The sequence below is a fragment of the Mustela nigripes genome, chromosome 3, assembly GCF_022355385.1.
Source record: "Mustela nigripes isolate SB6536 chromosome 3, MUSNIG.SB6536, whole genome shotgun sequence".
Taxonomy (NCBI): Eukaryota; Metazoa; Chordata; class Mammalia; order Carnivora; family Mustelidae; genus Mustela; species Mustela nigripes.
Genome location: NC_081559.1, coordinates 46,560,612 through 46,626,639, shown reverse-complemented (window position 1 = coordinate 46,626,639; position 66,028 = coordinate 46,560,612). Strand labels below are relative to the sequence as shown.

Genomic DNA, 66,028 nt, shown 5'->3' with positions numbered 1-66,028 from the left:
GACAACAGCAACAGAGATCAAATGCCCGAGGCATCGGTTTTATGAGAAATGTGTGACCCCACAGGACAGCTTGGGTGCAAGGGCGGAACACCCCCGTGGCAGGAACACTTGGCGCCGTTCAGAGGCCACGTTAACCGTAGCGGTAACACGGTCCCAATAGAAGCCCACATCTCTGCAACTGAAGTTCACACGGAGAAACAAACAAGCAGGCAAGAGCCAAGGAAACCAAGAAAAGAAAGTGAAAGACAGCAGCTTTATCAGACCTGCAACTATCGACGGACGGTGGCACACACACCAGAGGACGGCCGTTAGGGGACAAAGACAGAGGCAGTGGGAAGTGGTGTTTATAGCACGAATAAAAAGTATCAGGCAAATCCCCTCCTCCTGCCTTGCACTTGCACGCATCCCAAATGTAAGTGTAAAACAGAAACCCTGAGGCTGGAAGGCAGGGGTGAGTTCCTCACCCGAGAGCAGAAGACCTTCCTGATGCTGCTAGAATTCACAGTGTCATGAAAGAGAAGATGGAGACATTCCATTCTACAAATTGGAGGAAATGCTTTAATGTGGCAAAGAGAAGTGTCAAAGCAAACTAAGGGAAAGTATTGATGATATTACACAAAAGGTTAATACTCCAATTAGATAGAGATCATCTAAAACACGGAAAGGGCGAGGTCAAAGGAACAGTGGGAAAGTGGAGAGAAGCTATGATGAGGCACTTCCTAGCTATGCACACGTGAATGTACACATGCACATGTATACACACATGCACGTGTACATGCATGCACAAATGTATGTACATGCACACATACACATACACATGAATGAGCACACGTACATGTGCACACTTGTATGATACAACCATACTCATGGGCACGCACGTGTGCATATACGCACATGTACACAAACGTGTGTACTCAGATGCACACGTACCACACAAACCAAAAACACTATACATATGTGCACTCCATGTATGGATGTACACATCCCTTCAGCAACAAAAGCTGTTCCATTCACTCATAAGGAAAATGCAGACTATAGGGATCCTGTCCGCAGGCAACACTGAACCATCCTCCACATCACTGGCGAGGATTCAGGGACTAAGGCCCCTAGAGCACCGGAGTGTGGCGGGCGGGATGGCCACACTGGAGAACTTACACTAGCCAGGCGTTAGCCAAGCATTTGCCATTTGACCCACAAATCCCACCTGTGAAATAACGCCCGGGGGTGAGCCAGGTGCCCAGGAGGTCCCAGGGCAGGTGGCCGGAGCAGGAGGGCCCGACACAGGCTCTGAGTGAAGAGAGTCCCTGGGACCTCGGCCCATGCTAGTCAGTGTGGGGTATGGGCAACTCACTGCCCCTGCAAGGAACCGAGTTGGCGTCCCATCAAAAGACCAGGGAGCACTTTAAGCATAAAAAAATACCAAAATTAAAAGTAAAAATCAAATTAACACATTTTGAATATGTTTTTAAACAAATGAGATCATTATCTTAAAAAAAAAAAGACAAAACACACACAGCAGAGAGGGCAGGAAGCAGTGGCCTCACCAAGCCACCGGCCGGGCCACCCACTGGCAGCAGCGAGGCTCCGATGAGAAGCCAGCGAGCCAGGCACAGTCAGCACTTTGCTGCTCACCTTCCCGGAACACGGCCTCTGCAGCCCGCCTCCACTCACTTTTTCCATCCCCTGCTCTGCCCCAGCCCCATGTGTCAACGACCCAGGCTGGGGCATCTCGCCCACCCCCACCCACGCCCGCCCAGCAGGTCCCTCCCTGCCAGCCCCATGCATCTCACTGGCGGTGGTGGCAGGAACAGGGAGGGGGGGTGAGCCTGGGCTTTTCAAATGAGGCCCGAGGCAGGGAACCCAGAGCATATGGCATGTGGCCGCCCTCACAGCCAGGGCCCACCTGAGCCCTGCACTTGGAACCCCTCTGCCCAGGAGGACGAGCCCTCCCACGACCTGGGCTACCCTTTCCTGGTCTACAGAGCTGGAGCCAAGAGCTGGCCACCTTCAGTGAGGAATCCAAGGTCAAGCTGGACACACAATTTCCCCTGGGGTCACATCCCCTGTTAATGGGGTACAATGTTGTAACTGATGATTTCAACGGCGATACAGAATTATCAACCGAAGTCCTGGCTCACTCAGGGCTTCATCTCGGTGACACACACCCTGAGGTTTGGACAAATGCACAGTGACACGTCCCCACCATGAGAGCATCACATAGCGTCATCCCACGGCCCTAGGAGTCCTCTACACCCCACCTGTTTATCTCTCCTCCCCACAAACTCTGGCAACTACCCGTCTCTTGTCATATGGGGTCACAGGGCACACTTCCACTCAGTGGTACACAGTTCAGGGTTCTCCATGTCTTCTCTGTCTGGACGGACCACAGCTTGTCCGCTCATCTTCCAAAGGACATCCGGATTTCTTGCAAGGTCCGGCAATGACGAATGAAGTCACTATGCACACCCATGTGCAGGTTTCTGTGTGGACATGAGTTTCCAGTTCATCTGGATAAGCACCAATGACCCCAACTGCCACATCCTATGATAAGAGGTGGTTGTTGATAAGAAACCACCAAACTGTTCCTGGTGGCTACCCTGTCCCGCCCTCTGCCCGCGGGAGGGACAGTCCTGCCAGGACGTCCCCACCCTCGCCAGCAGGTGGTGCTGGCAGCGCTCCAGATCCTGCCCATTCTGCTAAGTGAGCCGCAGGACCTTCCCCTGACACAGGATATGGAGCATTTTTCCATACTCTCGGTTGCCAAAATACACAAACAACTCTTAAACTCAACAGTGAGAAGACAAACAGCCCAACTGAAAAAGAGGCAAAGCTCTAAACAGACACTCACCAAAAAAATCTACAGATGGTACCACCACTTTGGAAGACTGGAGAGACAGCTTCCCACACGGGAATCTACCCAGTAAACCAGCACGGATGGTCCTGAGACTCCCGGCAGAATTCACGGGGAAGCTGGGCCACCCAAAACTCTCCTCTCCTAGTGTGCAGACTTTCAGTGAGGGATTTGGGGTCTTTAATAGGGTTTTTCCAATTTTCTATTTCTTCTTTCATAAGTTGTATTTTTCCAGGAATTGTGCATCTTGTCTAAATTTTTAAGTGTATTGGCATAAAAAGGTTCCTAATATCTTCTTGAAATCTTTGAACATCTGGAGGAGCCCCGCACACCCTCTCCCATTCCTGATGCGGCTTATTCACAGTTCTCTTTTTCTATCACCAGTCTCAACAAGATTATCAGCTTAATCAGTTTTCTAAAAACCTGGCTTTGGCTCTCTTTATTCCCTCTACCATATGATTTTTCCTATCCCTCTAGGTTTGCTCATGATTGTTCTCTTCCTTGTCCTCCCCCTTTGGATTCAGTTTCCTGCCCCCGCTACGGTGGGGCGGCGGTGGCCCTCGCTTCAGCCCCTCTCGCACAGTGCGTGCAGTGTTCACGTAATTAATTTCAGACTCTTTCCTCACTTTCACCAGACCTGCTTCTTTGGGCCAGGAGCAATTCAGAATCATGTTTCTCAATTTTCAGAAATCTTCACGAGGAAGATTTCCTTTCCATTCGCATTTATTTCTAGCTCAGTTTCACTGTAATTGTCAATCCTTCAAAGTCTTGTAGAGACTTGAATTCATGATCCAGCATGATGTCAGTTTTTACACCTGGGTGTATTTGAACAGGTGTAAACAGGTGTATTTGAACGTGGTTATCTCCTGCTGGGTTCTCTGTGTGTCCATTTAGTACTGTCTGCCCATCAGCCTGACCATATCTTTTGTATCCTCACTGACTTTGTCCGTTTGCTCTATCGGTCTAAAATTTTCCACTACAACTATGGCTCTATTTTCTCCTCTAGGTCTGTCTGCTTTTGCGTCATATTTCAAAGCACAGTGTTAGAGACATACAAATGGGTCTGGCGAGAGGGCCCATCAGGAAGGCCGGCAGCGCTCCTGAGGCTTACCCCCGAGGCTGCGAGGTTTGGGGCCTGCCGGCACATTCTGCAGGACCTCAGCGAGGGAGAACATGCAGAAGGAGATCTCCTCGTAGGAGACCCTGGCCCCACTCTCATACAGACAAGCAAAGGTCAGGGCTCCCTTGAGGGTGGGACCGATGGAGGCCAGGTCAGAGTAGCCACTGGGGCCCTTGTAGATCACCCAGGGCTCCGTCCAGCTGTGGGGGTCCAGGGGGGACCGGCTCAAATGGATTCCCATGTGCAGCCGAGCCCTGCGTCCCACCGGGTGGGAATACAGGAGCCAGGTGGGGCTCTGAGACAGGGTAGAAGGGAGCCAAGGGAGTCTTGGGGCCCAGGGGCCCCTGGTCCCACTGAGCCCAGGCCCCAGGCCAGGCTCCTGAGGGCTGGACCTACATCCCTCCATCCCGCTGAGCCCTTGGTCCCCTTGGGTGTCTGTAATACCCTCCTCTGAGGGTTGCCGGACTCTGGGACAGAGGCATGGGGACTGGGGGTGGTTCCTGGCATCTGCCGACCATCTCTCAACCCTTAGAGAGTGGAGCGGGCCAGGGAAGCCCAGGATGCTGCCTTGGCAGCCCCAGGAGGTCTCAGCCAGTGCCGGCACGAGCTCCCCGGGCAGGAAGGAAGCACCCTCATCTGTACTGAATGCCTGCACGCGGCTGCCCAGGGGACTCCGGGCGTTGCAGTAGAGGAGGCCACCCGCCTGCCCACCGTCCAGCGCAGCCAGCTGGCACTCGCCCGAGCGAAGGTTGGGCACAAGGCCTCCACGATGCCAGGTGCGACCGTGGTCGTCACTGTAGAAGGTGAAGGCATGGGGGCTGGTCCTGCAGATCCTGCCGAAGCATTCCCTCTGGTCCACGCGGTAGGTGTAGGCCGGCACCAGGAGGCGGCCGGAACGCAGCTGGATGCCGTGGCCAGGGCCGACGGCAAATGTGGCCCAGTCTGTGGAGGAGAGGGGCTGCCGGCCATCCCAGCCAGGAGACGGCCGTGGCCGCAGCCTGGCACCACCACCCACCCCAGGGAGTTGGGGAGGATCCACAGCCAGTGCCTCAGATTGAGGGACGGCTCATGAGGAAGCCCCCACCGACCGTGTGTCCCTGCCCTCCACTCCTGCTGGCCGCTCTAGATCGTCAGGGGCCAGACAAGCCTCTCTCCAGCATCAGCAGGAGCCAGGAGCCAGGAGCCCAGGCAGGCTACTTGGCTAAGTTCTCAGCTTGTGAGCAGGTAGCCAGTCCCGGAGTGTGGATGGACAGTCAACAACAGTGCTGTCCAGACAGCGGGGCAGCCAAGGGCAGGGGCTATGCAGACCTTCAGGGTGGGGTCGAGCCCTGAGCCTGAATCCCATGGAATGGGTTCCACGGGAGCAGATCGCTCTCTAGACCAGCTCTGTATGTCCTGTCCAAGCCTCAGAACCTGCCACACCTCTCAGCTTAGATCCTATCTACAAGGGTCAGGGTGACCCCTAGGTCAGTGTCCCCATGGCAGGGTTGGGGTGGCCTCAGAGGGCAGTTGGTGGTCAGGCCTTTAAGGAAGGGGCAGAAGGAGTGGAGGAAAAGCTTTAGGGTCAGGCAACATGCACAGACCTGATCCCTAAGCTGGACATCCCCGGGTTAGAAGGCAGAGGGCAAGTGGTAAAGGAGGTGAGGCAGCAGTGGAGTTGGGAGGAGGGAGGGAACTCAGCGCTCAGACAGAGACAGTCTCAGTTAGATGAGCCTGCTCTCCAGGCCTAGGGAGGTAACCAGCACCCATCTCTAGGACTGAGGGGTTCAGGGGAGGGGGTGGCAGCCCCAGGAAACAGTGGGAGTGGTCCTTAGGCTGGGAGCCATTGTAGGTAGCCCCCTGACCTGCAGCTGGACCCTTCCCCCGCCCCCCATCGTTTGGACCCCCAACCCAGTGTGGACCCCCCAGACCACTGTGCAGACACCTCCCCATGAGACCCCACCGGCCACTCTGCGGGCCCCCTAGCCCAGTGCAGACAAGCCCAGGTGCATCCCACCCTGCTCCCCACCACCCTATGAACATCACAGCCCCCTACCCACACCCCACCTACCCTGCTCTGCGCCGCCCACCGCCTCCTCCGTGAGGTCCCTGGCCGCGCCCCAGCTGTGCCCCGCGTCCCGGCTGGTCACGCAGCAGAGGCGAGCAGCATTCCTGCCGGTGGCGATCTGCGTGGCCTCGGGCGTGCGGCCCCGCACCGCGATGAAGAAGAGGAAGATGGTAGCCGTGTGGGCATCATGCACGGGGCAGGGGTTCATGGACCGGTGCTCCTCCAAGGCCGCCGTCGCCAGCACGCGCATGGCACCCCACTGCCCGGCGGAGGGAGGGAGGAAGGGAGGGCAGGCAGCCTCAGTTTACCTGTGCGCCGGGCGGTGCCCTGCCCGAGTCCTGCCCGCCATAGGTGCCCTACACTCACCCTCACGGAGCTCCCGGCCAGCGTGCCGCTCCTTTGCACCAGGCGGTGGGCATGGGCATCATCAGGGCTGAGCCGCTGCTCTGCAAAGGCCAGTAGGGTGGGCACAGGGGGCACAGACAGCAGCGCGGGCACACGGTACGTCAGGCCACTCCTCTCGCGCTGGAAGAGCACAGTCCGCTCGGGGACATGTGGGGCCCCCATGTTCTGGGGGGCACAAGCCGGGGTTCAGTTTCCCCAAATAAGGGTCCCACGACCACAGGCAGCAGGGAGACACAAACAGACACACCAGATACACAGAAAATGAAACAAGGAGAGACTTAAGCACTGAACAGAGAGGCACACACAGACGCACGCGCATTCACCACGGCCCTGGGAGACAGAAAGACGCTTGCATTCCACACACTCAGACACAGGCTTCTTGGAGAAGGCGCCCCAGCTGCTGCCCCCACCCTTCTCAGACCTGGGGGGCTCTGGGATTCTCGGGAGTGGCCAGGATGGATGGGGGCGGGGTGGGGGGAGTGGCCTGCTGAAGGCTGTGGGGGGCGCAGTGGGTGTCCTGCTGAGAAGGGGCCTGAAGTCCAAGTCCGAGCAGGATGTCTGCAGGTGCAGGGAACCAGCCACCCTGCTCCTTGGGCTCCTGAGCCAAGCTGGGAGTTATGGGAGGTCCAGCAGAGCCACCCCACCCGCAGGGTGCCCCAAATGGCTCCCACATGTGCCTCAAGGGAGTTAGAGGCTGTGCAGGCTGGAGGGGCAGTGAGCAGGACCCTGAGGAGGCCAAAGAGGTCACCGCCCTGCTGTCCTACCCCACCCCCTCCTGGCAGAAAGGGGGCCCAGCCAGCTCCAGCCTGCACTGGGGGTACCCTTGGGAAGAAGCTGCTCCCCACAATGACAGGAGGAAGATCTGCACCCGCCATGTCTGAGGCCCGACAAGCGGCTGCTCACAGAGGTGGGAAGCCAGGCTGGGGAGGGTGTGCCGAGCCTGGGGGCCTCCTGGAGCAAAGGCTAAGAGGGGAGGGGAGAAGGGCAAAGAGGAGGCCACATTCCAGGCACCAGGCCGACCCTGGCTGGAAGGACCCGGGGAGGGACTCAGCAAGGACAAAGAGGGCTGTCCTCGCTGCAGTCCTGTTCCCGACTTCTGTCCCTGCGTCCGGCGCTGCACCGCCCAGCTCCCTGACCTTGGCCGGTCACCTGGCCCCTTTACCACAAGTTGGGGCTCCTGTAGGGGTGCGGGGGAATGACCAAGGGCAGCCTTTCTGCAAGTAGCCTTCCTCCCGGGAGTGTGCTCCCAAGTGAGGCCATGAAGGGGTATATCTGGTGTGCACCAGGGGTCTGCGATCTCCCAGAGGGGGGTTTCTTTCTCTGATTTGCACAAAGGCAACCATGGGCTGACCCGGCCCCCCACAGGGATGCAAGTGAGGGAGGGAACACAATCGGGATCTGGGGCCGGCAGGCAGAGCCAGACTTGGAGCAGCCAGAGCCCACAGCCACATGCTGGTCAGCGCTCCGCACCAAGGGGAGGAGAGAGTGGGAGGAGGGGGGAGAGCACGAAGCCCCATATCCCACTTGGTAGCACCGCTCTCAGAGGGTCAAGCCGCTGCACACAGGGCATGGCCCGGACACATCTGAGGAGAAGGGATGGAAAGGGGTTGACCCGTGATAGGAAGAACACCCTAAACAAGAGTGGTCTCGCTCAGACGCATGGGAGGTCACGCTGGCTGGCTCAGCCGGCGGCCCCAAAACACAGACACCTCACCTCAGCCCACCTCTGCCCAAGGCCACCTGCTCCTGAAAGGCTCTCATGGGCAGCGCCGTGGCCTGCTCCATCGCCCGTTGAGCCCAGCAGGCCCCCTGCCAATCTCAGGCCTGGGGGCTGTGAGAGCAACTTCCTGTGTCTGGAAGCCCCTGGGCCCCACGCCCACTCTGCCTTCAAAGGGCAATTGTGCCCCAGCAGGAAGCAGGTGTCAGTGGCACGTGTCCCTCCAGGCTGAATGGACACAAGGGCACATTCTTTGCACTTGGCTTCCTCCACTGGGCCAGAGACCACCTGGACTGTGAGGTTGCCCAGAACCGCTGCTCACTCTGCTGCCTGCCCAAGCAGGATGAGGGCATCCCACGCTGTCCTTGCCTAGGGCCCAGGTCTCTGCAGAGCCCCAAAGTCCTGGAGAGAACCTCTCAATCTAAGAGGCAAAGCAGAGCCTCATGGGCAACTGGACCAGTTTGGCCAAATCGTTAGGGTCCAAGGATTTGGCTTGACCAGGATAGGACGGCTGTGTCCCAACATCTTGTCAGGGCTTCTGGACAGCCCAGGTCCCCACCCACACCCCCAGAGGAGCACAGCCCCTGTCCTCCGGTAGGATCCCAGCACTTAAAAGCACGCGTATGAAGAGCAAAGGGCTTTGCATACAAGTTGGGCAGAGGGGTCCCCAGGTCTGTCACTTTGGGAAGGGTCTCAAGTCTGACCTGAGTGACCTGTGCCAGGTGAGGGGCCAGAACTCAGTTGCAAAGCTCGGGCCTCATGGAGCAGGGCCCACACACCCGTCAGCTTCCACAGGCCGGGTCAGGCCCCCAGCTCTGAGCCCCAGCCCAGTGTACCTCTCCCAGCCTCTTAATCAATCCCTGGGCCCTTGGGCACCCCTGCTGCTTGGACCAGGCAGTGATCCCAGGCGGGGCATCCGTGAAGAGCATCTGACCAGTCAGCCTTCCATGCACGGACCCTGCCCTCGGCCCAAGGAAGGGCGGCCAGGAGGACGGAGGAGCCTATTTCTGGCCCTCAGGGGCTGGGGTTCAGGTGAGCGGGGAGGGAACTCACCGGGCACCACGGGGAGGCTGCAGAACGGCTGTGGGGCAACGGCAGGAGTGCCTGCTTCTCCAACCCAGGGAGCAGGGTGGAGACAAGAGCTGGCCGGCTGTGTGGGCCAAAGCCGGAGCTGGCAGGGTCCCAGGGCTGCGTCAGGACCCAGGCTCGGACCCCCCACCCCCACCAGCTGTGTGGCTTTAGTGCAGTGAGGAGAGGGGTGGTGCCGGGCCACACTGGGGAAGGCCCGACCAGGGCCACACAGGGCTCCTCTGTCCACCCTGCAGTGCTTGGATCTGGGAGCTCACCATCCCACAAGGCTGTGCGGGAGCAGCCTGCAGCAAGGGGCATACAGATCTCCCTGTCCCCAAGCCTCCTCCAGAGACAGCCTCCCACAAAAACCCCAGTGAGCCATCAGACTCTCGGTGAGGTTCTGCGACCTTCCCACCACAGCCTGGATGCCAGCCCCTTTGGCTTTCCCTCGGCTCTGGCCTATGTCCATGCTAGGCAGCCAGCGCAGCCTGGGGGTGGAGCAGCACCACACCCGCTTCCTAGCACCAGCCGCCTTGTCAGTGCTCCTGCCGGCTTTCACCGATGACCACAGCCTGGTGACCACTGTCCAGGCCAGCGCCTCCGGGGAGCCCTCAGCATCCCAGCCCGATCAGTGAAGAGGACCTTCCCCCTCAGGGGTTCCCTGGGCCCCACCTGCACAGCAGGACCCTGCACAATTAGACCCCAAGACCTGACCTTTACTGTCCACCTGCTTGTACCCACTGACCTTCATCCCACGTTTTTCCTGAAGCTCTTCTTTCCAGCTGATCTCTAACTCAGGCCAAAACCCGACAGGTAAAGCATCCTGTAAAGCTTGCTGAAACTGCCCCCCACCTGCTGCCCCCCAACCTTGGGCAATAACAATTGCCTGGACCACCTGGGCCAGTGGGAGCTCAGCCCCTGACTCACGGACTCACGCCTGCGCACATGGACTGCAGAGTGGCCGACTGATACCCTGACCTCATTATGACACTAAGACCTCTGCCCAAGGAGGAGCACTAGTCCTTCCTCAAGGGGCAGGCATGACCTTGTGCCCACCTCTGCATATAGTGACAAGGCTCCTCTTTCTGAAGATTCATCCTAACCCTAAACACAAGGACTCCATCCTCCCTTGCTCAGGGAGTCACGGCTCTGGAACGTATTCCCTGGGATCTCCTTATTTGGAGCAAATAAAGTTTCCTTTGTGCAACAGCTTACCTGGTGCAGTTTCCACGTGTGACTCACTGAGGAGAGAACTCAGTTCCACTCAGTTACGAGAGGACTTCAAAGGGAAAACAGGGCTCTGGGAAAATGAAGACATCCTATGCTGTCCATGGGGAGATGATAAACTTGCCATGTCTTCAGGTCCCCGGGGGAGCTGGGGAGGGGACAGAGGGAAGCCCAGGGCTCTCTGCCACAGAAGGAAAAGGGGAGACTGGGGGAAGGGGTCAGCACTGATGTGGGAAACAAGGGTAAAAGACAAATTAAATTTCCTCATACCTACAGCCCACTGACAAGTCCTTGAAACGGGCAGAGTGACCTTCCCCGGGGAGCTCGGCTGCCTCCCTGTGGACACCTTCCTAAGGGCACAGGCAATCTTAGCCTGACCCCAGGACCCTGTGAGTCTACTTTAACTATAGAAATTCCTTTGGAAACTTCCTTTATCACTACCCCCCAAGATACATGTTGGCCATCACCCCCAGGCATATGACCCACCTATTACATCTGGAGGGTCTTATGACTGAGTTTTTACTAAACAGTAATAAATGACCTTTCCCAGCAATAGTTATCCCTCGGGATCCTGGAAACCTCGTTGCCAAAATACCTGGGAGGCTTATTACGCTCTCCCTAATCCCCTACCAACTTTACAGTATATAATGGGCCCCTCCTCAGAACCCCAGAGCAACTCTTCCCAACCATGGATCCCGTCCCCGTGCTTTAATAAAACCACCTTTTGGCACCAAAGACATCTCAAGGATTCTTTCTTAGCTGTTCACTCCAGACCCCAATGCTTCCACATCAAGTACCATCTCCCCATCTCTCAGGGCTTCTCTGAATCCACCCCCCTTCCCCTGTCCCCCACGTCTGGGCCTGGTGCTGGGTCCCCTGCTGAGCCCCCATGACCCCACACCACCTATGTGAAGCCCCCGTGTCCAGCTGGGCTGTCGAAGCAGGGTGCCCACTGCGGCCCTGGAAGGAGGCAGCCCAAACACAGGCTTCGTTCCCTCTACTTGGGGATTTGAGGTTTGGGTGTGTTTGCTTGTTTTTTCATTTTAACAACACCAAAGAATGCTTAATAAATAACTTATCATTTGAAAAGCTTTTATTCATAGAGGCTTTCAACAATATGGTGAAAAAAAATTTAAGTAAGCTATTAGTAATCTTCCCTGTCTACTGATGTCAGAGCTAGCTGTGTTTCATATATTACAATCACCTTTCCTCTATAAACAGGATAAGAGATCCGTGGGGTTTGTTTTCTGTTGGGAGTATAGCTGACACACGACATTCTGTGAGTTTCAGGTCAGAACACAGCGATCTGACAAGTAGGTGTGTGACAAAAAGCCTCACCTCGGCCAGCGGTCACCATCGTCCGCACACCAGACCACTGCACAGTGACAGACCGCATCCTCTCCCCTGTCCACGTCCTTATTTCTGCCTTCCTAAACTGAAAGTTTGTATCTCTAACCCTACTCCCCCATCCTCCCCACCCTCTTAATGTTCTAATGAGACACCAACCTTTTTAAATATAGAGATTTCACTTAAAAATCTGTATTTCTAGCTTCTCTTGAAAAATCAGAAGGAAGGTCTGGCTCCTGGGCATCCTCGGTCCTCTGGGGCCATCACACACCCTCCTGGGCTGCCTGCCCCCACCCCTCCCCACTCCAGCATCACCAAGGCTCCAAAATCCCCACACCTTAGAGGAGTTTCTGCAGACCCTGTGCTCCCAACTCTATCATTTTAGCAGCTGCAAACAACTTAATTTGAAACTTCCCTTCTGAAGGGAGTTCCCTTGCTGGCTGTTTTCCAAGCTGTCTCTTCCAATCTGCATATACTTCACTTTGAATAAATAACCCTGAAATTCCTTCCAAAGAGACAGAACTGATTTATGTTTCCTCCAGCCATGAAGGCAAAAGCAAACACCCTTGGATTTCTACTGGAACTTCGTGGTCCCGATCCGCGTGCCGCTGAGAACAGACCCCCTTCTGGGGCGGCAGGGACAGAAGCGGCCACCTGTCTCCCTTACCCCACGCTGGCAGGCTGGCCGGGCTGACCCATGCAGGGGGCTCTGTGGCTCGGGGGGGGGCCCGCCTGATGCTCAGGGCACCACATTTGCCTGGATACTTCCTTCCAACCAGGGCCATATTTTCATTTCTTTCTTTGGCTGTAGCTTCTTACTGATAACTCTGACCCTCCTTCAGGCTCTCCATTATCCGCCTAATGGCTCTTCTGCATCTGATTGCTTTCTTCTCTGTCCCTCAGGACAGGCCTCCACGATCTCCTCTGGGTGGAGGACGACAATCCTCGGGGTGGTGTCCCCGCCACCCCTGATTCCGCCCTGCCCATTCTGTTCTTTTCTGTCTCGGTGTAGTGCTTTGAAAGTCACGTTTTCAGTTTCCAATATCCTCTTTTCCTTTCAAAATCTCGACAATATGTCTTCTAATCTCACTGAAGATTCATTCTTCTTAAAATTTCCCTCCATGAAACTGGTGTCCCAGGGAGCTGTCTCTTCTGATTGCTGGCAGGTTCCTTGACAGGTAGATCCCTGAGAAGGGTGGCCATGCCCATACATGGAGCCCCTCCTCAGGTGCCCCAGCCAAGCTCCTGGGATCATCAGGCCCGAGAACCTTATGAGGAAGGAGGATGGACCCGGTGCCAGGCAGATGGGCCAGCTGAGCATTTAGGCTTCACATGTAAGAGCAGCTCTGTTCCGTGAGTGCCCCAGGCCCCCCACTTTCCTCAGGACACGGAGTCTACAGCACTGGTGTGCACCCCACTCTAACCTCCGGGCCCCCAGGCACCCGGATTACATCCTTCGAGACAGGGGGCCCTCCGTCCCTCCCAACAATTGACAAACGGATGCCTGGATACTGCCCTCCGAGGAGGCTCTCCAAATGCCGTCAGCCATGTGACCACCCTCCTCTGGGACTGCATCCAGGGTGCCCTCCAGGACAACAGAGTGTGCTATAAGCCGCAGGAGCTCCTCCAGCAGGTCAGACAACCCACATTCCAAGGGGGCCATCCGGACAGGGGGCTGGGGCCCTAATCCTCACCTTGAGCTTTGGCTAAACAATTTGTCTCATAAGCAGTTTCAACTTTTCTCAACCTAAAGCCATTCTTTACTTGCAAAGATGCCTCATCCATCCACAGATGGGAAGCTGGACATTTCAGATCCTTGCTGCCTTGTGCCAGCTTCCCAGAGCTCCCCATGGGCATCACACAACCCTCTCTGTGACCAGCCCCATGTCCCACCGCCAGCAGATTTGGGGAGCCGCCAGGGCTCCTTCAGAGACTCCCAGACCCGCTGCCCAAGCTTTTCCTGACCCCCTGCGCTCGAGTTCCTGTGATGGTCGATGTGCCCACATGTGTCCTTTCGAGGGGCAGTTTGTCAACTTGTAATTTAGTGTCACTCACTTTTCTATCTTGTAAGGTTTTTCTACTTGTTAACCAGGTTCAAACCCTCAAATCCCAAAGTGGGACCCTCACTGCAGTGGCGCCTCCAAGAGGATGGATCCGGAGTGGGTGCCTTTAGTGCGGTCTTCACACGACGCACAGCTGCCCCAAGAGACCCCCTCCTCACCAGTCGGTACCCTGGTCTCCCAGGGATGACAGAAGGGCTGGGACTCGTGCCCTGTCCCTGGCGCTGCCCCCTACTCCAGGAAGGCGAGGCGTTTGGGTTGCTTTTCCGGGAACTGCAGGGCGTACAAGCGGGCCATATACTGAAGCTCGGGAGTGACCATCCTCTCACACATCCGCTGTGTCTGTTCATCCAGGCCCTGCCTGAGGTTGTAGCCCAGGATGTCGGCCTGGCCCGACTGGAAGGGGCGCAGCTGGGGGTCGGCGATCTGCGACTGGTTCTTGGCGGTGCCATCCTGCAGACACCGCTCCCTGAGCTCCCGCCGCCGCGCCCGCAGCCGCGCCACTTCGGCGCGCAGCAGCCGCGGGCCCAGCTCGGCGTGTGCGCGAACCCAGAAGCTGCGGTTGAAGTGCTGGTAGAGCTGCCAGTCCAGGGCGCACCAGCGCTGCGCGCGCTCCCTGCCTACGGCCGTCAGGGGGGCCACGCTGCGCACGCTCCGCGAGTTGAGCGGGAAGGTCACCACGTCGTCCAGCCGCCAGCGCAGCGCGCGCCGCAGCAGCACCATAGACTCGTCGAAGTGCTCGGCGATGAGCACCAGCTGGAATTGCCGTTCCACGTCGGCCAGGCGCGCGCGCACGTAGCCCTCGTCGTCGGCACGCGCATTGTTGTCGAAGCCCAGGTCGAACCACATGTTATTCCTGGCAAAGGCGTTGGGCAGGCCCACACTCTGGTTGTAGTAGGTCCACGGGGAGGCCAGGAAGGCATCCAGGCTCTCCGCATTCCTGAACGCAGGAACGGAGTCTTTGTAGTACGTGAAGGCGGACTCCAGCTGGAAGACGGGGTTTCTGATGATGGAAAAGTAGAAAGTGTCGTTGGGCATGACTTTCTGCACCTGTGTGGAGACCCGGCAGGAAGGGCTGGTGACTCTCAGGCTCCCTGCAGCAACCCAGCACGCAGACGTCCCCTCCCACAGCACAGGAAGGATCCTGAAGCATCTGAAGTGGGCCCCACCTTTCCCCAGCACCCCCAGCCCCTGCTCCCCCTGCACCTTTGGAAGGCCAGTCAGGGGGAACCCCCATCAAGGAAGTGACCTCTACACTGAGATACAAATAACCCAGAGGAGGAGATGTGAAGAGTGTCCCCTCAAAAATGGACCCTGGGCAAAGGTCCTGAGTAGGAAGAAGTAGAGGGGTTTGGGAAGCAAAAGCAGGAGTCCAGAGAGGTAGGTGGAGAGGGCGGCAGGCCGTGAGGGCATCTGATTCCAAGAACAATGACAGCCAACTGTCTGCGGGAGAGAGGAGCAGGGTGCGAGCCAGCCACCCCAGCCCCCAGGTGAGGCTCTGGCAAGGTCTGCAGGTACACACATCCACAGCCTTCGTCCCTTTGGTGTCTCGGGCACAACCACCCCCGTGGCGTTGTGTCGAAGGCACAACCCTATGGGGAGCCTGGGACCGGTCCTTCCACTTCCACCCCTCCTGCCCATGCCCCACACCTCAGGCAGGTTGAACCTCAGGTGGTTGCCCATGATGTTGAAACGCTGCTGCGGGCCTTGGGGCTCTGAGCCCTCCACGTAGCGTGCCAGGAAGAGCCAGGGGTAGCCCAGGTGGAAGCTGGAGCCTGCGGGCAGGGCCACGGACAAGTTGTGCGTCTCAGCGAAGCGGAAGAGGATGTTGAGCACAGTGCTGCTGGCCGTCTTGTGCGTCTTGAGGAACATGACATTGACAATGGGCGGCCCCTCGGCCTGGCTCCGGAGCAGGCTGGGAGGAGAGCATGGCCACTGTCAACCAGGGAGGGTCCGTGGACCCCCCCACCCAGCGCAACCCCCAAACCATCTTCTGTCACCAACCCCTCCCCAGTCCAAGATCCCCCACCCCACACTTGCCCTGCCAATGATACCCAGACCCTGCACCTCCAACTGTGCTTCCTTCCACTCACCAAGAGACCCCCAACCCTGCAACCCTGGAGGACCCACCAGCACAGACCTGACTGCTCCCTAAGTGACCACATCCTCTGTCCCCCCACATACCATAGATTGGGCCCCTGGGGCCCTGGCGCCCCCTCTCTGGCCCCCAAGTTCCTGTCTGGCCCCCAGGGCATCCAGCATGGTGCTGGCCCCGTGGCCTGGACCCCACACCCAGAGTTTCTTGGCTGACATGTCACACAGGGACCGGCCAGGCTGACTGCAGGGCTGAAGGGGATATCGGTGCCCACTCTCATTGTCCCGTGATGGCACCCAGCCCGCTGTGCCTCCAGCCTGCAGCGACAGGCACCCCTCCTGCCCCAGTAAGAATAACCCTTGATAGTGGGGGACAGGATACACAGGCATGTGCCAGCCCTGGGGACAATGGGAGGACCACGGGAGAGACCGAAGGAGCTTTGGTGCCCCCTGGGGAGATCCAACCAGAGAGGTGGGGAGGTGGGGAGAGGAGGCCTGGAGCCACACCTCTCAGCGGCCAGGCCGAAACAGAGGGCCTGTGTGAACATCCGTGCAGACCCTGGGCCTCACAGGATGAACCCCAAGCAGGCAGGAGAGCAGGGGATCTGACCTTCCCAGGCCCACCCTGGACCCTAGCCCTGCCTCCTAGTACCTTGTCACTCTCTGCACACAGCAGCTCCACCCAAGATACGCCCAGCCCTGGCTCACTCCCGCCCTCCCTGAGCCTTGCCCAGAGGTGCCTTGCCCAGAGGCCTGGGCAGCTTGCTGCCCTCAGGAGACCCTGGAGGGCTCCAAAAGGCTATGGATCCCTAAAGGGAAGGGCCCATCCCTCCTCTCATAGACAGGAGAAAGCTGAGTCCCCTGGGGAGGCATGAACTGCATGATCACTAGCCAATGCAGAGTGTGACGCGGAGGTGGGCAGGCTGGGGTCACAGGCCCTGCCCCAGGGGCGGGCACCTGTGCAAAACTCACGGTATGAATAGCCCCACGTCCATGTGCAGGATGCCAGCCAGCAGGAGCATGGTCAAGGCCAGGAGGAGGACAGCCTGGAAACACCTGTGGGGCAAAGAAACCCCTTCAGACCTCCCTTCAGGAGCAGGGAGGGGCCGGCACAATCTCTGCCCCACCATCCACACCATCACTGTGTATCCATTCCTATGGAGAATGTACCCGCACCCATCCCTGGGGGGCCCTGGGGTGGGGGACCTGAGACCCAGGAAGGGCCTGAATCATCAGACTCTACACCCTCCCAGGCCCCCAGTTGCATCGGCAGCAGCTCCACAGTGGCTCCAAAGCCAGGAGAAGCTGGGGGGCAGAGGATGGGGAGGGGCCAGCTGATGGGCCCTGAGCAGGGTCCCCTGGGAGACTGTGGCCTGACAGAGACTCATGAACTCCGCACCCCCCGGGACACATCAGGGGAGGGCCTGAGAGGTGGGACATCCTATAATTCTACCCCTGGGGGAAGGGAGGGGCCCCATGAGAGAAAGAGAGGCCCTTTGGAGGGTCTGCCTGCATACCAGGCGCTCAGTAGGTTGGGCTGGAGGCATGGGTCCCTCCCAGTCCCCGTCACCCAGGGGAGATGCTGCAACCAGATCAGGGAAGAGACAGGACTGGGGCAAGGGGAGACCCATAGAGTCAGGTGGGACACCCCCTTGTCCTGCCACCCCTGGGACAAAGGAGCTGCAGCAGCACCCTCCCACCCCACCCCATCCCGCCCCACCCACCCCACCCACCCCACCCCTGCTAAGTGTTCCGGCTAGGGCAGGGCACCGAGGTAGCACTGGACTTCAAGCGAGCTGCCATAAGGGATCCCCCTGCTCCTCCCCACCCCAAGGCCACCTGGGTACACAGGGGGCGGGGCCTGGGAGGGATAGGAAGCAGCAGCTGTTCTCCTCTATGAATATTACTGGTGTATAGGCCACCCGAAATTCACACCCCCAGCCTGAGCGAGTCCCAGCTCCCCACTGGGGTGTCCAAAGGCATCAGAGTCACCAGGGTCCAGACTGCAGCTCCTGATATGCCTGCCACACCCCTTCCCCTTGGTGGTCAGCAGTTCCCTCCACCTGCGCTGGCTTTGTGGCCCCATGAAGTGCCTGTCTGTCCCACCTTCAGCCTTGAGCCACAGCCGCTCACCTCCTGCACGGCTCCCGAGCCCATGGCAGCCTGCTGCCCCAAGTCCATGTGTCCCTGCCCTCCCATGGGCAGTCCACTCTCCTTTAGCAGCCCAAACAACCCTTGCATCCAAAAGCCCAGTGTGCTCAAACCCACACCCTTAGTTTAAAAAGCTGACTCTCAGGGATGCCTGGGTGGCTCAGTCATTAAGCATCTGCCTTCGTGATCCTAGGGTCCTGGGATTGAGCCCCACATCAGGCTCCCTGCTCGGCAGGAAGCATGTTTTCCCTCTCCCACCCCCCTGCTTGTGTTCCTGCTCTTACTATCTCTCTCTGTCTATCAAATAAATAAAATCTTTAAAATAATAATAAAAATTAAATAATCTTTAAAAATCTTGAAATAAATCAAATAAATAAAAATAACTCTCTAGGCCAACTCTCCAGGTTGCTCCTCTCTCCAGCCACCCCCTTCCTATAGTCCTCACACATCTGGCCTCGGGGCCTTTGTGCATACTGAGGATTTAGCTGCTGCATGCCTCACCCCCAGCTCCACTGGTCTCTGCTCCATCCTCACCTTCCCCAATGACCTCCCCAACCCTCCTGCAGGAGCTGTCACCACCCTCGCTGTTTCTCCCCCCAGCCTCACTGCTACCTGGAGGGGTCATGTATGCTCTGTCTGAGTATAGTCTGTAGTGCCCATGAATGAGTAAGCCCCCTTGGTCCCTGGAAGAGAAATAGCATATATAAGTCACATTTGCTGAGTGAATAAATGAAGCCAAGCACACATTCTCTCCTCCTGCTGCAGACTTAGCAATTTGGGACAAGTTTGGAAGGTGTGGGAGCAAATCTTTTAGAACAAAATGTCCTGAGACCCATAAGTGGATCTACCAGTCAGTGGCTGGAAAAGGAGTCAGACCTCAAGGAATTGCTGTGGCACACATTTTCATGTCAGCATAAAAGTGCCACATCACTTAGCTCCTTGGTCCCAAGAATCAGAAAACAGTGGTGGATTTTCCTCATCAATCTAGAATTCTGGAGAGGGGAGGCTGCTGGTTCTGACAGACTCAGCCCCACCACACTGAGGATGTTGACATGTCTCTTTTTCCAGGTTTGATGCCTCATGGTCACAAGATGGCTGCCAAGCTCCAGACATCACCTCAACAAGAAGGGAAATGGAAGAAGGGACAGGGCCAGCCATGATAAAGAGCCAAAAAGCCATCTAGAAGCTCCTAGAGAGCCTCCACTTCCATCTCGTTGGCCAAAATTCGTTCACATGGTCACCTCCAGCTGCAAGGGGGAGCTCAGAAAGCATTTGCCAAGTGTTTACAACTGTGTGGCGGGGGGGCCAGGGAGAAGGTGGTGTCTATATAGCTCCATTTCTATAAATCTATGGGAATTCTGGGGGGGGCAGCCAGTGCCCAAGCTGGGCCTGCTCACAGAGGCAAACATGTCTATGAAAGAAATACAAGTGGCTGTCCCAGATGTGGCCTGGCTGGTGGCCTGCAACCCACGTGGCCAGGCCAGCAGCTGGGGCCCCTCGCAGCCCAGGGCTTCCCAGGAGTCAGGCCTCTGTTTGTCCCAACACTGGGATGGCTGGCACCTTCCAGATACCAGGCTCTTCAGACAGGATTCATGAGCCAGACGGCACTGGGCATGGCTGCAGCTCACCGCAGGCACACAGCAGCCCAATGGGAAAACCCCATCTTCCGGGCCTTGGGCAGTCCACGTCTCTGCGGGCGGTCCGCATCTCCCATTATTTTCCCAGCATGTGATAGATAAGTGTCCATTATGTTGCTGCCTGTAACTGATTCCAGCCCTTCAGCGCTGAAAACGTCCATTTGCATCGAGGTGTCTTCAGCCGTGATTTCCAGCAAGCCGACCTGCAGCAAGGCTGCTCGAGAGAACCACGTGGACCTCCTCACTCCACAGCAGACAGCATTGCCCCACCCAGCTCACCAGAGCCTTGCCCTCGTACAGACGTGAGCTCAGCTGGGGAGAGGCAGGGGTCTCTTCTGCCGGGGTCAGAATGCCACCTGGAGGGACTGCAGCCTCTTCAGAGCCCATGACCCCTGCCACGCCCTGCATGTGGCCTGGCCATCTGACAAGTGACCTATATGGTTTAGTAGACTGTTGACTAGATTCCTTCTGCATCCTGAATTCTTGGAGAGATGAAGCACCTACAAAGACCCGACTTCACCGGTGATGACACAGGGCTTGGATTCTGAGCTCTGAGAGGGATGACCCGGTTGAAGCCACCCAGCCCGACCGCTGCCTCCCGGACAGGTGGCTGCCAGGTCCCTGTCTGCAGACACACCCAGGAAGGTTCCACAGCTGTCCTTCCCAGTTGGTTCCAAGTTTTCACAGCCTTCTCCAGAACACTGTCTCCTCCCACCTGCTTCCCAAGGACACATATACCACAGAGTAGACTCCTAGCCTCTCCTTGGATGGGATCTGCGGTCAGAGGGTGAGTTCCAGGCTTCCCTGTGCTTGAAGAGGGAAAAGGACAGAGGGGCCTCTCCAGGAGCCTAGTCCGGGGCCTGAGTCTCCCCAGTAGGCTGTGCCTGGCAAGGGCAGACTGTCTCATGGGCTCCAGCCACACAGAGGACCAACTGGTACTAAGGCCTCTGAGCAGAGGAAGTGGGGCTGAGGGGGCTCTGCCATGTACACTTGGCCTTTAGGAGGTCAAGTTGCAGGTCATGAAAGGATTGGATCCCACACCTGGACTCCAGAGCTTAGCATCTGGACAGGACACAGGGAGGAGTTTCCTGCTTGGATATGGGTTTTTACAGAGAGCTTTACAGGGTGCATAGGAGTGTGACAACCAGATGGGGAAAGCATTCCAACCAAGGGGGAGTAGGACTGAGAAGCTGGCCTAGAAGAACCGGATAAGAGCTGGGCACCTCCATCAGGGCAACAGTGGAACAGCAGGGAGACCAGACTTGGGCCTAGTAGGACACCCCTCAGCCTTCCCATGACATGAAGGTGGACTGGTATGGGCTGACTGCTCAGTGGCGAAAGGTGTGTCCACGTGCCAACCAGGGAAGTGGAGAGGAGGGGATGGCTGGCCCGGTCACCGCCCTTGGGCCCTGAGTCTGAAGCAAGGAGTGCTCACCCCTACACAGCTGTGGCCAGCACCCCTCCATCCTGGGGGAAAGGAGATGACCGATTTCTGCAGAAAACTCTCAAAGTTTAGGGGCACCTGCGTGGCCCAGTCAGTTAAGCATCTGATTCGGCTCAGGTCATAGTCACTGGTCCTGGGATAGAGCCCCCACATTGGGCTCCCTGCTTGGTTGGGAGTCTGCTTCTCCCTCTGGCCCTCCTCTGTGCTCTCTCAAATAAACACAATCTTTTAGAAAAAAAAAAAGGGGGGGGCTCTTTAAGTTTAATAATAAAAAAGTGGAGTGTCTGGCTGGCTCAGTTGGTAGAGCATGTGACTCTTACTCTTGAGGTTGTGAGTTCAAGCCCCACATTGGGTGTGAAACCTACTTTAAAAAATAAAATAAAATAAAATACAAAACACTCTGGGAGGTTAACATAATTCCCAAAGGAGAATCCTTAACTAGAAAGTCAGTTTTAAAGTTCAAATGGAAGGAAATCATATGGTAACAGCTAGGGAAATTCTAAGCAATAATGAGCAGGAGTGCCCAGTCTATACCACAAGGCCCAGAAAATCAGTCTCTGGAGCTCTTGTGCAGGATGGAAGGAGCCAGGGGGGTGTGGGGAGTGAGGTGGCTTTCTGGGCACGGACCAGAGGGAGGCACGGCAGATGGCATGAGCTCAGCTGGCCAACTCCAGAAAAGGATTATGTTGGATTTCCACCTCATCCCATCAATCAGAATCCATGCCACACAGGCCACGTGCCTGGCCTGAGGCCCCCACCAGGTAGCAGCAAGGAGGCCTGTGGCCCAGAGTTGTGTCCCCCCACGGCTCCCACTGTCCCCGCCTGGGCAGCTTTCACTGCGGCCCAGCTGGAGACGGAAGGAGACACGCACCAGCATCCTTCCACGTGGAACAGCACCAGGACTCCAGGTGGAGGACATGGCCATGGTCCACAGCCATGACACGTCCCAGGGAGAGGGGCAGGTCGGGTCAGAGCAGAGCCTTGGTGGAGAGGGTGGAAATCAGGGCACCCCAGAAGCCCAGGAAGGGAGATGGGGGAGTGCTGGTGACGAGGAGACGGGGACTTTGCTACAATGTTGCCATCTCACAGGAAGCACTGTGCCCTCCTCAGTCGATGGCTGACCTGGGAGCTCTGCACCCGGCCTGGCTGTCTCCACGTCTCCATAGGCTCCCGAAGCACATATCCTGGCTTGCTGGCTCTTGTAGCCGCTGGAAAAGAGAGATTTCTCCAGCTTCCGTTTCTGGGCACTTGCCACTAGAGGAGAAAACCACCTGTTTCACAGTATGGCATCACTTCCGGTCACGCCACCTATTTACCATGCATCACGGTCTTGTCCCAGAGTTCTGGTGGCCCTGACTTGGCATCCCTGCCATCTGGGCTTGTCTTGGGCTCCTCCCGGCCCAGGCCTGGAGCCAGCTGCATCTCTAAGGAGCCTGGTGTCTTACTGGCAGGAATGGTCTTCAGGGACCATCCTCTGGGGGCGGCTCAGAGAAGGTGGTAGTTTCAAGGCCCTGTCGGGCGATGGAGACAGAATCCCTCATGAGCTCACACGGGCGTGTCCAGCTCCAATTTCAGCTAAACCCCAAGCCCACAGCTCTTTGAAGGAAACTTCTTACAGCGTCTCGTCCCCTTTCCCGCACAGCAAGTGTGGTCTCCAAGTCACAGGAGATGGCAGAACTGAGGTCTCCCATCCTTACTCATCTCTCCACCCACAGTGCTCACATGAAACCAAAGCAAGGCCGCGTCTAGGCATCTTCTGTCCCTTGTCCACAAAGGCAGAAGGAGAGCCCACCGCCAGACGGGAGCGGGACCCCAGTTGGACGTGTGTGATTCTCAGGGGGCCCGGGCACCTACAGCCAGTGAGAAGGAAAAAGCTTTCCCGAACCCCACAGGGCTGTCCTTCAGAAGGCCACACCCTGGTCACAGGGTCACACGGTCACGGGCTCTTGCACTAGTCCAGCTGTTTCTGCCGAGCCCTTCCCCTCTCCCTGCCCCATGAACCTAAGTGCCAAGGAGGCCACAGAGGTTCACAGCCCGGACAGGACCATTCCAGCGCCAGCTGGTATGCAGCTCCGCCAGCTCCCTCGGACACCGTACTGTCCCGCCTCGGACAACTCCCTCTACCAACACCACGTGTCTCCTGGCCCCTGAAGCACGGACTAGGAAAACTCTGGCACACGCTGCCCATCTGTTACAAGTTTTTGCACTGACATTCACAACCGCCCCTCTGGTCTTGAGGCAACAGGAATTTGTCTCTGTTCTTCCAGCTGTACGATGAGAACAAACGGTCCTCAGAGAAATCCATTGGTTTCTAAAGAGAGGCTCCTGTTTTGCCAAAAGGCCCTCTGGTCCAACACCCACGGGGTCCGCAGGGTCCTCGGTTTTGGAGCCGCCGGGGGCCAGGTGGCCAGGCGTCCAGGCCGCAGCCGGGCCCGCAGGTGGTCAGTATGTTCTGCCAAGCAGCTCGACAGGGACCAAGCCCCTCCGTGGCCTGTATGTGCCCTGCACACAGAGTGTCCCACAGACGCGCGGTCAGCATGAGACCCCACTGCACGGGCAGTTTTAAATGGGGACATTGTCTGGTATGTGAATTGCGTCAATAAAACTGTCTAAAACGATGAAAAATAAATTTAAAAATATTCTTAAAGAGCTCAGCTGCCAAAAAAACTGAAAGCTAACAATTGTGGGAATAAATAAATACAGCTGGAAATGATTACCACGCGACATTGCTTCCAATGTCTGCCAAGCTGCCTTTCCTTTGGCAGTCGGCCTGCATGCTCAGTGAACACCTTCCAAAGGGTCTCAGACCTCCTACATCTGCAATCACCGGGGAGAGGGCTCCAGGCCCCACGCCCAGGCCGTGCGCCTGCCGCCCGCCTCAGGAATGTTTACGAGGCTGCTTCCCAGCTCTCCGTCAGGCCTTGCCGGAGAGGCCACGGCGTCCTAGCCCATGAAAACAGAACCCCTGCCACAGAGGCCTGAGAGCCAAGGCTGTCCACCAGATGCGGCCCTGGTCTGGTTCCGGTGGGGCGCAGGGAGAGCTCAAGTCCCCCAGGCCCCTGAGCCCCAGATGAGTAGCTGATGGCCGGGGTCAGGAAGCCCCTGAGCCCCAGGTGAGCACTCCAGGTGGGTCTGCCCTCAGGTCACTCGGGAGAGTTCTCCCGTGTCTGGGTAAGAACTAGTCAAAAAGCTAAAGTCACGGGTCACAAACAGGGTTAAGACATCCCCACTCCAGCTCCAGGAACTTCTGGTTTCACTGAGGTTGTTTACTATGTGGGAGACTCACAAGGGTTTTATGGAAATGGGATTTTTATACCCAGGATCTCTCTCTCACACACGTCAATCTATCTGACCAGCTCCTGAAAGACAGACAGACATCCGCCTCAGGGGGACTGTAGACAGACACAGAACCCAATATCTGCCGGTCATTCAGTGGCCAACCAGTTTTAGCCAAAATCTAGGAAAACAATACTGAGCCTTATCTCAGAGCTGACAAGTCAGCCCCACAAAATCCACAACCACCTGCCTAGCCACCCTGTCTCCCTTCCCTCTTGGTGGCCCCACAGCCTGAGGAAAGCAGAGTGGACTGTCCCCTCTGCACCCCTCCACACAATGGTTGTTACAAAGCCCTCTTTCCACTGGCCCTCCAGACACAAGCATGGGCTTTCTTAGAACACATTCTCCCTCAGCGCACCAGGGCCCTAACCCAGAGCTCGTATGTGGGGTCCAGAGTTGTCAGATAAAGCCCCCCCCACTCCACCGTTCATTCTTCATATGGTCCTCGTCGAGCCCCAATGCACTGCAGAGCACAAGAACAAGCCAAGGGGAGCAGGTGCAGTGGGAGTCTGGAATTAGTGGGGACCGAGGACAGGACTGACCGTTCCTCAGGGCTCCCTCCCCATGACCAAACACTTGGCCTAAAATGCTGTCCCATCAGGAGACCAGGCCCCACAGGCCCCCTCCCCAGCTCAGCAGCCTGAGAACCATCAGTGAGGAGCTGGCCTCAGTGCCCCCCCAACAGATTAGTGTGAGGCCATCGCCAAGGTGCCCAAGGTCTCCCCTGGACTGGGGACAACTCCCAGGGCTGAAGACTTTGTCAGTGCCAGGTGGATGGAGGCCACAGGCCAGGGAGTCGGGAGCATGGAGCCATCCATACGAAAGCCACATCAGCAAGGAACAGGGATGGGGTGTCAGACAACCAAATGCAACATCTCGCAAAGAACAGAGGGGAATATGGGCCACCCTCCACCCAGGGGCTCCTTCTAGAGAAAGAAAAGAAGGCCACCTCATTACTGTCTGCTGGACGTGAAGAGCAGAGACACAGCCACAGATGCCTGTCCCTCCACCCGCCTCCCGCAGCCTCCCTCCCTCCCGGACTGTTGAAGCCCATGGCCCCACACCTGAGTCAGGAGTGATGGCCGTGCTTTGACCAACAGAACATACCAATGTGATGCTGGGAGGTTCCTGGGAGACCCATAAAAATCTTGCAGCTTCTGCTCCCCGAAAAAACCCCCAGAGACGGGCCCCCAAGGGGGCTGCAGTACTTCCAGAAGAGAAAGGCCACCTGGAGCTTTGAGGTGGCCCAGCCAGCGAGCGAGGCCATCCAGGGCCTTCCAACCCCACAACCACCAGCTGAACACAGCCCCTAGGGATACGGCAGGCAGGACCCCGAGAAAGAGCATGGCATCACTTCCAGTGGCTGGGTCTTGCATCTCTCCGGACTTCTCCCAAACACCCCTGCATCGTGCTCAACAGCTCAGGTTGTTGCTGGCCTAGCTGTAAGCAGCACCCATTTTCTGGGCAGTCAGTTCAGTGGGTCACCCCCTCGGGGTGGGGGTATGGAGCTAGCACTGCTAGAGAATAGAGTGGAATAGACATAGAATACAGTGGAAAGGGATGGGGTGGGCAGAATGGGATAGGGTAGGAGGCGCCTGGGTAGCTCAGTTGGCTAAGCATCTGTCTGACTCTTGATTCCAGTTCAGGTCTTGATTTCAGGGTCATGAGTTTAAGCCCCACATTAGGCTTCACACCGGGCATGAAGCCTACTTTAAACAAAAAAGAATAGGATAGAATGGAATGGATAAGATGGGTTAGAATAGATACAGAATAAAATATATGACAGAGTAGAAAAGAATAAACAGAACAGATTAAAATAAACATGGAGTAGACAGACCAGACCAGAAAATGCCCGAGAACAATCAGCTGTGGAAAGGTTGAGGGCTGTGCTGTGACACTTGTCTTCACGCTGACACATAGACTGAATTGTGTCCTGGGCAGCGGTCCTCCCACTGTGAGAACTGTGAGAACACAGTTCACTGTCACTGTGAGAACACTGGCGCTCCGCTATCCCACGGCAGGTGCATCCTGCCTCTGCCCCCATCGTGCTTCATCTGGGGAGCCCCCATCCACTGGGAGGGCTGCCCCAGGCCCAGGAGTCCCGGTCTGTACGGGGAATGTGCCGGCTGTGGTCTCTCCCAGCCTCTCTGGCCCGTCCCCACTTTTCTTGGGAGCCCCACAAGTCCTGATACAGCCTCTTCCCTGCGCCCACCCCAGGTGGCGGGAGATACAATCTGCTCTGAGGGGCGGGCTCAGACCCTCCTTCCCTCCACTCTGGCCAGAGCTGCGGTGGTGGTTCCTGGGTGGGTGAACCTGGCCTGGCCCTGGCCTGGCCCTGGCCCTGGCCCTGCTCGGCTGCCCTGGCTTCCCCCACCCTGCCTGGGGAGGGGAGATGAGCAGCCACCACGCAGAGCCGCACCCCCCCACCCCCCACCCTCCCACCTCCTAGCTTGTCCCAGCCAGCTCTCAATTGTGCAAGGACAAACACTAACGTTTGAAAAACCAGTTGTAATCCACCTTGGGGCAGAAAGGAAAGGGACCCCTTTCCTTTTGTCCGAGTGTGGACTTTGAAAACTTGTAATTGTGAATTCCCCGTCTGTACCCTTGAGATACGTGTACAGTTCTAAAGAGCTGAGTAGATTCTTGCCAGTCTTACAGCCTGGGAAAACGTGCATCCTGCTGGGGGCGGCGGGGGCGGGGGTCAGTGATCGGGCTGTCAGCTGAGCCCCCGTGTGAGGGCATGACTCCCAGGCGATTCCATGCCCAGTCCTGTGGTGAAGGACGCCACACCCCAAGGCCCCAGGCCAGCAACTTGGGCCAACAGCCTGGTCTCTGAGGCCCTTGTCAGCCTGAGCCTCCCACACCAAGCTGAGCAGTTCCATGAGCCCACAGCCCACCAGGCCAGCCAGGAGGATGCCCCCCCACCCCACCGGAGCCAGGCCCTCCTGTCAGAGCCCCCCGACCTGGCCTGCACCTCCCCTCATCATCGACAGCAGCCCCCTCAATAAGTCTGCTGAAGCCTGCATGCTTGCTGCCACTGTGGGTGCGGGGTCCACGTAGCCGGCCCCTCCTCTGGCCCTGCACACCCAGGAGACCCACTGCCTTGAGGGACCCTTGGCAGTGCCCACCCCCCACCAGCAGGAGCAAGCCGGTCTCCACCTGACAGGAGCAGGTAGGGGAGGGGCAGGCAGGGTCTCCTGGTCCCCCCCCCCCCCCGACCCCCCACACCCCCCACACCCGCCCCGAGCACCCAGGGTGCCTGCAGGGGAGAGGTGGCATCAGGTCACTCTGGCAGACCCCATGGACTGTGGCCTTGGCCTCTGTGGCTGGACACCTTACCCCGTGTCCACTAGCGCACTAGCACACCCCACCCTCAGGACCACTGCAGCAGCCACCAGGCTTGAGTCTGGAGGGCCAGCGGTGGTAGCCTCCCCTTACCCGGGCGGACCACTCCAGCAGGTACCGGTGGGCCATAATGCTGGGAACATAGGACACAACTTGCAAAGCACTTCCCATCTGTCCTTCACAGAGGTGTCCATGGCTCTGAGAGGCCAGCAGGCTATGAGCCAAGCCTCTTCTGGGGCCAGGAGTGGGGACGACACTACCTCACGGTCTTTAGCCCTCCATGATCCTCCCTCCCTGCTCCTGCCCAGGAGAGAGGAGCCTCACAGGGTACCAGCCACTGAGATCAGGATGGCCACATCTCCAAGCTGTGGTCAGATGCCAAACACAGTGCCTTCCAGAAGGCGTGGTCTTGACTGCTCCTGAGCATGGCAGGAGCTCCGCCCTAGGGCATCTTCCAGATGGTTCTTTCCTCTGTCCACCGTACCCAGACCCACACAGTACACCCCGTCCCCCAGCCGGAGCTTCCAGGAGACCTGCACCGATGGCCCAGCCTTCCCAGGGTCCCAGCAGCCGGCTCAGCAGACACCTGTCCACGGACCAGTCAGGGATGCCCACGGATGGGCCAGCACTCTTGCTGTGGTGGGGGTACAAGACAGCTTTCAGGCAAAAGCCAGGCTTTTCCTAGGAGCATGGTGACCTCACCAGATCACGACTGGGGCAGCACCCTGGGGCCTGCCATCAGCCCCAGGCCTGGCTCCCTCTGGCCTCCACGCATGCCCTGTCCAGCCCATTTGCAGCCCCCACAGCCAGGCACCAGCAGACTTTACCCAGGGCTCCCTGCGCATCCCCCCACTACTCTTAGAACTGGCCCCATGGGTCACATGCCTCCCAAGGGGTCACACATGGGGACACACAAGGGTCTCACATGGGGTCACACACGGGGACACACTGGCCCCATGGGCAGGACTCCTCAGGACTCAGCACTCCAGGGGCTCCCTTGTCCCCAGACGCACAAGTATTCAGGGGGCCCCCACTTGACACATTCAGGGCCAGGACTCAGAACTTTGGGGTTTCCGTTCTGCCATCCAGAGATCCACCACTTAGGGCTGGGGTCTCCAGCAGCAACAGGATTCTGCTGGGGGTGCTACCCACATCTGGGCTTGTCCCAAACCTTGGGGCAGCTGAGGACGGTATGTGCCTTCATACATCATGATCCCGGAACTCGCTGAGAGGGGAGGTCTCGTCTCTGCTTCAGGCAGCTCCTCAGACCACCCAGGGCCACTGGATACCTGCGTGGCCACGTCTCCCAGGGCCATCTGCTCCCTATGCCCGGAGTCTGAGTACCCACCTGGCCAGGTCCGTCTGGGACGGTCCCCCTGTCCTCAGGGCCATGACTCAGCCCACCTGTCAACCAGCCAAGCACACCGGCCTGCATGGGAAGAGCCTCCAAACATTTGCATAATTCAAGGAAAATAAACAAGACGTTCTGGACAGTCTGTGCCTCTCAGGGTGTGGGAATAGTAAGGGAATGTGGCCACAGTGACCCAGGGCGCCCCTTCTTCCTGCGTCTTCAAGCCAAACCAGGGAGCCTGGGACACACGGAGCAGCTGCGGCCCCAACCCTGTGTCAGCACAGTCACCTTCGGTAGGACTAAGACATACCATCCTGCTGCCCCACCAGGCAGCCTGCTTCCTGGGTCTCCCCCTGGGGTTCCCTCCCCTTCCAGAGGGAGGAAACCAGAGGCCTGGGCACCAGTGGGGCCCGGGCTTGGCCTCTAGCTAGCCAAGCGATCCTTCCCAAACCTTCACATCTCCCCCTTACAAGCTTGGTGACCCCATTCACCTCCACGGAAGAGGGACACCTGGACCCTCCCCCCTCGGACAGCTCCTGGCGGACCCCTTATCCTCACCGGTGGGTGGAAGTCATGTCTTCAGAGATGCTGGTCGTGCTCAAGCCCAGGGCCCACAGGGAGGCACCCAGAGGCACTGGCTTCTCCCCAGAGCATGTGGGATGAGATAGAGAAGGAAAATGCAAAGCATTTCCAGGCACACCCACCTCCCCTCCACACCTAAACTGCGTTGAAAAATCCAACTTCTTCTATGTCTACAAGAGAAAACAGCGCTTATGACTCAGAGCCAGCAGGGCCAGGCACCCACACCCTAGAGGAGACTCGCTCTAAGTCCCTGGAGCCCCCAGCGAGGGCCCTAACACACATGCGGGGAACTAGCTAGAAGGGTCAGGGGCTCAGGCAGGGATGCCCCCGAAGCCAGGAAGACCCATGCTGCAAACATAGGGGCCTGACTGTGGCCCGGGGACCAAAGGCCTGGAGGTCCCAGATTCCTAGCCACCGCCTGCCCAGGCCTCAAGCACAGACACAGAACTGTCGTTGGCTGAGCTTGAGCCACGTATCCCCTCAGAGCCCCAGGACCCAGGAGGGGTCACTCACAGTCCGAAATAAAGCCCCAGCTGGTGAGTCTGGGGCATCATAAGAGAAAAAAAGCTCCAAATCTAACAACTTCCTTTTAAAGACAGAGAATAACTTCTGCCAGGTCCTCAGACCACCCAGGAATTCAAGACATGTTCTGTGTCTGTGCTGCCAACACCCCCAGCTTACCTGTGTGTGTCCCTTGGCAGGGGCGGCATGCTGTCTGGGGCCTGCGGTGACAGAAGGGGGCAGCTGGTGGGCTGGCAGATGGAGCCGGCTCTCGGCCCCTGGGCACAGGCACCGGGCAAACCGTGAACTTCCCTCCTGGGGGAGCTGGCCTGTTGCTCAGGTGCAAGCGAGGCCACACCCTCCACCCTGCGGACAGCTTCAGCCTCACTCTCAGGAAGATCCGGACTTTCCTGGGGTGTGGCGGGGGTGGAGAGTCTCCTCTCTAGGCTCGCCCCCCAGGCTGCACCCTGCTCCCCAGTCTCCGTCCACCAAAAGGGGGGTTGGGGGCATGGGCAGCTTCCAGGGCCTCTGGACCCAGAGCTCAGGGCGAGGTGGAAGGTGAAGGCGGAGGTTCAGCCGATCTCTCAGAGGATGAATAAGGGAAACAGGAGATCAAATTCAGACCTGTTCTCCTCTCCTGCTTCACAGCTCGCTTTATGCTAGGGGAAGTCCAACTATTTTGTACGTCTTAGGATGGAAAAGAACTTTAGAACAAGGACACTGCAACGCGAGATAGAAATACGAGTAGAGAGTTACTGCATGAGAGTTCAGTTCAGGAAAGAAGTAAACACAGTCTGAAGATGAAGGACAGACAGGGATAGGGGGAAGCGTCTCTAGCTCTCCCACGAGTGCTACATCCATCAGAGGACAGAAACCCCAGAAGAGCCAAGGAGGCGGGCTCGGTGGACACCCCTCGCCACACCGGCCACCGGGCACCTGCGGCTTCATGCGCCCAGCCAGCCAGCGGGCAGCAGGACATCACCGCCTGGCCCAGCCCGTGGGCCACCTTCCCACCGCCCATCCACCCCCCACCGGGCCAGCTGAGTCCCCACACCATCCTCCCTGCTGGCTGGCACCTGGCACTCTGATTACGTTGAAAAGGCGGGTGGGCCAGGGGCTTTGAGGAGGAGAGGGGTGCCATGGATGGAGGCCAGGTTAGGCTGCTCCCGTGTCCTCTGCTGCTGGGCCTCCCACCCCCAGGTCAGCCGGCAGGAGCATCTTGCCACCATGCACACAGTGTCACACAGGACTCCTGGGTCCAGCTTGGAGGGCAGGGAGTCTGCACCCTCAGGACAACCCTCCACTGAATGGCAGGGAGAGGGGGCGGGGAGGATGAGGTCTGCTGCCACCCTCCATGGGGCTCCAAGAGGGATCTCTGTGGAGCCAGGGCAAATGCCCGTCCCCCTGCTCATGGGTCTGAAGGAACTAGGGCTCTGCCCTCCAAGCCGCCACAGGTTGGACCTTTGTTCTGGGTCTGAGCAGCTGCCCAGACAGCTCTCTTTCCAGGAGGGTCACAGGGAAGCCAAGAGCACACCTCACGCCCCCACTGCAGCCCATTCCCTACACCTCACAATATGAAAAACCACATGACCAAGCCCAAGGTCAAGGGGAAGGGTGTGGAGCCATGCCGGGAAATGGGGAGCCCCTCCCCATAGGGGGTCCTTCCCGGAGGTGGCAGTGATCCATGGGACATCCTGTGCAACACCTCCAACCCCAACCCAGGTGAGAGATGTCATTGGATGTAGACCAGGTACCCGTGAGCTTCCTGTGGCCCTAGGGAGGGTGATGGCAGAGAGAGGGGCCTGGCCCAGGCCCTAGTCAGACTTCGGGCCCTCCTCCCCTCTGTTCCGGAGTTCCCTGTGCAGTCTTGGCCACAGTGTCCCCTGTCTATCCCCCCACCGGGGAGCCCAGTCCAGAGAAGTTCAGTCCTTCCTACAGCACAGGGTCTCCTCTGTTTCCCTGGGGTCGGCCCTCTTTGGGCCAGAATGCAGATGCCTATCTGGCTGCCCCGGGAAGGGTTGTGGTGGGGCCAATAGACCAAGGCACCCATCACTCTAGCTTCAAAAGGTCCTTCATCTACCTCAGCAGGTTCCCACCCCCATCCAAGAAAGCACGCTTCTGGCTGACAGGGCAGTCATCTGTCTGTCCACTTTGAGATGGAAAGGAGTCCCCAGGTGGGTACAGGGCCAGGACTCTCCAGCACGGACACCCCACCTCCCTACCTGCCTGGGCCTCCAATTTTGTTGTTGCTGCAAACGATTCCCTTCCCCCTGACATACTGTCCCTGTAACTCTGACTATCCACCAGCGCCCTGGGTGGACACTGGCTGCCCCTCACAGAGCCAGAATCTCTGATGGGTGACAAGCATCCGGCTCCATCCTGAGCGACCCGAAAAACCACAGAGCTGTCGGAAAGCCTGTCTCTGTGGTAGCCCCGGACAGTGATGGGTGGAGCTCAGGGTCCAGGGTGATGCAGCTGGAGGCACCAGGTGTCCAGAGCCATGAGCCCCAGGGGGGGCCCTGTGGGACCAGGTCTTGGCCAGGGGCTAGGAGGCCAAAGTGAGGGAAGAGAATGAAGGGTGGTGCAGCTGAGTTCAGGGAAAACAGGGCAAGGATGGACCATGGGGTGGGGAAGGCGGGGGCTCCAGAAGAGGAGACGTCCATGGGAGCTACCCTGGGGACATGGGATGGGCAGGACACGCTGCGGGGTGCTGGGACATGAGCCCACCCCACAGTGTCATCACGAGGCTCTGAACTTGGGAGACCTGGCTAGATGACCTTTTCTTCTACCTTTCAAGGCCTAGCAGATGGGACAGACAAGGGGCCCTGGTGGCACCCTGGAATGCCCCTGTCAAGGCAGTGGGCTCAGTGAGAGGACAGTGTGCTTCTTGTCTAGCCCCCACACAGGCCCCCCATGTGGGATGGATGTTTCCCTGTGCCCTGTGGCCAGGCCGCATAGGCAGGGCAGGGTGGGGCTGGTCAGTCTCAGAAGGGGTCCTGCTGCTCCTCACCTGCGATGCACCCATGAGCCCCAGTGTCCACTCTGACAAGGGCCTGGGATGGAGAGCCCCACGTCACCCCACAACAGGGGAGGCCCAGGGGGCAGCGTGGATGTGGGTGCCCAGAGACACCCACGGCCTCTCCTCCCCACTCACCCATGCCTGCAGCCTAAAGTCATGATCCCAATGGCAGGTGGCGGCTGACTCCACCTGGACACACCATGAGCCTCTGCATCCTCCCTCCCTGCTCCACATTTAAGGGGGACAGTGCCTTTCCACCCGCTGCCCAAACCTTGACTGTCATCAGCTGGGAGTCACCTCTCTGATCCCTGCATTTACAGACACTGGGGCTCAGGGGCATGTTTCAGCAGTTGGGATCCCTCTCCCCTGGCCCCAGACGGGAAGAGTGGGCTATCCACTGTACCCCCAGTTCGGATTGGGGCTGGGGGAGCAGAACAGGACAAAGCAATGTGACATGGAGCCTTGGCAGTCCAGCCCCAGGGACAGAGGAAAGGAACCATCGTGGTGCCCAGGCCGTGGGCCGAGCCCACAGGAGAGCAGTGTCCGCTGGGTCTAGCTTACACCCAGCAGGATTCCAGGGGACACTGGGAGCAGGTGCAGTGCCCCTGCTGGCAGAGCCACAGCTGGAGGGCCCAACGGGCACTTCCATGCTGCCCAACTGCAGGATCCCTGTCCATGCTGCCCTGGCCTGCCTCACAGGAGGGGCCATCTGGCATGGGCAGGGGGCCTCCAGCAGCATGGGCCTGCTCGGACACTTGTCTCCATGTTGGACATGGAGTCCAGTCCTCCAGGGATGGACAGACATGGAGGCACACCCTTCTTGCTGGCCCAGGGCTCAGGGGAGAGAGGACCAGGACCTCTGCCAGCAAACCAACTGCCTGCCAGTGTCCACAGAGCAGGCCTCCAGGGCCCTGGCTTTGAACCACATCCGTAAACAGGAGTATGACCATGCCCTGGGGAAGAGTCACTGCCCCTGCCATGTCTCTCCTTCTGGGGCCAAAGGCAAATGAAAACTCGGGCAGCCAGATCAGACAGGTCCCAGCCCCGTGCCTCCACACCCCCTAGGACCCACCTGCCACTCATCTCCCTTGCTGTCCAGGGGCCCATGGCCACTGGGCCCAAAAGCGTCTGGGCCCTGCATATTCTGCCCAGAGATGAAAGGATGGCATCTGACTGGTCCACCGTCCCATGGAGCACCTCGCTTCGTACCCATGGACCAGAGCCAGCAGGGAGGGGAGCCAGGATCCAGACCTACCCAGAAAGCTCTTTCCTCACATACCCCTGCATAGGAGCTTTCCAAGAAACCTCACAGTGACTCTGGGTGTCCCCACAGGACAGGGGGCAGGATATGCCAACACCCATGGGAGGCTTGCCCAGGGGCCACTATGAATCCAAGACTGCTGGGGGCAGGGTCCAGCCTGCACACTCCTCCTCAGCACTCCAGCGGACAGGTCATGTCTCTACCACCCACCTGGCCTTTGGAGCCTGATCCTTTGGCAGGACAAGACCCAACCTGCTTTCCCCAACCCCTGAGGTCCAACGGGCCTCAAGCCTAGGGTGGCAGGTGGTATACTAGGGAAGAGTAGGGTGAGGGAGCCCACTGAGTAGACCCCTGAGGGTCAGGCCTGGGACTATGGCCAGCATAAGCACAGTCACTGGTCAGTAGGCACTGTGTCCTACAGCTTGTCACCTCTTCCCTTCCCCAGGGCAGCACCCTGCAGGGCCCTGCAGAGCCACATGACCCCCAAACTCTTCATCTGAGCCCTCAGGGTCCTCTATCATCAGACACCACAGTCCCGACCTAACAGGAAGTCAGCTCTCCCGAAGACTCTGCTCCCCTCAGGCCCAAGGAGGGCGGCCCAGCCCTGGCCACATCCCAGGGTGAGGCGTGGGCAGTGTCCTGGCTCCCCTGCGTTCCCTGGGCTGAGACCACTGGGCCTATTCCCGCCATCCCTCAGGCGGCAGCTCAGGTCCCTGGCTGGGGCTTCCTCCTTACCACACCCTGCGCCCCTCCAACCCAGGGCCTGGCAGGCACGGGCCAGGAGCAGTGAGGGCCACTGGCCCCTCTGTTTTGTAACCACTTCTCGTGTTGCAGCAGCTTAGAGGTTTGAAGGTGAAACTCATAAGCTTTTCCTAATCCAGACACAATAACAGCCCTCAACTCCTCCCAGAGCACTGGGAGATAATCCTCACAGAAGCCCCACCTGCCCGGAACTGGTCCAGGAGGGGCCAGGTTTGGGTCTGAAGACCAGCTTTGGGTAGTCGACATTCCTGACAGCCTGGCTTCCTACCTCTTCACATAATGTCTGGTGTGGCCACGCAACCATGAGCTGCAGGACGATGCAGAACTCAATGCAGTTGGACGGATGCCCCACTAGGACTCACAACGGCCCACAGCCACTGGAGAGTCTGTTCTCCGCAGGCATGAAGGCAGGCGGCCAGCACTTCATGGGTCTGAGGCGCCGTCCAAACAAGACAGCACAGTACACGCCAGTGAGTCCCGTACGTGTGCGTCTATTGCATGTACACACACGCATCACATCTGTACCAGCCTGTGTGTACCTCATGTGTACATGTGTACTGTATGTGTGCACCACGTCTGCACATGGCCCGTGTGTATGTGTGTGTGTCCATGCAGGTGCATTCCACAGGGCGAGGCCAAGTGGCCCTACTTCACACTCTGACGTTTGGAGGACCAGCTCATCCGCTGGGGAGATGGAGGCTCTTCCTGCCACCTGCTGCCCGTGACCCCCAGTCACTGTGCTGCCTTCTCAAAGCCCCACCTCGACTCTAACAGAAAACACCTAAGATCTTAAGCCTTTTAATACCTCACGTTGTTTCCATTCTCGACAGTAAATTTGCTGAGTCACGACTCTCACTGATGATGACTATGCTACCTCCACGCAACCAACATCAACAGCCTCCCAAGCCCATGAGGTTTTAAGTCAGGGGTGGGGGGGAGGGATGGGACAGAGGAAGGTGTTGGGCTTGGGGCACGGTGTTGGCGCCCAGTGTCCTACTGCTGAGGGAACAGGCATCTCGCCACAGGCTTCACCAGATTGTTCCAGAAACAGATACAAGGACAGCGTTGTGATCAATTCCCATTTTTTACTGGAAGTTCATGACAGCCAGAAAGAGAAAACATGTCCAGACCTTCTTCACTGCCCCAGGAGCAGGCCCGGGCCCAGGGCAACAGTGGGGCGGGTGAGGGTGCAGTGTGCACGCCAAGCCTGCCCCGCTGGGCACATGCACTCGTGCACATCGGGGCTTCTCACGCTAGCCTCACGGACATGGAAGCAGAAGCAGAAGTCACAGCTCCAGGCACATCACTGCGAACCACCAGGGTTGTCTTGCCAATGGATGGGCCTTCTAGAAAATGGGGGAACGATGCCTTCCAGGGCGGAGACCATCCTATTACTCTGGCTCATCCATGCTCTGGTCATCCACAAGGCACTGGCGACCGAGGCTATTGCTCAAAGCTTCAGGACGGAGCCCACACAGTCCCACAGAGCTCGTCACCTCTGCCAGGGACACATCCTGCCTGAGGGACCCAGGCACAGGACCATCCATGCCCCCTCCCACAGTGGCAGCCCCCAGTACAGTAGAATGTGGCCTAGTCTCCCAAATGGGCAGAAGAGCTCTCCCACCCAGACCACACAGGACGTGCCACAGGAGGTTCTTGCCTAGCCTGCAGAGGGTCGGGTAGTGCCCACATAGGGGCTGAGAGAGCAGACCAGGTGGTTTGGGTGGCTTTCCCCAGCAGGGCTGGAAAGAGCCAGGAAGAACCCTGCCTGGGGGCCAGCTCTGGCCCCTCCAGCCTGTGGCTGGGTGCCCCCACCTGCTGCTGCCCCACTCAGCTCATGCCACCCCCACAGGCCCACAGCCACAGGCAAAACCAGGGTTGGGTCAAGGCCCTTCTTGCGTCTCCTGCGGACCCTGCAGGTCCTGTCAGGCCTGAGCAGGCAGTGTCTTGTAGGGGTTCAGGATGCCCTTGGGGTCCAGGAGTGCCTTGAGCTGCTGCATGAGCCTCAGGGCCTCAGGCGGCTTGCTGTAGCTGAGGACGCCCCTCTTCTTGAAGCCCAGGCCATGCTCGGCGCTGACGCTGCCCCGCTGCCTGGCTGTCCATTCGTACACGTAAGGTTCCAGGTCAGCCAGCAGCGAGGGGCTGAAGGCCTCTGACGTCACATTGAGGTGCAGGTTACCATCCCCTACAGGCACAGGAATGCTGGGGTCAGGCTGGGCAGGCTGAGACCCCTTCCTGACAGCCCCTAGTCCTGCCCTGCCCTCGTGCCTGCACCACTGGCCACAGGCCTGCAGTGACAGAAGGGGTCTGCAGTGACCACGCCACAGCCTCCCCTCTACCCACACGGCCCCCTGAGGCTTCCAGCTCCCAGCGACAGACCACCCGCCCAGCCAGCCTCTGCAGGCAGTCCCACATGCCCTGAGGGGCAGAGAGCCTCATGAGCCAGCAGGAGGAGCTCCCAGAGACTAGAGCAAAGCCCAGGGCAGCACGGGGCTCAGGCCTAGGAACTCTGATCCAGTGACAGAGAGCCTCTCATGGTAACCTCCCTCTGGGCTTCTCAAATGTAGGGAGCACACAAGGGACCCCCCTCCCACCAGAGTGGTCCCGCTGCTACCCTGCAGGCAGAGGCTCCAAATCCCCCACGGAGGGGCCTGCACAACCACCAGCCAGCCTGCAGGTTTCCAGCTGTAATTCCCACTACCTCACTGGTCCCACGGACCCTGAGCTGAGAGCGTGAGGATGAGACAGGCTCCAGCTAGGAGACCCTGCCCCCTCTACTTGCACCCCTGCACAAGCAAATCACCTCCAACCCAGGCCTCATGTAATCCCCATAGACGAAGCCCCGAGAGAGACGAGCCCACTCCCAAATTTCCATGCACACAAGAGCAGCCACAATGAGCAAGAACCGGCAACCTGACCACAAAGGCTTCAGATCCCGTAACTTCCAGAAACAGAACCCAAATGTCTCCTACGTTTATAGAAGTAAGAGATAAAGCACATAAGACACAGACTGAGCAAGCATCTCAAGTCAACCAACTTCCAGAAAAGAAACTACCAATCACCAAGAGGCCGGAGTACACAGACAGGTTTCGATGTGTGTTACCCCCCACAGGAGATGAACAGCACGGAAGGGAAATCAAACATGTGACCTGAACATGGTACGAAGTCAGAGCAGGGCCGCGGAGAAGGCAGGCGGAGAGCCACAGGGCTGTAGCCCCGGGAACGCAGCCAGGAAGGCAGGGGAGGATGGGCAGAGATATCTGGGGATAGAAGGGCAGAGCCATCCCTCTCACCACAGCCCCATGGCACCCAGACGCAAAGGCAAACGCTCACCCAAACGAGTGAACCGGAAGAGCCCCCCAGACAAGGGAAGACAAGAAAACTGGGATCCCTCTGGACAGCAGCACCGCAGGTCCATGCACAGCAGGCCGCCTTGCCCCACGTGGGAGGAACAGTCACTGTGCGGATGTTCGAGTTTGAAGAAGCCCTGAGCAATAGGTCAGCAGAATCCATGATGCTCGTCACCTCCTGTCCCTGGAGCCAGAGAAGGCATCAGGCAGAGGCCACGACACCAGAATGAAGAGGGACACAGGCGTGGCTGAGCATGGGCCATCGCTGGCTGCATAACATCGGCACCGCCACACAGGGCAGGAAACAGAACCAAACTACACTCCAGGAGGGGCACCCAGGGGGGCTCAGGTGGCGAAGCATCTGCCTTCAGATCAGGTCGTGGTCCTGGGGTCCCGGGATCAAGCCCTGTGTCAGGCTCCCTGCTCAGCAGGGAGTCTGCTTCTCCCTCTGCCACTCCCTCTGCTTTCATGCTCCTTCTCTCAAATAAATAAAAATCTTTCAAAAATAAATAAATAATAAAGACAACAAATGACAAACTGCATGACAGGGAGACCCCACCTCCACGGTGTCTGTGAAAGACGCATCTACATCATAGGATGGAGGACAGTGAAGGTAATGGGAACAAACACATGTCAGGGAAACACTAAATGGGAGGAGCCCGTGTGACTGGTCAGAGGCCAGCGCAGGTCCAGCATTCAGAAGGGTCTGTGATGAGAGTGCCCGTTCACCCTGGAATGCGAGGACAGGTGCAACCCCTATCCTCCAAGAGGATGTAGCCTCGGGAGAGGGGAGCAGCCTGCTGCTACTGTGCTGACTTCCGCCCTCTCACTGATGCGGGGGGTGGGGAGGCCATGGGTGCACATGTGGTTCGGACCGGGGGCACGCACAGCTCAGACCAGGGGGATGCATGGGGCTCGGACCAGGCGGCCATGCTGGCCCCACAGGAGCCCCTCCAAACTCACCCAGAGCCCGACAAGGCGACACACAGACATTATTTAACAAGAGCCATGGTGGGATCGGAGAGCCTGGTCCTCAGGGGGAGTCTAACCCCTTCGACCAAGTGGAGAGGCTGGAGGCCCTGAGAATTCCCGTGCTTAGAGGCACTGCAAGACGTACCTGACAGGGGAGAAGACTGAGGACACTGAGGACAACAGTAATGACAAGAAACATGAGACAGAACAGAGAAAGCGGCCGACCGGGCGGAACCACAGACCCCATGAGCATGCGACAGACGCAGATGAGGAAAGACACGAGGAACAAACCCTACCGGGACTAAAACAGGGGCCACCCTACTAATGCTGATGTGACACAGGAATGAGAGCGTGACAGACACCTGTGTGTCAACATGTCCAAGGCTTCAGAAGAAACGGACACACTTCCAGAAAACAAAATGACTGAAACCAACCCAGGAAGTTCAGCCTGCCCTGCAGCTGGGGAAGAAACTGGTTTGCGGTCAGCTCCTCACTGCCCAGCACACAAAACCCTCTGCCCCAAATCCTCACCAGAGCTCCTGCCACATGGCCAATGAGGCATCGAGGCCAACCAGTCGGACCCCTCGGGGCCCGAGGGAGAGACCACAGCCATGCCACTGTGGGATGACACTGGCGTCCATCGCAGACACAGGGAAGGGACTTACAGCCCAGGACGTACCAGGGAAACCCGGCACATAACAGAGGCACATGGACCAAACAAGACACAGAGGACCGCGGCCAAGCTAGGCAACCCCCGGACGACAGCCCCACCTGCAGAAGGGGCCTGGCAGAACAGCCTCACGGACCGCAGGGAAACCAGGCTGGTTGCCCCACTGGACACCAGATAAGCCCTCAACAGGCCGTGAGTCTCGCCCCACCGGCAGCAAAGGCTGCACTCAGTGCCCCTCGAGGTGGAAGGTGGGCCAGCAATCCCCAGCCCCACATCCACACCCAGCAGCCTCACCACCTCGCCCGGGCCCTGGCCGAGGCACCTGTCCTCCACCCCCGCTTGGGTGTCCACCTCCCAGAGGCCGTGCCAGGCTTCCTCCCTGACACTGGGTTCGCCAGCCCCACATCTCCACCCGCCAACGTTCTGCTTGAGATTTCCCAATGGTTTTTACTTTCATGTAGCCCAAGTTAGCAGCAATCTCCCCATATGGTTTATGCTTCCCGTGTGGTCCTGACGAGATCTCCCCACCTCAAGGTCACACATGCACTCTCCCATCCCCTTCTTAAAATTTCACACATCGTCCTTCACGGGTGAGAGTCTACTCTACACAGCAGCACTGTCTGCCAGGAGGGAGGGACCTTTCCTGTCCCACAGACAGCAGGTGCCCTGAGCCACTGAATGTCCTCACTGTCCTTGATGCCAGGAACCCTCCCCCCCCCCCCAACTCTGGGGGTCACCATCTGTCACACACTGAGCATCCCAGACACCTGACTTGCGGAGCCTGCTCACAGGAAAAGTAAGGCACCACCTGTGAAAACCGTTGTGATGGGCGCCTGGGTGGCTCAGTGGGTTTAGCCTCTGCCTTCAGCTCAGGTCATGATCTCAGTGTCCTGGGATCAAGTCCCGCATCAGGCTCTCTGCTTGGCAGGGAGCCTGCTTCCTCCTCCTCTCTCTCTCTGCCTGCCTCTATGCTGACTTGTGATCTCTCTCTGTCAAATGAATAAATAAAATCTTTAAAAAAAAAAAAAAAAGAAAAGAAAAAGAAAACCGTTGTGATGACAAGTTCCCAAAACAAGCATCAGAAATGCCGGGACAGTATGCCGTGTGCCAAGCTCCTCACCCCATTTCTCCAAATCCTCCCTTAACTGCAGGAGGGGGACCTGAGCCCCCCATTACAGACATGCCATGGAGGCTGCAGGCATGGGGCCCTGGGCATCCCATACGCACGGCTTTCAGACCCCTTTCCAAGGGCTGCCAAGAATCGAGAGGGATGAGACATTCCTTTCTGAGGAATTAATCACTTTAAATAAAGTAAATAAATAAAGCTTGATTTTTCTGCAAAATAGAATTATCTGAAACTAGTTTTCAAACACTTGCAGCTGGCAAGGGGAGTGAGAGGGACTCGTCAGGGATACAGCAGGCTGGGTCTGAGGGCAGGCCACCGTGGTGGCCAGCAAACGGAGGTCCTTTCCAAAATGCCCGAGAACCATGAAGATGATTAGAATTCTCTCAACAACTAGCATCCCCATCACCACGTGATCCCAGAACAGCTCACCCAAGTGGCCATAGCCCACCACATGCTTGGCCTGTGAGCCAAGGCGGGCGCGCAGATCAGACACAAGGTCGTAAAGCCTCTCAGTGGGCAGAGAAAGGTCGTACTTGTACACGTAGCCATCCCGGCTCAGCGCCTCCGAGATCCTCTCCCTCAAGGCCCACAGCGCCTGGGACGGACAGAAAACAAAGTCAGAGGGGCACCGTGAAGGGTGTCTAACAGCAATTAGAATGCTGCCTGCCTCAGATGACCAGGAAGGTCATGACGGAACTTCCCAGGTGACAAAAATATTCTGTGTTGTGACAAGCATGGGGCTCTGACCCAAGAATCCATATAGGACGAGACTCCAGAATGCGGCCATGGTTCACCCCAGGGCACACAGACAGCCCCTCTCCAGGAGGATGGAGGACACTCTGGGTGGCATGGTGGGAGAGGCTGGTCGGGGCCGCTGGCCGGCGAAGGAAGACACTGCAGACAGAGGGGACGGGGCTGCTGGGCCCTGGGCTGCCCGAGACACACGTGGGTGCTCGAGCTTAAGCGGGAAAGTGAGTGCAGTGCGGGGTGGGGCTGAGGGGGCCTGGGGAGTTGGGGGCTCTTCGCATCACTGCCCTTCCGCACAAAGCCAGCCATGGCTTACTGGCTTGGCTGGCTGACTGGTCACAGAGGACACTTGAAGTCCTGGTTATGGAGTGGAGGAAATGGTGCTGAATGTGCCATTGCTCGGCTACGGGGCTGGCCCCGTCCCACCCACCACATGTCCCCCTATTCAGGAAACGTCTCAGCAAAATTTCTGCGTGGTAAGGACTGGTTCCTCCTGCTTTTCCACATGACACAATGCCAGGTCTGCCCCAGAAGAGTAGCAACAGCCCCTTACCTCCACAGACACCAGCCAGTGTCTGGCTTCCTCCATTCACTCACTGGCTTTCAGGGTCACCACTCGGTCCCTCTGTGCCCTCTCCTCGACTCCCACTCCCAACGTGCAGCAGCTCCTGCCCGCCACCTTTCTCACACACCTAGACCAGCAACAACCCTGCACAGTCCCCCGCACTGCTGGACCCCAAGCTGGAGTACTACAGGGCCATGCTGCTACCCATAGGCTTCCCTGTCTGACCGTCCATACCTGCCCCACCCACGGGCTCCCACTGCCTGGGCCCTCCCAGGATGGTGACAGCAGATCTGACCACCACAGACCCCCACAATGGTGATGGTGGCTCCCACTGGGTGACTCAGTCAGTTCAGTGTCTGACTCTTGGTTTCAGCTCAGGTCATGATCTCAAGTTGTGAAATCAAGCCTGTGTCACACTTCATGCTTGGTGGGACATCTGTTTGATACTTTCTCTCCCTCTGCCCCTCCCCCCACTCACGTTCACTCGCTTTCTCAAATAAGTAATTTTTAAAAAAATAATTTAAAATAAAATATCACTGATCACAATAAAGACCCAAAACCATGTTTCCCAAGAGGCAGGATACCTGCTCATGTTCAGACAACCCGTGCTCTGAGCCAGACACGAGGCCTAGCACAGATGTCCTAGACCAGCTGAGCACGGGGGATGCGAGGAAGCACGGGCAGCACACACACACCTTGAGTCTGGTCTGGTCCGTGGCCACAGTCCCATCCGTCACCAGGCCGGAGCTCAGCGCCTGCTCCAGAAAGTCACTCAGCTTCTCGGAGTCATGCCCTGCTCTGGAGCCTGAGGTCTCCACTAGGACATAGAACGGACTTTCTGGAAGGCACAGAATGCAGGATGAACAGAGGTGGTCAGACAGAGTGAGGACAGGCCTGGGTTGGCCTGTCTGAGCATCTCTGGCAGCCCCTGTGCGGCCCATAGAACAGGAAGCCTCTGCTCAGACTTCGTCTCCCGAGGCTTAAAGACCAGTGTTTCATGGGTGCCTGGGGAGTACGTCCGACTTCTGGTTCCAGCTCAGGTCTTGATCTCAGGGTCGTGGGACCAAGCACCGTATCAGGCTCTGTGCTCTGTGGGGAGTCTTCTTGTTCCTCTCCTCTTGGTCAAGCCCCAACCCCCGCCCAGCTCTCAGGTACATTCACTCTCTCTCTCTCAAATAAATTAAAATAATAATATAAATAGGTCCTTCCTGGGGTGCCTGGTTGGCTCAGTCAGAAAAATATGTGACTTCTGACCTCAGGGTTGTGACCTCAACCCCCACACTGGCTATAGAGATTACCAAAAAAATAAACTTAAAAAAAAAACAAATAAAAATAGGTCTTTCACTGGGAAAGAAACCACACTCCCCAGAACACATGAACAGCCCTGAGCGATGTCACGGGCACCTGCACAGGGCTGTGGGCAGGGAGCCCCTCTTACCTTCCTGCGGTGCTGGGCAGGCCACGGGCTACAGGAGAGACCACTGTGCCCACGTGGTGCTGTGATGCCCACAGCGCTCGGCTTAGCACAACATGCAAAAAAGGCATGATTTTGCCCAAGCTGTCTCTTTTTTACAGTTTTTTAAAAAAATGCATTAGGAACTATAAGAGAATTTTAAGCTTGTCTTTTTTTTAAGGCTACTGTGAATTTATTTTTAACTTACTGAAACCAACAAATGAAAACACCAAATGCACAGCTCTTCCCTTTAGTACTATGTTAAAAGTGCCTTCCAGAAAAATACTACAAGCCCATCCTACTATAAGGAGAACAAGTGCTTTCTAGATACTGGCATTTCTCCATGATGAAATGCAAATTCTGCTCTTTAATTTATCACATGTCCTAGAAAACACTGGGAGTGTTTTAATTTTTATGGGCTCCTTTTCCAATTATAAAAGTAAAAACATGCTTATAAAAGGGAGTTTGGAAAACAAAGACAAGTAAATAAAAAAAAAAAAATTCCCCAGCTTGCCATATGTAGCAACCAGCATGGTCAATAGCACTCCTTCCTGTCTTCCAGTTAGAGAGATCTGCACACTGAAACCTGCCCAGGACAGTGGGCTGGCCTTTCCTTTCTCCTAAACATGACCTTAGGAGCAGCTTTCTCACACATGCATCCAAGGGCCACACAGTGCTCCATCTGCTCAGGGACTCTCCATCCTCCCAGGGACCTTCCATCCACCCAGAGACAAACCGTCATCCAGGGACCCTCCGTGCACCCAGGGATGTTCCATCTGCCCAGGGACTCTCCGTCCGCCCAGGGATGATGTCTACCCAGGGGCACTCTCTCCACCCAGACACCCTCCATCTGCCCAGACACCCTCCATCCTCCCAGGGACCTTCCATCCACCCAGAGATGCTCTGTCTTCCCAGGGACCCTCTGTCCACCCAGGGACCCTCTGCCCGCCCAGGGACCCTCCGTCCGTCCAGGAACGCTGTCTACCCAGGGACCTTCCATCTGCCCAGGGACCCTCCGTCTGCCCAAAGACCCTCCATCCACCCAGGGACCCTCTGTCTGCCCAGAAACCCTCCATCCATCCAGGAATGCTGTCTACCCAGGGACCCTCTGTCTGCCCAGAGACCCTCCATCCATCTAGGAATGCTATCTATCCAGAGACGCTCCTCCCATCCGGGGATACTGTCTACCCAGGGACCTTCCACCCACCCAGAGACCCTCCATCCACCCAGAGACCTTCTGTCTGCCCAGCGACACTGTCTACCCAGGGAGCTTCCATCCACTCAGGGACCCTCTGTCTGCCAGAGACTCTCCATCTGCCCAGGGATACTCTATCCACCCAGAGACCCTCTGTCCACCCAGGGACCCTCCATCTGCCCATGGGTCCCCCACCTTTCCAGTGATTGTATCATATCTTATTTCTTTACTACTGGATGTTCCAGTTGTTTCCTGTTCTATTGTACCAAATGCAACACCTCATTAAAAATTTAGAGCATAAAGATCTTTCTGCCTGACCACACACTAAAGTCCTAACCCAGCCCGTCTGACTACAGAGAGGGACTCAATGTTATATTAGGCCATAAGGGTGGGCCTGGATCCGACAGGACCGCCACTCTCCTATGAGGATGAGGCACCACGGATCTCCTATACACATAAGGCCGCCTGAGCACACAGTGAGAAGGGTACTGTTGGCTGCACCTGACACAGGCCGAGCCGCCCCACAATCCTAAACTCCAGCCTCCAGAGCCACAAGAAGCAGCCATCCCATGTGGACGCCCTAAGCCTGTGGCTTTCCACCAGCACTGCCCGCACCAAAGCCACCACATTTCAGGAGGCTCTTGGAGGTGAAGACACTGAGACCCACAGTAGAGAGCTAGTAGTACGATAGCAGGTGGCCCTTGGAATGCAGGGCCAGGGCTCGGTTGGCTAACTGGGAAAGTTCCACGGACCAGTGGCTCCTCTGGTGGAAAAGAAACACTTCTGACCAGCACATCGAGGACCCTCAGAGACCCTGGGGCTCTGGCACAACTGGCGGCAGCAACTGCACCCACACTGGGGGCCCAGTTCCCATGCGGGTCAGAGAGTCTCACTCGTCCAGGTATGGTGACACTGGAGCCGCACAGATTCTGGCAACCTTGTCGCTGCCTCCCATTCTGTGGACAGACTGATGGCCTGTCAGTGACCAAAGAGAGCATCCCCTGAGACCTATGGCATGAGGGCCACGGCGGAAGCTGCCCAGCCGCAGGGGTCGGTACCTTGCACGGGGCTGGCAAGGCGCAGGTGGTGCGTGACCAGCCACATGCACTCAGCGTCCATGAACTCGTACGCTGACAGGATCTCACCCAGCAGCTCCTTGCCACTGCTGAAGGTCTGCAGGACTTCAGCAAAGCCCGGACAACCTGCGAAGGCAACAAGACCTCAGGCGCAGGCACCAGAGCCCCAGCCAGACACCCCTAAGTCCCCCTGTGAAACAGCTGCGCTGAGTGGCCCTGGGTGCTGGCGAGCAGGGTAGCCCAGTGGAGCAGCAGAGCACCATCACAGGGACGCGCATGAGCCAGTGGCATGCGTGTCCCAGGTAGTGACGGTCCAGGAGGAAAGGCCCGTCAGAGGACCCATGGTGTGCAGGAAGGTCACAGGAACCAGAGGGGCCTGGGCGCACAGGGGGCCAGAGATAAGGTCGTACTGGGCAAGGGCTTCACTGCTTTTCTCTCACCACAGTGAGCACTTGTGTCTCCAGGAGCCCAGGGCGAATCACTCAACTTATAGAACAAGGAGAAATCTCTGAGGCGCCCGGGCCTGGGGAGCGCGCCGTCAGTGGCCGGGAGCAGGTGGGAAGGGCCCAGGATACCGACTCTATGCTGGGGACGAGGTGGAAAAGCTGATGGGAGTGTGTTCATAGAGTGCAAGGCCAGAGGCAGACGTCTCCTGGGCATACCCGGGAGCTCGTGGAGTTCCGCAGCTGGATAGCGGGGCTGGATGTGGGGGCTCAGCCACCTGGGACAACAGCGCACGGCAACACCCGTAAGCGGAAAAGATGGGAAACAACACAGCAGGAGTGTAAAAGGGTGGAAACTGTGGGAGGAATGAAGAAGACCGACCACAGAGCTTTGTCATGTGTGCATCCGATCATAGCCCTAAAGGAGGAGGAAGATGGTCAGACGCCTCCAACTGACAAGACACCAAGACACAGGGTGAGGAGGCTTGGAAGATCCGAGGTGAGAATGTGTCCTCAGAGGCAAGAAACCCCAAACCACAGATGAGCAAAGACACAGAGAAAATCTTCGAAGTGACCGAAGAACAAAGCGTCAGCACTGGGAGCAGCAGCCATAGAGGACACAAGCACAGATGCGGGATGACTCTGAGCAGCCTCGTTTGAGAACCAGCGACAATGTCTCCATGGGCAAGAGCTGGGGAGGCGCGGCCAATGGGCCAGCCGTGAGACCCAGGCCGTGCTCGCGGGGAGCACGAGCCCAGTGCAGAACGGCACATCAGGAAGAGGAAATGGCACGTTTGCAAGAAAACAGCAATTCCAGCCACAGAGACAAGGGAGGCCGTGAGACCCGGCACTCTGCCATGGGTACAGACACCGCAGAGCACAGCCAACAGCGGACTAGGGAGTTAAGTTGCCCACGGTGACCTCCAGAAGACCGGATGTCTCCACAGCCTCTTAACTACTAGAGTCTGACAGGCTCTGAGTGGAGGCGAGGCAGAATATGGTTTCAGAGGAGGAGACCCAAGCCCACGCTCGCAGTCTGCTGGAAGCAGAGGATCCGATGGGCAACTGGGGACACGGCAGGGGACAGAAGGGACAGCACGAGGGACAGCATGACAGTGGGGAAAGTAGAGGGACAGCAAGGGATCATGGTGGGGACAGCAGGAGGACAGTGGGAACAGGGTGGAAGACAGGGTAGAGAACAGATCAGGGACAGGGTAGGGGACAGGGCAGGGGACAGTGAAGGACACAGTGGGGGATAGGGCAGAGGTCTGTGAGGGACAGTGGGGGACAGCATTGGGGACAGTAGGGAACAGGGCAGGGATAGTAGGGACAGCAGGGGATAGCACACGGACAGTATGGGGGACAGGGCAGGGACAGTGAGGGACAGCAGGGGGATGGAGAGGACGGTGTTCCTACGGCTGTGACTGATTCAGGAATGAACACACCAGAAATGACACTGCTTCACTCAGAATCAAGGAAGGAGATGGAGCAGCAGAGCTGAGCAGAGCCCCAGTTGTGCTAAAGAACAGGGTGTTCTGCCCTGAGATGCGAGAGGCCCCCTGCAGACCCCCCATCAGGAGCACCAACCCTCCAGACACAGAAGCCAGGAGACACAGGAACAGCCCCCCTCATGCCAAGGGCCAGGCAGCGGGGCAGGGGGAGGGACAGGGTACCCAGCGGTGTACCCCGACAGCCGGCCTACCGAGAAAAGCTACGTTCACTGCCCTGGGCTTAGGTGGACACTGGATAGACACAGCCGTGATGACCCCCAGCGTGCCCTCCGACCCGATGAAGAGCTGCTTCAGGTCATAGCCCGTGTTGTCCTTCCGCAGAGAGGTCAGGCAGTCCAGGACAGTGCCGTCGGCCAGCACCTAGCCAAGAAGGGGAGAAGCAAGGGCCTATACGTGGGCCCTCGCAGGCACCCCTCTCCTCTCAACCCCACGCCCAGGGGTCCCACAGAAAGCAGAGCCAAGCACGAGCCCTCACCCCACCCCAGATGGAGGCCCCAGGGTGACCCCAGGCCAGAATGCGCACCAATGGGGCTAAGAGAGGACTTTCATGCCCCCCACACCCATGGAGCTCAGGGCCCAAAGTGGGGAGGCAGTGGCAGAGACTCCATAGTGCAGGGTCCACGCCCTGCAGACACCTCATCCACCAGGCCTGGGACCTCTCCCAGTGCTGCCAGGCCCCTGCCCTGCCACCGCCCCCCGTTCCCCCACCCCACCTTGCCACTTGCTGCTCCAACCTTGCCCCACCGCACTGACCCCACCCCAGCCCCGCCCCAGCCTTGCCCCACAGCACTCCAGAGAGAGTGCCCAAGGGGGCACAGACCCATGGAGTCAAGGCAGGTTGGCGGGGGGCCCACAGATACCTCACACGTTAAGTACTCTCAGCACTGGGAAGAGGCTGAGGGTCCGGCCACTCGGACACGAGCAGGGGGACACAGAGACAGAGGAAAGTGGCCGGCGCCCCAGCTCACCACCTCCAGGCCCAGGACAGTCCCATGAAGTGAGCCGTAGCGCAGAAACCGCAGGCCGCCTGCGTTGGTTGCCACATTTCCCCCAATGTGGCAGCTGCCCTTCGCCCCCAGGTCCAGGGGCATGACGAAGCCCCTCTCCTCCACGTACCGGCTGAGCTCCTCCAGGACGCAGCCCGCCTGGCATACCAGGGTCCCTGCCAAGAGAAGGTGCTGTCATGGGTGTTCTCAGTCCAGGAGGAGCCAGAAGATGCACCACAGGGGCTCTGCGGGGGTTAGCCACATGGGACAGGGTTCTCCCTCGAGGACAAGGAGCATGTCCCCCAACCTGTCCCCCAGAAGTTACCGTTATCTTTTACCAAGAAGAAAAAGAAAAACTGATGGGGAAAAATAAAGAAGGAAATCCTCACGCACACACTCGTGGAAGGGAAGGGATGAGCGTCGCTATACGGCAGTGGCCCCCACCCGGGGTGGGGAGTCCCACCACCAGGGGACACGGACCTTGGAGCACTGTTGGCACAGAGCTATGGTGCCCAGGTGCCCCCAGCACAGAGGATGACCCGCCCAAAATGCTCTGCTGGAGGGACTGCTGGGGCCACTGAGCAGAAAGCATCTCGAGACCTCCTCGTATCCCGTCCTTTGTGCCCTGTTTACAAGGGCAAAAAGAGCCATCCTGGTTAGAAAATGTGAGAGTTGGAGGAGCTGCAGCAACAGCCCATGCCCTTCAGCACAGACCCACAGCACAAACCACCTGAGTGACCCCTGGACAGCACCCTCAGGGCAGAAAAAGCTGGGCCTCTCCTCCCCAGCCCTGCTGGACATGCGCCTGCCTGGCTGCTCGCTGGGAGGGGCCATGTTTCCCCAACCTAACTGCACATCTTGTGGGGAGACACTTGGCATCGGGCCAGCGACCTGTCCAGATCCACCTCTCCACCTGTGTTAGTAAAGTACAGTACCCCTCACCACCCGGCCACAGTGCAGGTTTACCGGACACGCTGTTGAAACTGATGACCCGGTTCATCAGGGTGGTGGACAAGATGATCTCATCAAAGACGGGCACACTGCCCCCCACCATGCCCGTGTTTCCCCCCTGCGGGTTGACGGCCAGGTTCTTCTCATGACAGTACCTGGGGCAAGCACAGGACGGGCATCAGGGCTCCCTGCCCTCCCCCTGCACCACCATCCCTGTGCAACGTGATCCAGGCCAACCCTGGCTGCAAGCCCACCCAACCTGGAGTCCCCCGTCCTCCTGCCGTGACCTCCATGGGCAGCACCCTTGGTCCCTGCGCACGGCTGGCGGGTCTGAGGAGGCCCAGGGCCACCCAAAATGGCAGTGAGCCACAAGTCTGCACAGTCCGGATCACAGACAGGTTGGCATTTGTGCCCGAACATCCTGAGAGGCCACGGCTCTCCCTGCACAATGCACTGCACAATGCAGGGGCCAGCGGCACCCCCTGCTGTTCACCAAAAGCATTGCAGCCCCTCCACCCAACGTGTCCCTTCCACCTCCACCAGAAACTGGCCTGGAAGCCTAAGGAGCACAGAGGGACGGGCACAGATATGGCCAAATGGGGAAGACACAACGTGAAGTACCTAACCCCACCAGGCAGGGAAGAAGCGAGAGGAACAAAACCTCACCAGGGTCTACATCTGGAGGGAAGAGGGCTTGCTTTCGCATGCCCTCCTCGGTCGTGTGCCCTCCCAGTCGCCCACCACTGCCCGGGGGCCGCTGCGCGCTCCTTACCTGAGGATGCGAGCCACCTCCTGGGAGGTCCGGGGCCTGAGCAGCACCTTGCTACAACCTGCAACACGAAGGACACATTACTCACACAGAAGGCAGCGCTCAGTCTATCCTCCGGAAGAAGGTCCTCCTTCCTCTGCAGGCCACCAGTACAACCAGGGTCAGCACCAAGCCCAGGAACCTCAGGGACGAGGGTGAGGTGCCAGACACAGGCCCCACCTCTCTGGGTGGGGAGGCCACGGCTGGAGCGCCTGCCTGGCTGCTCACTGGGAGGGGCCATGTTTCCCCCACCTAACTGCACACCTTGTGGGGAGACACTTGACATCGGGCCAGCGACCTGTCCAGATCCACCCCTCCACCTGTGTTAGTACCTGACTTCCCACTGTGGGGCGGGGCTACCCATCCCCCTCCCATATGTGTCTCATCTACTCGGGGCACACTCATGGCTCCTTCTACGCATCAGGTGGAGGCTCTAAGCTGTGATGACTGACGGGATGCCAGGAGGTGGCCAGCAGGAACCCCTGGACACCCGCACTTCGGGGTTCCTAACCATGGGCTCCCCGAGACAAGCAGGATCTCTCTGGTCCTCTGACTTCATTCCAAGTGAACAAGCAGGTTGAGGAGGCTCCCGGGAGGCGGGAAGCACAGGCACCACCCACCCCACCACCACCACCGTGTCAGTGACCTCTCACGCAGCTTTGAGATCTGGCTGCAGTTCTTAGCTTACATGCTTTTTAGCAAAGTCTAAGTTACTAATATTTACAATGCTTGTATTAAATATAATTTAATCGTACATTTACATGTTAATTTTTAATAACAGCTGTGCTTCACAACTGGCTTGATACAAAAATCTAACAATTTTTAAGTAACTGGCTCTCTCTGCATGTCCCTGCCCCTGAGCCTCCAGGAGGCCTTAGCAGTCTACTGTCCACCTTAGGACACTGGCCAAAGGGAGGCAGCTGTCAGCATGCTGCTGGCTGATGACGGCACTGGCTTCTGGAACATGTTGGGGGAAGTAGGAAAGGACTTTGCAGACGGGCTGCCCCAGGGTTCACTAACATTCATCTATGCTCCGGTCTTCTCTCTCATGTGCTCAGAGTCTCTTCAGTCAAGGGACGGACTCAAAGGAACAGAAGGGAAAACAGAAGCAGGAAAGGCTTCAGTGCAGAAGGAGCAGAGCCAGCTCTGGAGGGGACAGGCAGGGAGGAGCTAAGGCTGCAAGCCTCTCTGGCCCGCGACTCTCATCCCTCCACTTGAGAAAGGCCAACTGAGTGCCAGTTCCTGGTCTCAGCAACACAGTCCCCATGCTGCCCACCACCTGCTTCTCCGCCCTCCTGGATTCCTGGCAGCCCTCCAAGGCCTTCGCTCACTTGGGACACCCAGGGCGTGGGGTACAGAAGGACCCTCCTGGGACATGGCCTGTCACCTGTCACAGCATGCCTACTCCCGGCTGGCGGGCTCCCTGACTTCCTCCCAGGGACCAGAGCACACTGCCACGTCAAGGATGGCAAACCCCACACTCAGGCCAAGCCCAGCCTGGGCTACGCCTGCACATGGAGCCCTGCGGGAACAGCCCAATGCCCATTTGTTTGGTGTGGCTGCTTTCAGATGACAGACTGTGGCAGACACCGACTCAACCTCTGCAGGACACTGCTGACCCTGACGGCTGAAACATTCGCCTCCAACTCTTCTCTCCCAGCGGCTCAGCCCTGGGGCCCAACACTCTACCCCTGGGAACTTGGGCTGAGGGTCTTGCTCCCCAGGCTCCAGGAACAACTTCCTGGCTTGTTTCCTCTCACCCCAAGGCAGCAGTCCCCGGGCCTTCCCTGTCCCACACACTAGGGGACAGGCAGCAGTCTCTCTTGCACCACACCACACCACCCCACAGACCATAGCTCTCACTGCCTCCCTCGTCCTCATGTTAGCAGTGCCCCCACCCGCTTCTACATGGGCCCCCACTGCCACTCCTCCTAAGACTGCAGCCCCAGGAGGGCCTGGGTCCCTCCACGCCCAGCTCCTGGACAACTTCACGGCGATCCTGTTTCTCACCAAGCTACCAGTTCTTCCCTCTCAACCAGATCATTCCCATCCACCTATTAATCTGCTGCGACAGCAGTCTTGTCTGAAACCGGCCCCGAAAAGGCAAAAACATCTTCTCTTGAACCCATCCCAACCCCTGCCCCGGCCCCTCTGTCCCCCTAAGCCTCCAGATGGGGCCTCCCAAGCCCCCATGAACAGCTCCAGCCGGAGGCATGTCCCTTCCACGCTACAGACAACCATGGGCCCTGGTACAGCAGCTGTTGCTGACCAGGCAACCCCTGGCTCCCCTTTCTTCACACATGTACCAGGTCCTCCTCAGCCCCAGCCCAAGCTGCTCAGTCCCCTTGGTTGGCTGGTGCCTGCTCGCCCCCATGGACCACAGCGGCCACTGGCCTCCTTGGACAATGGAGCTGCATGGACCCAGCCCTGGGCTAGCTGGCTTCACAGTCCAACGGGCCCCTTCGCGTGTCCAACTGGACTTGTCCAGACCCAGATTTCCAGTTTCCCCACAGACCTGGTACTCCTGCCATTATCCTCAGCAAGTGGAAGGCTACCTCTGCAGCTGCTCAGGCCATGGGTCCCTGCATCCTGGCTTCTCTCACACCCTACACACCCATCAGCACATCCCAGACTCTTCTGTGCACACACACAGAGCTGACACCATTTCACCTGACCACCCATCGAAGTCTCAGCTCTCCTCCGAGCTTCCATGCCCAGGGAGTGAAAGCCTCTCCTCGACACGGCAGCCATACCAGGCTGTGGGCCTCTCTCCTCCTGGCCTCCTAGTAGCTCCCCATCAGTTACTGGGACTCACCTGGCCCTCGACGTATCGATGACCCAGCCCCCTCACTCTCTGACCTCCCCATTGTCCGTCCACTCCAGCCACACTTGGGTCTACAGCTCCCCAAACATGCCAAGCACAGACTTGCTCAGAGGCTTTGCACTGGCTATTCCTGTCTCAGAACACCCTTCCAGATGGCTTCCCCAGGTTCCAAGGAAACAGCGTGTGCTGGGGGACTCTCCTGGGCAGGCATGCCCACTTGGCAGGCAACCCACCGTTCATGCCACCACCCCTCTGGTGAGCCTCCTGTCCATCCTGTCCCCAGCCCTGCACTGTGTGCAGACACACAGTGAGATGCTCACTGAAGTTTATGGGGTCCACCCATGAGCAAAGTGATCTAATTTTTGGACAGTTTCCATTTCAAATAAAATCCATTTTTAAGAGAATTATAAAATCTTTATTTTTTTTTAAGATTTTATTTATTTATTTGACAGAGAGAGATCACAAGTAGGCAGAGGCAGGCAGAGAGAGAGGAGGAAGCAGGCTCCCTGCTGAGCAGACAGCCCGATGCGGGACTCGATCCCAGGAACCTGAGATCATGGCCTGAGCCGAAGGCAGTGGCTTAACCCACTGAGCCACCCAGGCGCCCCGAGAATTATAAAATCTTAATCAGCTATTACTAGCTGCATTTTCTATAGAACTCTAAGACTAAAACATAAAATGATCATAAGTTTAGACATGCTTTCTCCCCCCAAAACAGCTACATAAAGGGGTTATTTCAACAAAAATTGAACAAACAACTTCAACAGACACCCGCTGGGCAGGTGTTGTACACCATGTGTGTACAACATAGTGCACACATGTGAGCAGCCATATGTCAGCAGCCAGGGGGCGGGGGTCGTCCACAGGAGCACACAGACACAGACCGAGCCACATGAGGCTTCCAAGAAGAGCCCCCAGCACACAGCTAAGCCCTGTCCAGGAAGGTGGGGCAGACAAGCCCCATCCCAGTTACAGTGTGCACTCTGGAAGTCCCAGGAGGAAGACGTCCCGAGTCTTGAGTACCCAGCACCCTGGGCTCTTACCTCTGAGGTGGGAGCCCCATCCCCAGTTTGTGGCTGCAGGGCCGGCCAGGACCGGGGCCTGGCCTGGTTGAGCCCAGGTTGGACAGCACCCTCTCCTGCCTCTGGGAGCACGCATGTGAACCTGCAGGCCCTGTGTGGGCATTGGGCTCCCAGCAGGCACCATCCCTCAGCCCCGGGGGGTCCTGACTTAGCAGGCAGGGTGGGGCTGGAAGCCCTTCCACTCTGGGCACTTGACCCACAAGGAACAGTCCAAGGAGGGTGCCTGGGTGGTTCCGCTGGCTAAACGTCTGCCTGGGATAGAGCCCTGTGTCAGACTCCCTACTCAGCGGGGACCCTATGTCTTCCTCTCCTCCCTGCTTGTGCTCTCCCTTGCTGTCTGCCACTATCTCTGCTTCTCTCAAATAAATAAATAAGAGTCTTTAAAAAATTAGAAGTCTGAGGACTTCCAAAGTACCTGACCCGAATCTCTCTCCCTGTAAGTACAGCGTGTCCCACAACCACCTCCACGTGCTACAGACTCTGCACCACAGGTCTGTTCACAAGCTGGTTCAGACCTGCTCTCGGGAGTTCTTCAAGCCCACACACAGCCCTTGCCATGGTTGAGTCGCGGCCCCACTGGACACCCCCCCCACACACACACACAAAATACTCTGTCAAGTCCCACGGGCACCGGATCCAGCCCTACCTGGCTGCTGGCGTGTCCTGGCATTACATGTGTAATTCGTGACTCTGTTGTAAGCAAGTTGTCTTCTGGGTCTCTTTAATATTCTATAAGAACATCGTATTGGTGTTTTGTGTTTTGTAACTGAAAAGGCAGCTTACATTATATCTGAAAATGTTGCAGAACAGAACACAGAGTGACGGGATCTTTCCTGTGAGAAGGTGTGCACTGGGTCTGGAAGGCTGAGAACTCCCAAGCTGGCACAGGCGTGTGCTGCTGCAGACACATGTGCTGGGAGGAGCAGGGCTCAGGCGGCCCAACCAGCCCCTGCTTCTTGCCTGAAGGAGCGGCCGCAGAAGACCGGGCCTCCCAAAGTGTGTCCCCGTCGCATCCCTCAGAACCTGTGAACGTGCCCTGATTTACATAAAAGGTCATGACATACGTGATCAAGTTAAGGGTCCTGAGAGAAGGTCCTAGATTTAGGTGATGCCAGGTGTCTTAAAGGGACACAGACACCTGCAGCCCCCAGGAAGGAGCCCCCAGAGCCTCTAGTGGGAGCAGGTCCAGCCTCCAGAGCTGGGAGCAGGCGAGCCTCCATCACCTAGCTTGTGCTAGCTGTCACAGAGGCCCTGGGAGTTCACGTGCATCTCTCAGAGCAGCCGGCCACCTTGTCTTTTACTCTGCAGACATCATGCAGCACCAATAAACCTCCAGTAATGTTGTTTTCACAACAGTTTGAAACTACAACACAGCCTTTCCTCAACATGAGAGGGTGTGTGTGCCAGGTACGCCCCTCCAACCCAGCATGGTCACAGCCCCTCCCTGGAGCATGTGCTGTGGCCAGACCCTCACTCACCTCGGACAGTCCTCAGCCAGTCCACGTTGGAAGCCTCCAGCACCTCTGGGTCTGTGACGACCCCGCCTGGGAGGATGCGTTCAAAGGCTGCCAGGTCTTCCGAAGAAACCACCGAGAAGGGCAGTCGTGTCACAGGGTAGCGCTGCTGGGTCAGTACCACCTCCGGCGCACCAGGGGGTGTGGAGGAGCTGCTCCTGCAGACCAGGGGGCTGGAGCTAAGGGCCCCCCCAGAGCTGAGCAGGCTGGGGATCCTGGACACCCCTGCCCATGTCCTGTGCTGCACAGAAGCTCCCCAAGCGCACACCGCCTGCCACCGGGAGAGCCACACCAGCTGCCTGGGCACCACATGGGGCCCCATCGCTCCTGCCCTAAAAAGGAAGCGGTAGGACCTGCAGATCCAGAAACCACAACCCAAGCCCAGCTGCAGTCCAGGAACTGAGGCAGTCTTCCAGGGTGAGACCATGAGGTTCCAGCCTCCTGGAGAGACCAGGCAGAGGGCATGGGGGCGGAGGCGCTGGGCAGGCTGCCTTTGAGCCTGACCCGGCTCGGCTTCCCTGTAAGGCCCTTCTGGGCACAGGACAATGGCTGGGAGCTGGTCCAGTCAGAGTCGAACACTTGCAGTAACAGAGCTCCCTCTTAACCCTCCAGCTTCAGGACGAAACCAGAGTCTAGGCACTAAACGGACGGATGCCCTGAATTATGCAATGCAGAATGGCTAAAACGGTAAATGCTGTGTTTGGGGCACACGCCGGCACAAATCTGGACAGTGCAGTTGTTAACGACAAGCACGGGAAGGGAGGCTTCCGGGCTGCACACCCCGCTTCAGACACCAGCCAGCGGCGCTGCCCCCAGCCCCGCTGAGAGTACAGAGGGCAGGGCACAGGGGCGCGCCCCTCCGCGGGCTCCACGGGCCGCCGAGTCGGGTCCGGGGTTCGCACACATCCTGTGCGTCCGGGGACGCGGCCATCGGGGCAGCCCACAGGCCGAGGGCCGGACGCGGGGCCACTCACTCGGGGGAGAGGACGCAGCCCCGCAGACTCGCACTCAAGGACGCCCCCGACGCCCCGACCTGCGGTCCCCCCACCGCCTCAAACCGCGTCCCCGACCCCTTGACCCGAGGGCCCCGGCGGCCGCGCGCGCACACTCACGTCCGCACCCCCGACCCGCCGCCGCAAGCGCCGTACGGCCCGAGCCGGGACCGACTGCGCCTGCGCACTGGCGCCCTCCGGCCCCGCCCTAGGCCCCGCCCCCCGGGAATCTGGCGCCCTCCAGGCCCCGCCCCCAACCATGCGGGCTGCAGGTGCACTGGGGCGGGCGCGTACTTCGGCCTGCCACACACCGCGGGACAGCCGGCCTGGACCGGTGTCCGGCACTGCCCAGCAGGGGTCCCCGCACACTCTCCCAGCCCTTCCCCAGGGCCGGCTCTACCGTGGTCCACATAACCACCCCGCTCCTTGCCCTGCTGCGGGGCTCCCCCCAGGGAACTCTGTCCCGCCCCCAGAAGTCTCTGACTCCCTCAGGGATCTCTGCCCCCTCAAGGGCACTCTGCCCCATAAGGGGTCTCTGGCTCCCCAACCCAGGGAACTCTGCTCCCCCCCGGGGGTCTCTGGCTACCCCCAGCAGGTCGGGTGTGCATCACAGGCAGAAGCCCCAAGGCTCAGAAAGCTGCTTGTGCCACACAACCTGAGCCTTTTCCTGAACAAAGGCTCAAGTGAGGAGAGGTCAGAGGGGCCGTGCCAGAGCTGGGTGGCCCGGACACCGCCCCCACGTGGGAAGCAAAGGCAGCCTGGCAGGAATGCTGCCTCTTACAGCCCCACCCTGGGCTCTGGCAGGCCCTCTGACCTCTGGCCTTTGGGGCCGTGAGGCCTGGGCACCTGAAGAAGACAAAGGCAGGGGTGACTGATGGATGTCCCAGTGACATCAGCCCTGCAGCACTGTGCCACCTACTGGCCTCATCACATTCCCTTCAAGGGTGCAAGCTGCTGCTGGGTCCCAGCTCCCCGGGGCACCTCCTCCCTGAGCTCTGCAACACCTGCCCCCCTACCTTACCCACAGCAGGGCAGCCAGCCCTCCAGGGCTCCAAGTCCTAATCCGTGCTCCTGCTACAGGCTGCTCCCTCCATCAACTCCAGAACACCCCCCACCAGCCTGCTCCTGCAATCCCCATCACCTCGGTGCTCCCCTTCTGCCTTTTATCCCAACACCCCACATTGAACTGCTGCCACAGTGAACCTGGTTCAGGAGTGGGGCTCATATCCCACCCTCTGGCTCCCTGCCGTCCTCCCGGGGCATCTCCTGCACTAGCTGGACTCATCCAGTTACCTGGTTACAGATGCCGACAGTGGAGCTGACAGAATGCTTTGGGGATGTTAAAATAACGAAGACATCTGGTCCACAGGACGGAGGCCAGCCTGTGGAGGTGCCCTGTTGGCTTCGTCACACAGGACAAATGGTTCCTCATGGTGTTGCAAATTGGCCGAAAGAACGAGCACAGGCCAGATCCGTGACAGCATGCCATGTGCCAACTCTGGCAGTGATGCCAGATGGGGACAGCAGCTGCAGCTGGACGCATCACCTGTGTCTCCAGAAAACTACATTCCTTATAACCCACCCACCTCCTGTCTACCTGTGTTAAGTATGTCATACGTCACCACTAAGTCTTCCCACTAGGGATGCATTTTGCCTTTGGATGACTGTCCTGGCAAGAAAAGGACATTCCAAAGACATCCACCTGGCTTCCCTATGGTAATGGCCCTTGCTCCACAGGTCAATGTGAATCCATGTGGGATTCTGCCGGTTTTAGGTCTCTTTCAATGGCACATTCCAACTGTGGGAAGACAAGCAGAGTCTGTGGACACACTCAGACAAATGTCACCTGTCACTTGATAATGGTAGGCCCTCCTGGATTAGTCGACCAGGGGCGTTGTGGACCTCCGGGACTTACTAACCACTCAGAGCCAGTGAAGATTACCACACCCACCCCACTGGTGTTCCCTTTTTCTAGGCAGTCACCCCAACAAATGGCTGCAGGGACCCTTGAAGTGCCCAGAGGGAATGTGTGCTTGTGGAGGCATTCCAGGCCCTTCCATCAGAACCTCACCCGACCTCCAGTTAGGACTCTGGGTCTGTGAGTTGGTTTTCATCTGGAAAACAGGGGAGAGGCTGGGCCTGTCCACTGTGGTGACCAAGCTGGGTTTCAGGACCCTGACCATTAACACTCTTCAAGGAAAAATGTCCTAAGTACTATTTAGTTCCCCAAGGGGTCTTCACGCCTGTGCAGATCTGGGAGTGCAGACCTCTGTTCCAGAGAAAGCACTTTATGCCTTTATAAAAGAGCAACTCCAAGTAGTCCACAAGGACATTTCTCTGGGGCTTGGGGACCAGTTCCGGACACAGTGGCAGCCAAGCCATGACCCTCACAGCTCACTAGAGGGTCCACTTACCATCTCTGGCCATAGCACTGAGCGTTTATCATTTCCTAGAATGACTCCTTCTCAAACCTTTGTTCCAAAAAATACTTCATTTATTAAACAATATATCCATAATCTAGAACATGATCCAAAAATACAGATATACATCTCTACATTATTTAATAAAAAGATTTACAATATTATCTTTCCTTTACAAAGGGAACATAGATAATTCCTTGAAAATAAAATGTAACATTCGTGTTAAAGCTGCATCATCTTTTTGGATGAAATGTGGTAAAAGTGAACACCACAAAATACATTTGTAGAAAGAAAGAAACTTCATAGAACTCTCTTCTGAATGAGAACATTTTTCTTAGACTTTGTTTTAAAACTTCTCTCGGCACAGAGAATGAGGACCAGTCCCGGCTCACTAACAACTAGGGAAAACCTTCCATCTCCAAGGCCCATGACAAGTGTCCGAATTCCAGCCACGGCCACACAGGGGAGCTGCTCTCAGGACAGTGTTACTGCTCAAAGCCAACCCTGCCCTGGGCAGCCAGCTACAAGTCGGGAGTGCCTCGTGGCTGCCCGGGACAGGACCATCGTCCCCACATGTCCCAGCAAATCTCCGTCATCCCTGCGCAGACCAGAAGCCACCAGGCTCCTGTGGCCGTGGCTGGTCACATCTCACAGCTGGCCACCCCGGGGCCAGGCACGCAGGCCCAGCTCTATCCGCAGCCCCAGCCAGCAGCTCTATAGGCAACGGCCACGGGGGGCTCAGTTTCACACATTATTTTTGGAAGTGCAACGTGTGTTCTTCTACAGGAAAACGAGAGGCTATTTGTCAACCTACTGACTGCTAACACAGCACTGAGTGTCCTCTGAACAAGGTGCCCCTTCTCTGCAAGGAAGTCCCGCGGCCCTTGGCTCAAGTGCAGCTGAGACAGGGACCTCTGGGCCCAGCCCAGACCCCCACTCAACCCAAGGAACAGGGCTCTGCAGCCACCTCCGGGTCAGGTCCGGTGCCCGGCAGGCGCACAGGATCTGGTGGGAATCACCCCACTGTCGGCGGTCAGGCCTCATGGGGTGATCATCAGAGGCACCAGCCACCCCTGCAGGACTGGAGCCAGGCCAACAGGGAGGACCTGGTCTCCTCAGCAAACAGTCGTTGCTGGGTGTTGCTGCGACTATGGGCAGCACTCGCAGTCAGGAAGGGGCAGCGGATCCGTGTTGACACAAACAGTGTTCTGGGTAGGGAATCTTCCTATTCTGCTCACGTCTTGTCTTCTCCAAAGCTCTACCTACCCATGTTGTTCCAGGGATATTTATGTAACCGACAGAGGTGAACGCAAGAGACAGCAGGCACAGAGACCTACAAAAAGAAGGCTGGTCGCTGGGCTGTAACCTGGTGACACCCAAAACCCCACAGGGAAGTTGGCCGGCCCTCCTGTGCTGCAAGCGAGGCCCCGGACCAGGCACCCCGGCCAGCAACCAAGCCACCCCCTAGGCACCAGTTTCCCGTGATGACGGCAGCCGGGAAGTGTTCTAAGATGCAGTGCAAATAGTAAAGCAGCTTCCAAAGGGCCATCACAAACTCATGCGCTCACCTGCCCTCTCCACAGAGACTGGTAAAAGAGTGAAGGAAACAGTTTTCCACAATTTATTCCCCACAATCTTTAAACACCTGTGTTAACAAAAATCTAAGTGACTAAATACAAACGAGCCTCGTTTTTGGCCACAACTGAGACCGAGGAACGCGAGCTGGCCGGTGCTCCTCCTGAGCCCCCCACCCCTCCTTTCTGGCAGCAGGAAGGCATTGGCTCTGGGATAGCTCGTCAGGCCAGCTGCTGACCCCCTACCCTAACCATGCAGCACAGGACCGAAAGGGTGGCACTCTCCAACTGACCCCACCTGCAGTGCCCTGGAAGCCCCGAAGGGACAGTGGGACAGCACGTGGGGCACGGGCTGACCCACCGAGAACCACAGATGTAGGCTCACGGCCCTCTGATGTCAAAGCTAACATTCACCTCTCATTTACCGACTGGAAACAGCCTTGGTGAGGAGTGGCCACGCAGGACACAGTCCCCCAAGTTTCTCTCCACGTCATCTCCTGCCCTTAGTGAAATATTAAAGAAAAGGCGAGAACATATGGTAGACACGGTCACTGCAGGAAGCAGGTGCACCATTCCAGAAGGTCTCCTGATAAAGAAGGCAAGATTCTTCATCAGTTAGGAATGTCACATCTTGACACCGCCTCCTGGATTTCTTTTCCTGCCTCGAGGACAGAAACAGGTTCCCTTTCTTCAGGACTCCTCGGACTCCTTTAGACGTGTGCCGGAGGGTCTCCAAGTCCACACATGTTCCCAGAAGTCACACTACGCACCATCACAAATGGATCGCAACACACCAAGCATATGTAATTTCCCCCAACTATTCCCAAAAACATGGTTCAGGACTGGTTTGGTGAATGCAGATTAAACAGAAGACACATTCTAGTTTGCCAGCTTCATTCCAGGACTGTGTGGCACAAGAAATTCACAAATCGTATCACATGATCATTGTCCCCTTGGACAGGAGCTGCTGACCGACCCATGTGCAACAGAACAGGTTTAAAATCAGGTCTCACTGGACTGGACTCACTTCACAGACACACAGACCCACGATCTCCATGCTGTTATGATAATTTGATCTTCACAGTAAAAACGTCAGGAATTCCCAGAGAAACGGCGCACCCACTGTCTGTCACACGGCTCCCGTGGGCCAGTCACGGGAACGACCGCTGCGTGCTGACAGAGAGCCATCTACTCCAGAAGATGAAACCCTCACAGAGGGAACGGGGAGCTCAGACGGAAACAGGCAGTGCACAGTGAAACAGAGCGCTCCGCCCCTAGGGAGAGCCCACCTGGCCCAGGCAGGCCATAGGCCCTGGTGCAGAGCCCAAACACGGCAGACGACTCCGGCAAGGCCTCGCAGGGGACAGATGCGCTGCCCCACGAGCTGGGGCAGCCCCAGGAAAGCAGGATGGAGCACGCGGGCTTGCGCCTCAGCTACAGAGGGACGGCAGCGCATGGGCTGGACGGTCCCCACTACGGCGCCCATGGAAGGCTCAGCTCTCCGGCACAGAGCCGGTACCACGTCTCCAGAACAAAGTCATCATGACGAGTCCCCGTAAGACCACTCTTCGTGCAAACAGGGCTCGGGAGGATTCTTGTTTGTTTTAGGAAGTCTCCAGAATTACAACTGGCCACTGAGTTCTTAAATATCATTGGAAACAAGGTAGTTTTAAAATGAAGAGAAAATATTGCAACGTGAAGAAGGAATATATTAACTTGCTCTTCTGGTCCGGGCATCCACCTTACTTCTTCTTCCTCCTTTCCTGAACGCACCGTGGACAGAACCTGAGAAGAAAGACACAGGGATCAACCCTGTGGGTGCTGAGGCCCCAGCCTGCCCCCCGGGACCGCCAAGACAGTGCCAGGGGACAGTGCTCAGAGCACACAGCTGTCGCATTGGGAAACCCCCGCAAGGGGAACCCCACTGAGTCACCCTGGCCAGCATGTTCTGGAGTCGACAGATACAAATCAGTGAGGAAGACTGTTTCTGCCCACGAATGCTCCTCAAAGTCAAGTTAACTGGTCATCCCTGGGCACTCCTGTGGTCACCACTGATCACACTGGAGGTCACACCCACAGTCACACTGGGGACCAAGCACAGTGGAGCACGGTGCATGGCACATGCAGCGAGGCGTGCTGATGGGCCCTAGGACCTGCATGACTAGCCAGGTCTCCCTGGTGATCCTGGGCAAGCAGGACGCTGCTCTCACCTCGGCTCTCCTGGCTCCTGACTCAGGAGGCGGCTAATGGGCCCATCCCAGCCCCAGGCCTGTTTGCAAGGGTTGGGTCCGTGCCTGGAAGTGACCGCCGAGCACGCTACTGCAGCAGCCCCAGAGGAAGCGAAGCCCCCCCCCCCCCCGCAGCAAACAGGCCTATGTAACACTTGTGCGGCATGAACACGTGTCAGAGCTGCAGGCTTACTTAAAAGGGAAGCTGCCTGAACCCTGTGTTTCTGGAAAGACCCCAGAGAAACACAGAGTTACACAGCAGTGGCGGGGCCCACCTGGCCTTCCCGACGCTGCTCGTCCTACCCTGCTTCTAGCACATGGTGGGGGGATCCCCATCTGCACGGCCCTCCCAGAAGCAAAATGATTTTCCATCACCTGCGGACTCTTCCACCCAAGATTTCCACAAACAACTCAAACCAAATCTCCCTGCCTCGTGCCCCACCATGAGCCACACCTGCCACACAGGTGGGCCAGCAGCCCCACACCTCCCACTCAGGTGCCCGCCCAGGCAGCAGGGCTCTGTCAGGGGCGAGTCCCATGGCTGCTCAGACTCCCTGAGGTGACCCGGTGCCGGGTCTGCTGGCACCCACTGAAACCTGGGATGACACAGTCTGTCCTTTGGGACTTTCTCCTCTCCTCTGGAGAACAAGATTTCCAGGATTTCATTTTAGGGTATACATCCCTTCTAAGCACAGATAAATAAAACCTGGGTTTTATTGAAACCTCAGAAATCTCAGAACAACACAAAAGCTGCTGCTGCCATTGAACCCAAGGATCAGGAAAAGAAAGGGCTCACACTCTCCAAGCACCTTCCCAATGCAACAGAGGCCCCTCAGCAGGTGCCCAGCCTGTGCCCAAGTTTGCAACCATCTTAATGTTTGTGCTCTTTGCCTTTTCCCAAAACTTCTCCAGGGACAAGAGCTCTCCATTTCACACCTGTATTTCAGAGTATCTCTACCTCAATAAATAGAGGCAAAACAGGGGCACCTGGGTGGCTCAGTGGCTTAAGCCTCTTCTTTCAGCTCAGGTCATGATCTCAGGGTCCTGGAATCGAGCTCCACATCAGGCTCTCTGTTCAGCGGGGAGCTTGCTTCCCTTCCTCTCTCTCTCTGCCTGCCTCTCTGCCTACTTGTGGTCTCTCTCTCTGTCAAATAAATAAAATCTTAAAAAAAAAAAAAAAAGAATCAAAACAGCTGTTCTCTCCAAGAATCTCACAAATGTCATTAGAGACCTGGCCCCAGATGAGGAGGGCAGCAGCTGTCCCCCCAGCAGCTCAGCCCCAAGAACCAGGAGCACTGCATTGGGGGGCCCAGTTCAGAGGGAAGCGGTGTGTAGGATGCCCCACAGACGGGGAAGGACCGAGCAGCGCCCCATACTGACCATTTTCCTTTGGGTTTTGTGGTCAGATCCACGCAGGCGAAGTGAAACCACTCAATAGGACACTGCAAGGTAGAGGGCAGGCCACAGTCAGGACTCCTGTACTCCATGGGCCAGACACCAGGGTGCACGGCCCAGGCCGCAGCCCGTGCCCAGCACCCGCAACCCCCACCCCACTACCAGGGATGCCGGCCCCACCCGCAGCCCATGCCAGCGCCCACACTCACGTCTGGGTTGTCGCAGCCTATCATCTCCCCATAGGACACCTGGTGGCACAGGCAGTACGTGGGCTCATTTGGGTCCACAGGCATGTCCAGCACATCAGAGGGGTGCACGGACAGGATGGTGTCGGTGAACTCAGACCTGCAGGGAAACCCCGGCCGTGAGCACAGGCGGGCAGGGATGGAGCATGCCCCTGGCACAAGGGGGGCACAAAGGCACCCCAGAGGATGTGAGGGGAGGCACTCACCACCCAGCACTGGGGTTTGACCCCACTCTGGGGGCACGAATCCATCTCTGTCTTGTCCCTCCATCTAGACAGGACCTATTTCCTGGGCTCCCTTACCCCCCTGCCCCAGATCCACCCTCCCCAGCCTCTTGGGGATCCTCTCCTTCGGTGGAGGCACACACCCCCAACTCACCAGCCGCCCAGTTGATGACATTGGAGAACCCTGGACCTCAACCAAGACTGACCCTGCCGCCTTCACTCACACACACAGGACCACATCTCCACCCCACACATGCCCACGGCACCTTCACCCCAAAACGCAGAAATCTCCAGATGCCCTCCCCATTCCTGGAGCTGTCAGTCTTGGGAACCCCCTCCCACCCCCAGC

General features: G+C 57.8%; 4 protein-coding genes across 9 annotated transcripts in view; all 4 read right to left on the bottom strand.

Moving 5' to 3' along the window:
* Positions 1-526: 526 nt before the first annotated feature.
* NEU4 (neuraminidase 4) lies at positions 527-9,248 on the bottom strand. The gene is made up of 4 exons (XM_059393946.1): positions 9,194-9,248; positions 6,385-6,588; positions 6,022-6,277; positions 527-4,913 (listed from the first exon to the last, which is right to left on the bottom strand). The coding sequence occupies exons 2-4, from the start codon at positions 6,583-6,585 to the stop codon at positions 3,931-3,933; spliced, it is 1,440 nt and encodes a 479-aa protein (XP_059249929.1). The 5' UTR covers positions 6,586-6,588; positions 9,194-9,248; the 3' UTR covers positions 527-3,930.
* Positions 9,249-11,524: 2,276 nt separating this feature from the next.
* Positions 11,525-30,684, bottom strand: GAL3ST2 (galactose-3-O-sulfotransferase 2). 3 transcript variants are annotated; one of them, XM_059392740.1, is made up of 4 exons: positions 30,467-30,684; positions 16,912-16,995; positions 15,496-15,760; positions 11,525-14,895 (listed from the first exon to the last, which is right to left on the bottom strand). In XM_059392740.1, the coding sequence occupies exons 1-4, from the start codon at positions 30,493-30,495 to the stop codon at positions 14,077-14,079; spliced, it is 1,197 nt and encodes a 398-aa protein (XP_059248723.1). In that variant the 5' UTR covers positions 30,496-30,684; the 3' UTR covers positions 11,525-14,076. The 3 variants fall into 3 exon arrangements, with proteins under 3 accessions (XP_059248723.1, XP_059248724.1, XP_059248722.1); XM_059392741.1 differs by lacking the exon at positions 30,467-30,684 and adding an exon at positions 29,762-29,842; XM_059392739.1 differs by lacking the exon at positions 30,467-30,684 and adding an exon at positions 22,294-22,375.
* Positions 30,685-36,393: 5,709 nt separating this feature from the next.
* On the bottom strand, positions 36,394-57,778 carry D2HGDH (D-2-hydroxyglutarate dehydrogenase). Of its 3 annotated transcripts, none has more exons than XM_059393944.1 (10): positions 57,714-57,778; positions 56,566-56,933; positions 51,146-51,203; positions 50,389-50,528; positions 49,405-49,598; positions 48,628-48,796; positions 46,465-46,608; positions 43,454-43,596; positions 41,876-42,041; positions 36,394-37,513 (listed from the first exon to the last, which is right to left on the bottom strand). In XM_059393944.1, exons 2-10 carry the CDS (start codon positions 56,921-56,923, stop codon positions 37,254-37,256), a joined length of 1,632 nt encoding a protein of 543 aa, XP_059249927.1. In that variant the 5' UTR covers positions 56,924-56,933; positions 57,714-57,778; the 3' UTR covers positions 36,394-37,253. The 3 variants fall into 3 exon arrangements, with proteins under 3 accessions (XP_059249927.1, XP_059249928.1, XP_059249926.1); XM_059393945.1 differs by having other exon boundaries at positions 56,566-56,759; positions 57,714-57,774; XM_059393943.1 differs by lacking the exon at positions 57,714-57,778 and having other exon boundaries at positions 56,566-57,707.
* Positions 57,779-61,611: 3,833 nt separating this feature from the next.
* ING5 (inhibitor of growth family member 5) overlaps positions 61,612-66,028 on the bottom strand; it is a 21,010-nt gene continuing 16,593 nt past the window's right edge. For both annotated transcript variants that reach the window (XM_059393941.1, XM_059393940.1), the window contains exons 6-8: positions 65,420-65,555; positions 65,196-65,257; positions 61,612-63,372 (exon numbers count right to left, since the gene is read on the bottom strand). In XM_059393941.1, the coding sequence (XP_059249924.1) occupies positions 63,330-63,372; positions 65,196-65,257; positions 65,420-65,555 (241 nt within the window). In that variant the 3' untranslated portion in view covers positions 61,612-63,329. The remainder of the gene's footprint in view (positions 63,373-65,195; positions 65,258-65,419; positions 65,556-66,028) is intronic.

Excerpts from the sequence above, each read along its gene's own strand:
- NEU4 (XM_059393946.1), bottom strand. The coding sequence starts at position 6,585 with ATGGGGGCCCCACATGTCCCCGAGCGGACTGTGCTCTTCCAGCGCGAG. Across the intron at positions 6,278-6,384 it reads TGGCCGGGAGCTCCGTGAGG|TGGGGTGCCATGCGCGTGCT; the intron begins GTGAGTGTAGGG and ends TCCGCCGGGCAG. Across the intron at positions 4,914-6,021 it reads GGTGGGCGGCGCAGAGCAGG|ACTGGGCCACATTTGCCGTC; the intron begins GTAGGTGGGGTG and ends TCTCCTCCACAG.
- GAL3ST2 (XM_059392739.1), bottom strand. The coding sequence starts at position 22,352 with ATGTGCTTCGGGAGCCTATGGAGACGTGGAGACAGCCAGGCCGGGTGC. Across the intron at positions 15,761-16,911 it reads GACGTGGGGCTATTCATACC|CCTGCTCCGGAGCCAGGCCG; the intron begins GTGAGTTTTGCA and ends CTCTCCTCCCAG. Across the intron at positions 14,896-15,495 it reads TGAGGTTCAACCTGCCTGAG|GTGCAGAAAGTCATGCCCAA; the intron begins GTGTGGGGCATG and ends GTCTCCACACAG.
- D2HGDH (XM_059393943.1), bottom strand. The coding sequence starts at position 57,028 with ATGGTCTCACCCTGGAAGACTGCCTCAGTTCCTGGACTGCAGCTGGGC. Across the intron at positions 51,204-56,565 it reads CTGGCTGAGGACTGTCCGAG|GTTGTAGCAAGGTGCTGCTC; the intron begins GTGAGTGAGGGT and ends TTCGTGTTGCAG. Across the intron at positions 43,597-46,464 it reads CCTTGCCAGCCCCGTGCAAG|AAAGTCCGTTCTATGTCCTA; the intron begins GTACCGACCCCT and ends TGTGCCTTCCAG.